A 72,089-nucleotide genomic window follows, 5' to 3' on the forward strand; every position below is an offset into this window, starting at 1 on the left:
ACCACAGCATTAGCTCCTTCGTTAACAGAAGCAATTTCCCAAATTGCACTCTCTCTCTCTTTCTCTAGAATTACTTAACTATTATTAATGCTTCGCCGACTCCATTGGTTAATATTTTTCATCTTGGAGAGTACTAAGCAAGTCGGATTGGTCTCGAAATATTTTAAAGAACTAACTTTTTTCCCCTTACTTCCGAGTTCGTATTTTTGATTGTGAAACAAACTAACACACAGAATTTATATCCATATCTGAGGCAAATCTTTAAAGCCGCGCGCTACAGCCAATGAATGGAGATTTAAAAATCTTCAAGAGAGCAATTCACCTAATGAGAATGGAGTAATTTCGGTAATTAAAATGCAAATTAGTTTAAATATTAACCAGAATCTCGATGCTAAATGAAATTAAAAATGGCCCAGAAAGTGGACGGTTAAGATTAATATCCGCAGAAATTTACTTGCAAAACAGAGCATGAAAAGGAAACATTGTGCAGCTCGCATGAGGAGAAAATGATAATTGCATAGAAAGGAACATTTCCAAGCCCAGCGAATAATTGACAAGACTTGTCGCATATAAATTCTTTAAAATATTTTACGTTGGACTATGTACTCAGTCTAAGATTTACCAGAGCTTATATTTAAATATCTACCACTATCGTTTCTAAGTGCATTACATTTTATAGATAAGATAAACACCATAGATATCCTGTAGGAAAACTAGTAATACGCAAATACGTAAAGAATTTTATTAAATATAGTTACTGGGTCTTAATACAGTGGTGGTCAAAATTGCGGAAACTTTTGGAAATTTTTATGTTTTTGAACTTTGTATGCTTATAGAATTTGTTACGTTTCGCAAAATGCAAACTTGTATATATCATTTTAAAGAGAATTTATTACGGAATTCAATACAAAACACAAAACTCAATTATTTGCAATACAAAAAAGTTATATGTAATTTAATATAAATAAAAAACACAGTTATGAAGTGGTTTGTAATGTCTAGCTTTCCTGGTCAATCCCTGTTCTCGTTCTGAGAACCAATCATATGTTAGTAACAGCCAGTAAGCTGACATCATGTTTACACTTGAAACAATTCATTATTTTGCTTTGTTCTGTAGAAGGACCTGCTTCTTATACACTGCGATTACAAGTAGGATTTTTTGTAAAAATTTTTAATATTTAGTCAGGAAGCAATGACATCAAATAAAAGAGTAGATTGGACACCTAGAAAGAGATGTAATATTATTGTGTTGCGAGAAAGCAGTCTTTCCTATCCTGAAATTGCAAGACAGGTGGGTGGTTCAGTGACTACATCTGTTGTCCTAAAGTTTTGTTTACGATATCAGGAGACAAATTCAGTAAAAAACAAAGAAGGAAAAGGCCTTAAAAGGTGCACCACATCTATTGATGACAGAAGAAGAAAAAGACTATGCCTCGAAGATAGAAAAATGTCATCAGCGGCCTTCAGAAGTGATCTGAATGATGCTGGTCTTTCTGTCAGTTCAAGAACAATCAGAAGAAGATTAAAAAATGTTGGACTGAGAGGGAGAACTCCACGAAAAAAGCCTTATCTTAATCTTTAGCAACGAAAAAAAAAGGCTACATTGGGCAAAGGAACACATTAATTGGACAGATGATCAGTGGTCACACGTTATATGGAGTGATGAAACTAAGATATCGTTATTCGGTAGTAATGGGCGAAAATATGTAAGACGTAGAATAGAAGAGCTACATCCTAACTGTATTCAAGCAACTGTGTGTTAGTGTTATTTGGTCATGCATGTCAGCAGATGGTATTGGTAGCCTTCATGTCATCGATGGGACACTGAATGCCATAAAATACATTGAGTCCTGACCTCAATCCTATCGAAAATTTGAGGCACCGTTTGAAACTCTTATCCGAATGAGGCGCCCATCAAATAAAGGGGAACCAATTGAGACTATAATTGTTTCCTGGCAGCATGCAATAACGAAAGAAGAGCCTAAAACTCTTGTCAGCTCAATAAAACGTCGATGCGGTTTCGTACAAAGTCATGGCCAGGAAACAGTCCTGACCTCAATCCTACCGAAAATTTGTGGCACCGTTTGAAAACTCTTGTCGGAATGAGGCAAATAATTGAATTTTGTGTTTTGTATTGAATTCAGTAATAAATTCTTTTTAAAATGATATATACAAGTTTGTATTTTGTGAAACGTAACGTTTTCTATAAGCATAGAAAGTTCAACAACATAAAAATTTCCAAATGTGTCCAGAATTTTGGCCACCACTGTATGCCTTAAATTTAATTATGAAAAAATTATACACATTTTAAGATAATAGTTAACTAGAAAATGATATTCTAGAAATTTTATAACGATTAGCTACACGCAAATTTAATGAAACATATTGTTTCGAATTTTGTGCTTCGGATAGGTAATTTTAGAAAATTTACAAGTAAAATTTTTGTACTGTTTTGTGTAATGAAGTGAGAGATGAATTTTTAAAGGAAGTTTTGCGGAAAAATAAGAATACATGAGCGAGTGCATTTAACATTGAATAAACGGGTATCTCCGTAACTTGGCGAGACATCGCCAAGCTAACATTGGTTTTCGCGACTCATTTTGTCGCCAAATTTGCAATAATCGCTTAACTTTTATCATTTACCTTGAGCAGGGCACTACTTTAGTTCTGTAAAATAACAAGGCATTCTCCTTTCGGCCTTGTTCCCGCCCTCGTTTTCATCCAGTATTTTCAAGCCAAATTGCAATGTAGTATTTTTCTGATAGTGGTTTATAATCACTATATAATGTTCTTTGCTACTTTGTCTATGATAAAATGTCTAAGAACCTAGTGAAAATCTAGAGAGAAAATATGCATGAAAAATAAGAATACAGAGGCATGTGCATTTAACATTGAGTAAATGGGAATCTCGGCAATTTGGCGAGATATTGTCAAGTTGACAAAGTTTTTTGCTACCTATTTTATCGCCAAATTTGGCGATATCTTGGTTCGGTCCCTGTATCTCCATAATATGTACTGCAGCTGAATAAATGTCATTGAACACTATGTTAGCTGTAACCTTAATTCCACCCTCGTATTGCTTTCCAGTAATTTCGAGAAGCAGAAAAAACTAGAAATATCTCGTGGCAGGTTGAAAACTATTTAAGGCAAAAGAGAGAGCATTTGCTCTCTGTTTCTTAGTTACTCTTGGTGCAAGTTGTTTAGTTCCTCGTGAACTAAGATATCCGACTTGGCTTTCTCTTTAGATGCTCTTTGCATTGCGTTGTGTTTAACGTTCTCAGTAGTTCTAAGTGTAATTACTGATTATACTGTGGGGGACTGCGAACATTTGTAGAATTACTTCCGTGGAAAATTCCAGAGTTCTAAAATATTTCTTTTGATAAAAATAAATTTTATTATTCTTTTATCGAACTGTGCATTCATTGTATTACGAACTCCTACGCGTGCAACACTATTTATAATAAGTAATCATGATTGAAAACTTATATAAAATTGAAAAAAAAATTGGCTAATATAATTGCAAAAATAAAATTTCAAACAGAAGAAGACTGTTATATTAGCTAACAAATTTTATAAAATAAGTATATAAATTCATTTATAGTATGAGAGCAAATGAGGGTGTAAGATATATAATGACGGACAGACATATGTGTTCACGGAAACTATGTTATCCGTTTTCAGTTTTCCAATTGAATTTCACTTCTACACTCATCTTTAGCGCACTACATCTGTTCATTCTGAATGTCGTTTAGAGTGAATACGTAACATAGACTTTAAAATGATTAATTTCAGCATGTGCTATACGGCATTATTCGAATTCTAGAAAGTAAAGGATGTTAGAGCATCTCTGCTTGCCCCCCTGAAAGGGTCACATTATCATTAAATTCATTTTAGGAGACAAGAGTATTCTAAAATAATAAATCTAGACAGTTTTCATCTCCATTCTTATTTCTCATTAACGGTGACATTTTTATACTCTTTCTATGGAAGGTTACGTTAGGTTAGGTTATTTAATTACGGCAAAGCTCCAGGACTATCTGCCTAAGGGAAGGGATTCCTTCGTGGAGGACATTCTAAGGTAAACTGGCTCCTATAAACGTTACACATGGGGAAAACCACGAAAACACCCATGCAGCCAGCCCGTTCGTGGGATCAGAACCTCGGACCAAACTACCAGTGTTCAGCGACTTGACCGATCGGCCGCCCGTATGGAAGGAAACACTTACTTATAATAAGACAAAGGCTACTGAAGCATAAGTTGTCTTCAGGTATTTATTTTCGTTGGTCCAGGAGAGATATTAATTTTGTTTTGGCATTTTGCGGCGTTTTACCATAAAAGACCTTTCACTTTCAAATTCTTGCAAACCAATATTATCGCCCTGTAATATATTTAAAAAAAATAAAAAAATGAATAATCTGCATGAATGCATGTATATTTCTCGCATTGTGATAAGACAACCCACCTAGAGCCATCCCATTCTGTATAACGTACGTCTCCAACCGAATACGGGAATCTGGAAACCCATATTTGGAATTTGTTTTATGATATATTTCATACACTCATGTCCATAAATTAAGGATAATTCGGAGTCACGCGGAAATCAAACTCTAAAATAAATATATCACCTGTAAAATAACTACACACATCTTCAAGAATCATATGCAAATTTCAGGAAGTAACCAGATGACACCGATGGTACGTCACAATGACGAGATTGTAAGAGAGTAATATATAAGGAATACAGGCAAAGAAGTAAAATTGTTCGCAGACGCTTTATAAGCATTTCAGTGCAATAACCGAATAGTTATGACACAAAGGACGCATTTGGATGATTTTTTACGTGGTAGAATTATCGGCCGTCTGGAATGTGGGCGTACCCAACTGGAAGTATCAGACGAACTTGGAATTGCCCAGAGTGACATCTCCAGGCTTTGGCAACGATTCCAAGATGATGGTAATGTGAGTAGACGTTACAGCACAGGTCGCCCCAGAGTTACAACGCCGAATGAGGACCGGTATTTGGCTGTTACTGCCAAAAGAAACAGGCGAAGCACAGCCTCAGACCTGTCTCGTCAGGTCTCTTCAGCCACTGGTACGACAATTTCAAGGCAGACCGTGTACAGATGCTTAGGGCTAATTGGTCTATATGCTCGTAGACCTGACAGATGCGTTCCACTTAATACAAGTCACTGTCGCCTCCGGTTACCCTAGAGTAGAGAGCATGCATTGTGGACACCGCAACAGTAGGCTTGTGTGATGTTTTCCGACGAGTCCAGGTTTAGCCCGCAATCTGATTCTCGCCGGACTTTCATATGGAGAGCTCCAGGTACCCATTACCACCAAGAAAACATCATTGAACGACACCGTTACGGTTTTCCAGGAGTGCTCGTTTGGTGTGGAATTATTCTGGGTTCCAGAACTGACCTGCATGTTCAAATTGGAACCATGACAAGCTAAATCTATGGGGACATCATTCTCGAACAACATGTACGTTTGTTTCGGGGCGCCATGGGCGCACAATTTGTGTTTATGGATGAGAACGCCCGTCCTCAAAGTGCAAACATCGTAAGCGAATGCCTTCAATCGGAGAATATCACCCGTATGGACTGGCCAGCATTCTCACCGGACTTGACTCCAGTAGAGCACGTAGGGGACATGCTTAGCCGACGAGTTGCATCCCGTCAACCTCCTCCTACATGTCTACCGGAAGTTCGGAGAGCATTGCTTTTTGAGTGGTGTAATGTCCCCCAAGATCAGATCGATAATTTGAACCTCAGCATGCCTAGGCGTTGTACGGACTGTATTGCATCGTCTACATTTTGTTTAATAAATAAGCTTAACAAAAATGTCAAATTTGTTTTGCTTCTAACTCTTTCTCAGCCTGATTTTGCATTATCCTTAATTTATGGACATGTGTGTATTTTACCAGGCGTTTTCGGTTTTCTCCAGGTACTCGTTATCACCAAGAAAACATCATTCAACGACACCGTTACGGTGGTGCAGGAATGCTCGTTTGGGGACCTGCATGTTCAAATTGGAACCTTGGCAAGCCAAATCTATCGGGACGTCATTCTGGAACAACATGTACGTTTGTTTCGTTGCGCCATGGGCGCACAATTTGTGTTTATGGATTTAGTGATTGAACTATGCTCTTCTTATGTTCCGGTTAAGAATCTTATGCCTTTGGTTAATTTGCATGCAACGGTTATAGAATTATCAACAATGATGAGAACGTTTATGGATGACAACGTACGTCCTCACCGTGCAAACATCGTAAGCGAATGCCTTCAATCGGAGGATAGCACCCGTATGGACCGGCCAGTATTCTCACCGAACTTGAATTCAGTAGAGCACGTGTGGGACATGTTTGGCCGACGCGTTGCAGCCCGTCAACCTCCTCCTACATGTCTACCGGAACTTCGGAGAGCATTGCTTTTTGAGTGGTGTAATATCCCCCAAGATCAGATCGATAATTTAAACCTCAGCATGCCTAGGCGTTGTACGGACTGTATTGCATCGTCTACATTTTGTTTAATAAATAAGCTTAACAAAAAAGTCAAATTTGTTTTGCTTCTAACTCTTTCTCAGCCTGATTTTGCATTATCCTTAATTTATGGACATGTGTGTATTTTACCAGGCGTTTTCGGTTTTCTCCATGTGTAACGTGTATAAGAGCCAGTTTCCCTTAGAACGTCCTCCACGAAGGCATCTCTCCCCTTAGGCAGATAGTCCTCAAGGCTTTGCCGTAATTAAATAACCTAACCTAACCTAATAATCACCTTTACCATCATCGCATCCACTCCCTCAGTAACAACGGCGAAAGGAACGGACGCTGATTTACACCGTTCGTTTGCCGCCAGCTTTCATGTATGCATTATGAGTAGCTTACGTCCCCTTGTGTCTGTTTCACTTGTTTTTTCTTCCCATAGTTTAATAGTTTCGTTTAAAGAGCCGTTGTGTCAATCACTTCTGTACGATCCAAGTAGTTTATGAAGAAACATAAACACAAGAAATTTGACTCCTGTAGGATAAAAATTGACCGAGATATTTAATTTCAAATCTTCCAGTTTTTGATGTCATTTTCAACTTGCGTTCGAGGGTGGGTTGATTAAGTTAGAATAATCGAAGGAAAGAAGTTTAAATAAAGTGCAGCCAAAAATGTCTTTAATTTAACAGCCGTACAAGGACGTCATTGTAGAGTCCACGTATAATTTTTTTTACTAAATTGAAACAGTGTTAAACTAGAAACAGAAAGAAATTTTATTCTTTCATTCCTAGCGAAAATGTTCTCATAGTTTTAGTTCTTTATTTCTTTATGAAGACTTACAAGGCAAAGAGAAAGTACGATTATTATATAATTCACTCGAGCTTTTTATAGCTGCGAGAGTAATGAGTCTGGACCTGATCGCGAACTCATCATTCATTTATGAGAGGTGCCGGGTTGGTACGGTTAGAGGTAATATGCAAGTCGGAAAAAGAAAAGAAAAATGAATTTACCGCTCTGAGCACAAGGTCTCTTATTTAGCAATTGAAATATTTTTTTTTTTTTATTTTTCTTCTTCTTCTCCTTCATAGCTGCGGAATGACAGATTAAGTCTCCTAATGTGAAAATCAATAAACTTATGTCAGGAGTGATTTTTGATGACGTCACCAGTCAGGATTCAAACGGAGAAAATGTCATTGAGACAAATATTTCTTTGCCTGGATTTGAAACAAATATTTTCTTTTAGAAACGATTTTTGGCAAGGGAAAACATTTGTAGAACTTGCAGTGTAAGAATATATAGTTATTTTAACTGAAATATATTTTGTAGCAAGCACTCACATGCCCTTTTCGCTGCAAGAAATCTTTTGCGTTCTCGTACAAAGTGAAAGAAATATGGTAATTTCGAAGAATTTCCGGGTATCCTATTTCAGCGAAAATATCTATTTTGACCGATCCCGAATCCGTTGGACAATTTGTTTTGCATCACATATGCACACTGCGGGGAAAAAAACACAAAAAAAAAATCTGAAAGGTTTCAGATTTTAAATTACGTCCAAAGGGGCGTTTCTTTAACATTTTGTGTGTTACCTTTATTTATTAAATATCACGTTCTTCGCACTTAAACCATACAATTCAGTTCAACAGCAATATCGCAAAATAATTTGAAATGGAGCATATCTTAGCATTTACGATACAGTGTCTCGCGCTCTGGAGATAAATTTCTTTTTTTCTGTACAGCGTTGCCATGGCTCGCTTTGAAATCCTTCAGTTTGTTAATAAATAAATCGTTAAAGTTATTTAACTTTATTATTAGGTATTATTAGGTATTTCTCCTGCCCGCAGAGTACATTCTAAATAACATTTTAATTATGATTTGTTTAGTAACGCTTTTACTTTGTTTTGAGTAGTTTATTTGAGTTTTGAATAAATAAAAATACTACTTTGATTTACATACCTTTCCTTATAAATATATATGATTAGTTGAAAGCCGAAATATATGCAATATGTATGTGTGTCTATAACATGAACCTTATAAGAAATAGACTAAGCGAAATGGGTTTTCTCCCTCGTCTGAGGCGTTCCCGGTTGTCACCTTGATCACATCCGGAGGAGTAGGGACGACTTGCTGAAATTTAACAGTGGTTCCCTATTGCAGCGTGTATAATTGTCAAGAAAAAGCTGGTTGAAATTGAATTGAATTTTTTGAAATTGAATTTTTGAAATTGAGATTGATTTTTAAAAATTTAGCATATTTATGAAGCATAATTAACATTCCAAATAATTATAAAGCTATTGCATGCTTTCAGGACTGGATATATTTTTAGCTTTTCCTATGCTGTAGGGAAATTTGTAACTACTACTTTTAGAAAATAATATTTTAAATCTGAACTAATAGAAAATTTCAAACAAGCAATTTTCATGCTTTGTATTGGTGTAAATAAGTAAAAAATAATAAAATATTTTAAAACGAAATTTTGAAAGTTTTGTTTAAAATTCTAAATTGTGCTGCTTTTTTAAAATTATAGATGAGTATTATAGCACTATTTCTATCAAGGAATTTTATTTCAATTATATTTAATAATGCATCATACTGATAAACACATTTGACTCCTTAAAAATTTTTATACATTTAATTCTAATATTAAAATTGTATTTAACCGTAATAATTAATTTTGCATGTATTTTATAGTGATTATTTTTTAAAATTTATTTTTAGTTCTGAATAAGATTTTTTTATTTACTGTTAATTTAGTTTATTATTTCAAAGCGGCAGTAGCCTAGAAAGGCTGTTAGTTTCGAAGCGGCATTTTGCGCTGTTTTACGATAAGTGTCCGTGTCTCCTTGCAAATTGTTGTTACCAAATATTATCGCCCTGTATTATATGTGAAGATATTAAATAATGTAGAATCTGCATGAATACATGTATGTTTCTCGCACTGTGACAAAAAACGACGGTATCTAGAGCCATCAAATTTTGAATAATGTAATCCTCCACCCGAACGTGGGCATCTGGACGGTCGAATTTCGAATTTGTTTTAATCTATTTCATATTTAGTAAAACTTTAACGAATTTTTGATTAAAAAACTCAACGAGTTCAGAGCGAGCACTGTACAGAAAATAACAGTTTTATCTCCAGTGCGGAAATTCTAAAGATATGCTGTTTTCAAATGTATATGGTTTACAGGCGACGAACATGATATCAATAAATGTAGGTAACACACAAAACGTTAAAAAAAAAGTTCCTTTTGGGCGTAATATAAAGTCTGAGTGCTTCTTGATTTTATTTTACGTTTCCTTCCCCTTTATTACACTGATGATCATTAAAGTTTTAAGAAAATTATCAGATCTTGTTTAATTTTACCTTATTTATTTCAAAGCATCACGTACTATCAGTCTTATTTAATAATACGTTATTTGTACGCAAAATTAAGTTCATAAATTTTGTGCTTAGAGTTTTACCGTTTTATCTAAAGATATTTATACAAGAACTACGCTTGAAAAAATTGCGCAAAATGCAGTAAAATGTGCTTTAATGAGATATATTAAATCCTATTTGGAAGAAACTGTGGCTTTCATAATCTCATCACTATACGATGTATAACATTTAATAATTAAAAAGAGTTATGTGATACAAACGCCATAGGTTTCAGTGTTAAAATAAACCAGATCGTCCCTACTCTTGCCGACATGTCGGTGACGCGCGCCCCGCCCACTGGGTTAGTATATCTCGTAAAAGGTCCATGGTCTATAATAGTATGTTGTTTTGACGTGATGAATCATTTTCAATCATGAATTGTGCATGAACGGAATGACATGCACTGGAACAAGCATTAGAAGCCTTTGAGAATAGAATTATGACATTTCAGTGTATAAGAGTTTCTACTCCTAATCCAAATGAACTGTTTCTGGAGTTTGAGAAACCAGAATTACCTTATAACGAGATTTTACTCGTAATATTTCTCTCCCTTTATCTCACTGTCTCACGATGGGAAATTTTACGAATTTGTTAAGGGGGCTCATACACCTCAAACCCCTTATGAGCTTCGAGTTATGTCACTGTTGCAAGAATTAAGATATTTTATTTATTTTAAAAGCAATTACTTCCAAAGTTTTACAGCTGACTTCATGATATAGCTGCTTTGGAAACTAGTAACCAGAAAGTTTGTGTTGCCACAAATATTTTTGTAATTTAATCAGCTTTGTGACAAAAATTTTCGTCATTTTTCCACCTTGCGCGCATGATATTTTAAAAATGGCTAATGATAATACTTGAAATTGGATGGAATTCTTTATATGGGCACTATTTGCTAGCTGATTCAAAAATCTGATGAGTATTTTAATAATAAAAACTTTTATGCACGGAAACATTACAGATGGTTTTAATAAAATACATTTTATAAAATCAACTCCAAATAAAATAAAAATTTAACATGAAATTCTCCGTTTTTTTGGTTTACAGTAGTTTCAAAATGTTATAAAAGCTATATACGTATAAACTATGGAATTAAATAATGCGACTAAGATAAATTAAATAATGCGACTAAGATAAATTAAGTAATGCGACTAGATAATTTTAAACTGTGCGCGCAAAGTGGAAACAATACGAAAATTTTTGTCATAAAGCGGATTAAATTATAAAACTATTTGTGGCAACACAAACATTCCGATTACGATTTCAGAAAGCAGCTATATCATGTAGTCAGCCATAAAAAGTTGAAATAATTGCTTCTAAAATAAATAAGTTATTCCAAAACTTATTTATTTTAAAAGCAATTATTTCTTGAAATAGTCACATATTCGAAGATCATAAGGGGTTTAAAGGTGTATGAGCCCCCTTAAGAAAATTTAGTAAGATTTCATTCTACGATACAAGAAATTAAAGGAAACACTATTCAGGTACTTGTGAAATTTAACGCTAAACACGCATATCGCGATTCACGCATCACAGCTGCTGATTTAGAGCGGCGGACGCTGATTAAACTCGTCTTATCTATCACGCTTAATCATTCTAGTGTCGGTTTATGCTGGAATCAACTCTTGTGATGCAGAGCATGCAGATATAAACGGGTGGGTATATGGTTATAATTCAACGTAGCTGTTGTGGTAACGAGGTAGTATTGCTCTAATATCATGCCATTGACCCTTTCAGAATTTAGAACCTGTTTCGATAATTTTCTTTAAAAGAGAAATTCAATTTTTTTTTCTTATTTCGCTTTTAAGATCATAAATTTAAGTCACAACCATAATTTACTTATTTTTTAACAAAATTTTAAGGGGTGTTGGAACCCCAAAATCTTCAAAAAAATAGTGATTTCGTTTTTTTTTTTTTTTTTTTTTTTTTTAAATTTTCTACACTTTTATCTTTCTAAAAATACCATTCTTTAATCTCGATTAAAATTAGAACTGTAAAAAAAATATAGTTTTAATTTGCCATCGACTACTTTGATCAGTGAGGAATTTTACACAAAAACGCGTTTTTTTTTCAAACGTGATTTTTTTTTAATACTTGATGTACCTTTTCTCAGGAACTACTTCTCACAGGTATCTAAACTTTTTATGGCTTATTTATTAGGTTTCCTAATATTTACTGAAATGAGCGTTTTGTGATAAACTTAAAATAAAAATTTTTTGTGTGAGAAAAGTGCTAAATTTTACTATGCCTCACACAATATTCTGTAAATTACTCTAAAATTCAAAATTTTTCAAAAGCTCATTTTAGTATAATCAGAGAAGTATACTTTAACGTAACAAAACATTTCAAGCGTGTATCTACAGCGAATTTTGAGAAAAGGTACATCAAAAATGGCCAATTTAACATTGTCGGTATAGGGTTTGCTGATACCCCGTAAAGCATCAAATTTCTGTCTTCGAAGTCTCTTCATAGTACTAATAGTATGTCTTTATCAAAATACACAGTGAAATTAATTTGAAATGTTGCTCTAAATTAGAATTTAACTTCGCACCCCCTAAATCGACTCATACATTTATACACAAAACTACATGCAGATTAATGCATTATTTCTAGAAGTTCACTTTAAAAAAATGTATTTTTATCTATCAGACTCCTCGTTGATAATTCTACAACTACTGCATGCTGGTTAATCAAAGGCATAAAAACCTTACCTGAAACATACGAACAACTTAATCCAATCACTTTTAAAGCAAATGATGGACAGTTTATCAACATATGAAATTAAATTCACAGAAATCATTGAGCCGGGTAAGAGAACGAATATATGTGTACTGTCGGTGCGGCAGATTGCACCAAAAAAAAAAAAAAAAAAGAGGTGCACAACTATATGTTATAGTAGTCCCATATACAAAATTTTAGCGTTTTATATGACTAATCGGTTTTGAGTTATGTGAAATAAATGTGTACGTACGGACTTCACAGAGAAATTCCATTCTCAACCCATTTTAAATACATTTATACAGAAAAATGCATGCACAGTAACGCATTATTCTGAAAAGTTAACTTTAAAAAATATTGTTATCCATCAGATTCCTCCTAGGTAGTTCTACAACTATTGCATGCAGATTAACTAAAAACATAAAATCCTTAACCAGAACATAAGAACAATTTAATTCAATAATTTTTAAAGCAAAAAATGTACAATTTTTGAACATATGAGTATAAATCACAGAGACGGGTAAGAGGGTGAATATATATATAAGCACGTTCAGTGTTCCGGATTGCAACAGAAAAGGGAAGTGCACAACTGTATGTTATAGAAGTCATAGATACAAAATTTCAGCGTATTCTATGGCTGATCGGTTTTGAGTTATGCGATACACATGGGTACGGACATACGACACGAAGCATATCTCTTTTGAACCCATTTTAAATTGATTTTACTGTCCGTTCTTGTTATTTTGTCCGCACATTTCGTTATTTTGTACATTTCTTTATTTTGTCCGTACATAAAGATGTCTCCCAAAAAAGTTGTCTAAACCTATTCGAGAGCGATCAAAATGCATATTTTCTTTGAAATTCTATACCCGAAATTTTCCACGATTACAATACTTCTTTTACTTTGCATAAGAAGAGGAAAATGAAAACTAAGCAGGATGGTCATATCTCATTTTTGCTCTAAAATACTAAATAACTAATTATATTATTATTTACTCATATTGCATGAGAATTCATATTCAGTACATTAAAAATGTGCATAATTCGAAATATAATGACTTTCTCGGGATTGCCTTTAATATGAGCACTGCTGCAGCACGAATTGTTTTTACATTTTGCTCTACCAAATATTTATTATCTTCGAAAGTAAATGCTAACAAATGTAAACAAACATGGCTGCCATGGTAATCAGAAATTAGGCTTAGCCGCACTTAAGAAACTTTTAAATTGTTAATAATTCCACAAAGCTGCCAATTTAGAGAAACTAAACTTCGCAACAACAAAGTAACGTCTTCTTTTATTATTGCGAATTAAATTACGCTTCATTCATTCTGGAATCAACATTTAAGTTGTTAAATATCCGTGCACTTTTACCAAAAAGAGCTTTTGTCTCTGAGTTAACTCATGCCGAAGATTTAATCACCTCTTTTGCTTACGCCACAAACCCTGTCTGACCATTATAAATCAGTAGATTTAAAGTCGCTTTCATGTGCGATGAAGTTCCGTAATGGCCATTAAAGTTTAAACGCCACACTAAGCAGTAAGACAAGATGCATTATGATCAGCAATTTGTAATTAACCACTACGACTCAACTGCTGACATTAACTCCTGTAACTCTCGAAATAAATTGCATTTTAATTGCAATATTGACCTCCTCCTGGCCGAGGCACTCCACCTTATATTCAAGACATGTATTGTCTGGAAAATGTCCACTCCTTGAAGCAGCGATCGATCTGTTGCAACATAATTATAATACCGATGCTCTTGTTCTTGGAATGAGGAAGCCTCACTTCAGCTTTCCCATTAACTCTAAACTGAATTTAATAGCATAAAATGAGCTTATAAGGTAAAGGGAAGTTTTATCGGGTGGATGGGTATTGTCGAAAGTGCACCACCTGTGGGAGCTATTGCGTAGGACCATTAATCTAACTGCAAATATTGCCAGCGTATTTCGAAACGCTTGCTGGTTTATGTATCGAATGAATTTATCGATAATAATCATCGTTTGTAACAACTATGTTAAAGTAACTAATTTGATATTTTTCAAGTATAGCTGAGAATGTTTTGGAACATTTGTGTATATATAATATTTAAAAACAACCAAATTATTTAATTTTTTTTCTTCCCTATACAAAGTAAAAAGAAAGTATTGTAATCGCGCAAAATTTCGGGTATCGTATTCCATCGAAAATATCCATTTTGACCGATATCGAATGCAATTTAGCGAAGTTTTTACGTGACGTTGTTTAAGGTATTTTTCCCGTCTTCTTCTCGTGCCTTCGTGGTTAGGTGGTGTGCACGCTGGGCGCGTATTCCAGAGGTCCGTGGTTCAATTCCCGGAGAAGACGTTGCTCATTTTTTAGATTTCCTGCTTCCAAAAAATAGCTAAAGTCTCTGCAATCTGTAAATAAGGAGAGAATAAAGGACTATTTTTTCCCAAACGAATTTTAAAACAAATTTAAAATGGATTCAGACGAGATTTTTTCGTGGCTTCTGTACCTACGTATGTATGTATAACTCAAAAACGAGTAGCCTCAGAATGAATATATGGCCGCTATAACACGTTGATGTGCACCTCCCATTTTGTTTGCAGTCGATCACAACAAATCCACTCTGTTACTCGCCTCCGTGAGCTCAGTTTCTTTATTCTTATATGTTTGTAAACTGCAGATTTTTTGTTTTAAAAATGATTGATTTATGTTGTTCTAGTTAATAGTTTTATGCTTTTAGTTAATCTGCATGCAATAATTGTGTACTTATTAACAATTTAAAGGTTTTTTAAGTGCGGCTAAGCCTAATTTCTGATTACCATGGCAGCCATTTACATTTGAAACATAGCAGAATAGTGGATTTGTTGCCAGTCTAGTGAAACTAAACTTCGCAACAACAAAATAACCTCTTCTTTTATTATTGTGAATTAAATTATGCTTCATTCTGGAATTAGCATTTAAGTTATTAGCTTATTTTGGTCTAGTAACTGGAATTTTAATTGTAAAAATTGTTTTTTTAAATTGGTTTAAATGTATCTGGTGTTTTATGTTTTTCTATAACTTTCAAATGTTAATAAAAATATTTTGAATTTTTATGTATTTTTGCTTTGCCGCGAAGTAAGAACTGCATTAATTAGTAGTGCATGAGGATTAGTTAAGCGGCGTTGAATCGTCTGCTGAAAACTGTTTCTTTTCTATTTGCTTAATTTCTTTTATACACCGTTTTAGATTTATGCAATTTAGCGTATATATATATATTATAGTATTTGAATAGAAATTATAATAATTCTTCAGATTATATAAATTTTCTGCACCATGAGTTATAAAATGAATGTTAATGCTTTTAAGTGAACGTAGCGCTGAAGGTATGGTAAATAAATATAGCTAACTTTAAAGAGTGCATTTATTCTATTGTGGTTTATGCGCTATCGACGAAGTAGATTTGATTCAAATTTTGTTAACTGTTAATTCAACACGTTTAAATGAAATGCAAGAAAATTGAGTATAATTTAATATTCCGTACAAGAATGTTATGTGGTGTACACATCAGATATTTTTCTTTAAAAGAAATTGAATTATGTTGCTCCTTATCTTTCGGTTACAGATTTTACCCCTTTATTTAACCTGCATGTTGTAGTTGTAGAATTATCAGCAATTTAAAAGATGTTTAAGTGCGGCTAAGCTTAATTTTTGACCACAGCAACCCTATTTGTTTACATTTGATAATTAGCAAAATAGTGGATTTGTTGCCAATCTAGAGAAACTAAGCTTCGCAACAACACTTTTTCTTTTATTATTGCGATTTAAATTATACTTAATCCATTCTGTAATTATCGTTTAAGTTATTAAGTTATCGCATGTATTTACTCAGCATAGCATCCGCAACAAATTAAGTCAGTTTGTTCGCCTTAAGTGTCTTTTTGCGGAGTGAGACCAAAAGTAAAATTTCAGTTTTGTGCACCGAAAACTATGCCTTCTTGCCCGCTGAACAAATTGCTTGTTTTTGCGTAGAAACTGTACTTTAATTTGTAAAAAATTTTTTAAATTGTTTTAACTGTATTTGATGTTTTATGTTTATCTGTATTCTTCAATTTTTTAAGATACGCATTTTGAGTCTATATGTATTTTTGCCTCGTCGCGAAGTGAGAACCGAATTAATTGAATGAGAAATATATCTCTAATGAAATTCGAGGGAATAAGTTTAAACCGAAAAGCGGAAAAATATGCGTATAATTTAATATTCCGTACAAGGAAGTCATGTGATTTACGCTTCAGATTTTTTAAACGCAAGTATGTCAAAGTATCCGTGTAATTATGTTTTATTTCCGAATTCTTGTCATGCTGTGTGATTACCTTACAATCGTTTTCGTATTATATCCGCTTTATAAAATATATTTCTCGAAGCTTTAGAAAAGCCTGTGGTTCTTGATAATTATTTTTAATATTTTAAGTTTTTTTCTTGAAGTGTGTTTTCGGTTTTTAGCCAATCTCCGTCTTTTGCTAGAAGCAGTTATACAAATGCATTTGTCCTGAAGTCTTCATTTCTGTTAATCCTGAAACCTGCCGTAGTTCAATGAAGTCATAACTTTTAAGTCATTCCTCTCCTCTTAACTGGTAGTACAATCCTCGGTGGCCACCGGATACGAGTACGTCCGGACAAAAACATGGCGGTCGAAACCGTCGCTGAGAAAAGAACGCAAGGCGAATTCATCGGGGTACAAAACATTGTGGGGAAAATAAAATAATAGTAACAATATCTGTCTTTACCTTTCTGCCCCAGAAATCCAAGTAAATACTTGGTAATAAAGTAATAATTAAAATACATTAATAGAAAAAACTAAAAGAGAAATTAAATACAAAATTTGAAAATTTTCAGATTTTATAATACGCCCAAATGAGCTTTTTTAACGTTGTGTTGCCTTTATTTATTAAGTATCAGGTTCTACGCATTTAAACCATCAAATTCAATTCAACAGAAATGTGGCAATATATTTACAGACAGCATGTCTTTAGAATTTCCGATACACAGTCTCGCGCGCTGGGGAAAAAATTGCTTTTTCCCCCGTACAGTATTTCCATTGTTCGCTTTGAAATCGTTGAGTTTCTTAATCAAAAGCTCCAAAATGTTTTACAAAATATGAAATAAATAATTTTAAAAAATCGGGCTTCCAGGGCCCGTATTGCGGTGGAGGATTACGTTATTTAAAATTTAATGGATCTAGGTACCGATGTTTTCTCACAATCCGAGACAAATACATAAATTTACGCAGGTTCTCCATTTAATTTCTTTGAACATAATACAAAGCGCTAATGTTTGGTGGCAGCAATTTGAGAAGTGAAACGCTGTTTATAGTAAGAACGCCGCAAAACGCAAAAACGAAATTCATAGCCCTTTCTGGGGTGATAATATGTTTTTACCATTCTGTTCCAGAAATCTAAGTAAATAATTTAATAATTAAATGAATAGCTGAGTAATAATTAAAATACATTAAGAAATAAAACTAAAAGAAAAAGAAAATAAAATATCTGAAAATTTTCAGATTTCACAATTCGCCCAAAAGAGGAATTTTTTTTAACGTTTTTGTGTTACTTTTATTTGTTAAGTATCATATTCTTTCCACTTAAACTACATATAATTCAATTCAACAGCAAAATCACACAGTATATACAAACAGGATATCTTTAGAATTTTCGGTGCACAGTTTCGCGTACTGGAGATAAAAATGTTTTTTTTTTTTTTTTGGTATAGTGTTGCCATTGCTCGCTTTGAAATCGTTGGCCTTGTAAGGTATTTCTCCCGCCCTCTTAGCATGCCTTCGGGGTGTAATGGCCAGCAAACTTGGCGCGTATTCGAGAGGTTCGTGGTTCGAGTCCCGGCGAAGGCATCACCCATTTTTCATCTCTCCTGCTTCCAAAATAAATCCTAATGTCTCTACAAGCTTGTTAATCAAAAACTCATAAATGCTTAAAAATATGAAATAGACAATTAAACAAATTCCAAATTAGGGATTCCAGATGCTCATATTCGGAAGGAGGTTGACGTTATCAAAATTTGATGGCTCTAGGTACCATTGTTTTATCACAATGGGAGAAACATGCTCACATTTATGCAGATTCTTCATTATTTATTTTTTTTTAAATATAGTGCAAGACTCAGACATTTGGTGGCAACAGTTTGAAAAGTGATACGCCGTGTATAGTGAATCGACGCAAAATACCGAAACGAAATTCATAGCCGCGCTCTTGGCTACAGCCTTTGGTGCTAAAAAAAAAAAAAAAAAGGAGAAACCCTAGCAGTTCTAAAACCCGTAGTTGAAGATATCGTCATGGAAAATGAAGGAGACCAAAATCTTAAAATATTATGATGACTAGATATGATATGATTGAATCGAATATATTCTAGTCTGGTCATAACATCGCAGATTATGCGTTTTCCAGGCTTTAAAGGTTGTAAATGCATATTCATATAATGATTTGATATGATATAATGATTTGATATGATATTATGATATGATATGATTGAATCGAATATATTCTAGTCTGGTCATAACATCGCAGATTATGCGTTTTCCAGGATTTAAAGGTTGTAAATGCATATTCATATAATGATTTGATATGATATAATGATTTGATATGATATAATGATTTGATATGATATTATGATATGATATGATATTATGATATGATATGATTGAATCGAATATATTCTAGTCTGGTCATAACATCGCAGATTATGCGTTTTCCAGGCTTTAAAGGTTGTAAATGCATATTCATATAATGATTTGATATGATATAATGATTTGATATGATATTATGATATGATATGATTGAATCGAATATATTCTAGTCTGGTCATAACATCGCAGATATGCGTTTTCCAGGCTTTAAAGGTTGTAAATGCATATTCATATAATGATTTGATATGATATAATGATTTGATATGATATTATGATATGATATGATTGAATCGAATATATTCTAGTCTGGTCATAACATCGCAGATATGCATTTTCCAGGCTTTAAAGGTTGTAAATGCATATTCATATAATGATTTGATATGATATAATGATTTGATATGATATTATGATATGATATGATTGAATCGAATATATTCTAGTCTGGTCATAACATCGCAGATATGCGTTTTCCAGGCTTTAAAGGTTGTAAATGCATATTCATATAATGATTTGTGACCGCAAGTAGGAAATAAAGTTCTATTTATTTATTTTATATTTTTAAATTATAGATTTTTACTTAAAATGTAATAAGAAATCTTAAGCACTTAAAAACTGAAAGTGAGTAGAAAATTAATGCAACTTTTAGCACTTAACAGAATTTTAAACTTACAGAGTTAACTAATAAAGACCATTAATAAATTATTCTTTCACAAATTCTTACATGTTTTTCTTGAAGAACATAGTTTAAAAAAGATTAGAAAAGGAGAAATAAGTAACTGCATGAAGATACATAAGTACCGAATTATTTTCTTTCACGTTTCACAGTCTTGTAATCCTTTAATGAAATTTACGTTTTTTTTTATTTAATTTTTGATGAAATTTCCTTTAATGGAATTCACTTTTGACTTCACATTTCTGTAAAGTTTAATTTTAAAAATACATACAGACATAATAATTTAAATATTTCTCATTTTTGAATACGATTTTTGACGGTAAGAACATCAAATTGAAATACAAAAATGTCTTAAAAGTGCATTAGCTCAATGATTACTGTAACATTTTATTCTATAGATTTTTATATCAAATTCCTTTGTATTGCAATTAACGTTCCACTCTAGAACCTCCATCCGTGTTACATGTTTTATTTTTACTAGCTTGTGGAAATTATTAAAAATTTAAAATTTTTAACATAAATAAAATTATTATGTTAACTCCTAAATGCCAGGGGAATTTTAATTAAGTTCTAGCCCTTTTTGTAGGCTAAAGGGCCTTTGTCCTTGATGGAATACAGTTTTCGTTTTGTGATTTTGCGTCGAATCACTCTGAATGTCCGTTTCACTTTCCCGAGTGTTGCCATCCAATATTATGGGCTTGTTTTATGTTTCAAGAAAATAAGTAATGACGAATCTGTATAAATGTATGTGTGTTTCTCGCATTGTGGTAAAACAACGGTACCTAGAGCCATCCAATTTTGAATGACGTAATCCTACTGCGAATATGGGCATCTGGAAGCCCACATTTTAAATTTGCAATTTATTTTATTATCGATTTCATACTTTGCAAAACTTTAGCTAATTTTTTATTAACAAACTCAAGGATTTCAAAGCGAGCAATGGCAACGTTGTACAGACGAAACTTTTTTATCTCCAAGTCGCCACTTCTCTCATTAATATTAATTAGTGTCATAGGACATTTTATGCTGCTAAAATTTTATTAATTTCATCAGGCTATGTTTTAATATTTTAGCTGTTGTAATCGATTTTTAATAAATATCGAAATGTTAATTTTTTTAATAACTTCCGTTGTGGATATTAAGGATACCAACAACTGCAATATTAGAAACATCAGTAATAGTAAAATATTTTAATATCAAATGATACTTTAAAAGAATTTATATTTAATTCTAAATTTTCATGGGGAATTGTTGACTTTTTTAGTTTAAATATTAAACTAGCGTATATATTTAGTCCTCGAAATTCAATTAAAATTATTTTGCGATATTGCTCTTAAACTGAATTTTACGGTTTAAAACCCTTTGCGACACGCATATTAAAAATATATTTTAATCTTTAAAAAATGCCTTAGAACAAGTCAGAGGGACTTACTTAAGTGCCTTTCAAGCTTAAAAAATTCTGCATTTTTATTTTTTACGGGGGAAGGTGGGATACCGTTTGTCCCACCATGCAACTAGCACATGTCTTATAGCATATTGGTACATAGCAGGGAAAAAAATGATATGTAGAATGAATAAACAAAATAAAGCATGCATTCTAAAATATTGATAATAAACACATTAAAATGCATTTTGTACAATATATTTAATATTTTAAAATTTTAGGAACAAAAGAAAATATTTTCTTGGATATTATTTTAAGATTAAAATTTGATACTCATACATTTGATATTAAATAAAATATTAAAATTGGCACTTGATTAAAAAACATTTATATATGATTAAAATTGGAAAAAGTTATTTTTCAGGAAACTTTGAAAAACATATTGTTTCATTCTTTTGTAAGCATAGAGGCACTTCACATGTTTCACACAACCAAAATGTTCGTCGTTCTTCTTTCGATGTGCTGCAATATACACATCTTCTCCTGCTCATTCTCTGTGTTGCGTGACTTATATTTTTTAGTCTCTTTTCTAGTTGTACGAACGGTTTTTTAGTTTCTATTTGAACAGGTGATTTCAGTTTTCTTTTCAGCTATTTCTTGCCTCAAAGTGCCATTAGACCTTCTATAACTGAGGGACGAAAATCTTTCATTGTTTTTACATCATGATCGGGTTCGCGAACAAACTTAAATAGAATAAATGCGTTTACTATACTCGCATCTAAAAAGTAAAAAAAAAAAAAAGATACTCTGCCACCATTTCTTGCTTTTGCGGTCTATTTCATATAGTAATTTCAGTTGATCAAATAAGTCGACATATCCCATATTCTTATTATATTAAATAATGCCGTTTGGGCACAGTGTTTTTTTTTTTTTTTTTTGTTTTTCCACCTTGTTCTTTTCTATTAATTTCTTTCATTTCAGTTGCCTTTTCCAAGGAAGACAGGATAGAAACAGATCTTTTATCCTTCCGTTTTATGCAATAAATTGAATCATCGCTAACTCAAAAGTCTATATCTCCTCTCGACATAAATTTGTCTTCTTTTAAATTATTGGGTAGATACTTCCGATTCATATTTACAGTGCCACATGCATAGATGTTCTGTGTCTTTAAAAAGCGAAACAAATTATAACTACTTCCCTTTCTTTTTCAGCAATAGCTTCAACCTCAGTTATTCTCTCCTGGATTTCAATTTCATCTGAATCAGTACTGACATCTGAAGCATTTTAGTCGCAATCGGATGGCAATTCAGGAAAAAGATCCAAAGCTTCCCGAGTTGTTAATTTTTTTCTAGACATATTAGCACATCAGAGCATACAACGTATGTAAAAACGTGCGCAATCACGAAAAAAAATAAATGCAAAAAAAAAAAAAAAAAAAAAAAAAAAAGAAAGAAAGAAAAGAAAACCGTGAGTGCTGCCATCTATTGAGCGGAAATTCAAGTGTGTGTTGGGACAAATTTTAACCCACTTATTTCAACTGCAAAATTAATGTTATAAAATGTTGAATCCAATTAAGATTTTTGAAAATAAAATACCTTTGACTATTAAAAAGAATCATACATATCCTAAATTGTATACCAAAATTTTTTAAATATTGAAAAATGCGAGATACCTGGATATCACTCTTGTAATCCTATTTTGAATATTTTTTGCTTATAAACTTAAGCCCTGGCATAGAATTGACATCTACTGAGAAAAATAATAATTAAAATAGATTACTTTTAAAAGATTAGAAAATTTCCAATGGCAATTGCTAACTGAGAAAATAAATATTAATTAGGTGGGACACATATTGACCCACCATGCCGCAAAGGGTTAAGTGCATGGTAGTTAATAAATAAAGATACCACCTAAAATGTTAAAAAAATACTCCCCCGTTGGACGTCATTTAAAATCTGAAACCTTTCAAATTTTTTCTTCAAATCTTTTTTTTTTTTTTTTTTTTTTTTGATTAGAAAAGCCGAAGTTACATTGAGAATTTTCATAACATCTTTGATTCCAGACAAAATCAAAAGGCCTCCAGCAGTAAATGCAAACTAACTTCTGCAATGGTAAGGAATTTTATACTAGCCCACGCATTTTTAGAAATCTCGTTTTACCTTTGAAAAGCTCCCATTTTGTTTCTGGTTATTCACCCTTAGCTTTCGCCCTCATACACCCATGTAAAGCTACACACATTAAAAATAGAATTTGGAGAATTTTCCCTCGAGATATGTTGGAAAGAAAGTTTGCATTAAAAATGGATTTTAGAAAAGTACTGGAAATAATCTCCGTAAGAGCATTTATCATTTAATAAGAGTCATTTCATCTTTTACTAAAAATAGAAACATCTGCGGTAAGTAAAAATCTCAATGGAATCTGATTTAGATTAAGTAAAGTATTTTACAAGCTTATCGTACTGCAGGTCAAAGAATGTAACTTTTAAATTTAGTATGGGATTTTTATATTTCTTTTTTTAAAAAAAATTCAGCAGTTCTTTAATTAAAATAAAATGAATTTGCTTTTGTCACTTAATTTAAAAAGCATTAATATATTTGAAAGTTAATAACAAAACGCTTTAAACGAGAAGCTGGTGCAAATGATATAGTTAACATTAAAAATTTACAGAGTGTGTGCCACGGGGAGGCCTGCTATACTAAACCCCCCTAAAAAGATTTTCTTGCTTATACGATAATTACATGCGTAAAAATGGAAAAACGTAACTTGGGTATATGATATTTACATTATTTACATTTCATATTTACAATTTTGTATATTTTTACTTCCTTGTACGAAGTAAAATGTTTGGTATAAAACACTGAATTTAGAACTGATGGTTGTCAAGGTAATGATCGATTCAAATGGCGCGAGCAAGTTTCCCAAAGCTAGAGACTACCAATAACAAAATCAGAAGCTATATACAATATCGCACACAAGGGGGATTCAGGGTTCCATACCCCCCTCAATCGCCCTTAATTTTTACTTCCTTGTACGAAGTAAAAAGGAAGTCATGTAATCGCGAAAGATTTCAGGCAGCATATTTCAACGAAAATATCCATTTTGACCGCTATCGAACGCAATTTAATGATGTTTATCGGTGACATCTGTACGCAAAGACAGAATAAAAGACTCTTTTCCTACAAAAAAAAAATTATAAAACTGCTTTAAAATTAATTCTAAAGAGAATTTTTCGTGGCGTCTGTACGAGCCCACCAGCGGCCGAGCGGTAAAGTCGCTGAACCCTGGTAGTTCGGTCCGAGGTTCGAATCCCGCGAACGGGCTGGCTGCATAGGCGTTTTCGTGGTTTTCCCCCATGTGTAACGTGTATACGAGCCAGTTTCACTTAGAAAGTCCTCCACGAAGGCATCCCTCCTCTTAGGAAGATAGCCCTAGTGTGCTTTGCCATAATTAAATAAACCAAAACCAAACCAAACCAAACGTGGCGTCTGTACTAACATATGTACGTACGTATCTCGCATAACTCAAAAACGAGTAGCCTCAGGATGTTGAAATTTTGTATATAGGATTGCTATAACATGTAGATGTGCCCCTTGTATTGGGGTTGCAATCGGCCGCACTAAACGTATATAAATATATTTATATATATATATCCACTCTGTTACCCGACTCAGTGATCTCAGTTTCTTTACTCTTATATGTTTCTAGATTGCGAATGTTTTGCTCTAAAAATGATTGAATTATGTTTTTCTTATCTTCCGGTCTTTAGTAAATCTGCAAGCAAAATTTGCACAATTATCAACAATTTAAAAGCTGTTTAAGTGCGGTTAAGACTTAAGTTTTAAATAACATGGCGGATATATTTGTTTACATTTGAAACAGCAGAATAGTAGATTTGTTGCCAATCTAGAGAGACTAAACTTTGCAACCACAAAGATAACGCTTTCATTTATTATTACAAATTAAATCATGCTTAATCCTTTCTGGAATTTTTTCGAGGAAATGAATGTTTAAGATTTACTTCGTAATTTTTAATACAGATATTTTGAGTTTTTATGTATTTTTGCCATGTCGCGAAGTGAGAACTGAATTGAATGAGAAATACTGAATCGTGTGTGAAAAACTATTTCTTTTTTGTTTTGTTTTCGTAATTTCTTTTATACGTCGTTCTAGATATAGTAGAGTATTTGAATAGAACATGTGGCAACGATTAGATAGTTTTTGAGATGATATAAATTTTGGGCATTCTGAATTAAAAAATGAATGAAATGTAGCGCTGTTATATGAACCTAGGGCCAGAGTTTCGCTATGGTAAACAAATATAATGAATTTTAAAGAGTGCACTTATTCTATTGTGGTTTGTGTGCTTCCACAAAGTAGATTTAATTCAATCCAATAAGTTTAAATGAAATGCAAGAAAAAACACGTATAATTTAATATCCCGTACAACGAAGTCATGTGGTGTACACATGAGATTTTTTTTGCTTTGATGATGGTACTTTTCGAAGAAAGTGACACCACCTTTGAAAAAGCCCAACCTAACATTGCATGTTTTGCATATGTACCGGGATAAGTATCGGATTGACTATCTCAAGGCAATTCGTATAGATCTTTCAGTGCTTCAGAAATGGCCAGCCCTCCGATACATTTGCAAAAATAAATAAATAAATAAATAAAAATCAGAAAAAAATAAGTTAATATGTATGATTATAAAATATAAACTATAAAATGAAATTAAATAAACGTCTACAACTCAGAACTATCAAAATGTAACGGTAGCAAAACTTCTTTGAACGAAGGCGAAAGACAAAAAGAGAGCTGCTCCAGTGAAAACCCAAGCACCTAACTGATAAAATTACCCTGACCTTCAGAAAATCACCCCAACACTTTTTTTATTTGATAAGCAAACCTCCTTTCCCCCCCAAAAAAAAACAGGAAATGAAACACAGATGTTGACTCACCATTCTATCGTGAATGAGCTGACTTAAGAGCTGCTTTGAAACAAAGACACAGTTGTTGGTCTGGTCTTAGTGTTTCAGTGATCTCGCTCCGGGGACACCTGACGTTCGCCCTTCGATTATAAGTAAGATTTCAACTCAGAACTATCAAAATGTAATGCTAGCAAAACTTCTTTGAAGGAAGGCGAAAGAGAAAGAGAGCTGCTCCAATGAAAACCCAAGCACCTAACTAATAAAATTACCTTGACCTTCAGAAAATCACACCAACACTTTCTTATTTGATAAGCAAACCTTTTCCCTGAAAAAAAAAAAAGCAGGAAATGAAACACAGATGTTGACCCACGTTTCTATTGTGAATAAGCTGACTTGAGAGCTGCAGTGAAACAAAGATACAGTTGTTGGTTTGGTCTTAGTGTTTCAGTGATCCCGCTCCGGGAACACCTGACGTTCGCCCTTCCATTTTAGGTAAGATTTCAAGGTAAAAATTTAAAACTAATATAAATCAAGTAGATTAGCGTACAGCCACGAAAATAATATAGAATTGTTTTTTCAAACGATACCTTTTACATCCTAAAAAACATCTGGAAGATTTCTTTGAAAAATGAGGGTCTTTAAAAACTAAACATGGCTGAAATATATGGAGTGGTTTGTGTTGTGCTGGCATCTAGTATAAAGTTCAGAGTAATCTATACTAACCTATAAATCTTTTCTCGTTCAATTTTTTTGTGTGTACAGAGGAACACTTTTACGTGTGCCCAGACCGGGTTAAAAACATGATAGAAAATTTCGTAACAAAGCAAATGAAAGTGAACCTTTTGTATGCAGACAAGCGTAGGAAATAAGCTGTCCATACTTGTTTATTATTTCGCATGTTTCATGGTTAGTTATATTCATTACGTCGTTTTTAAACAGTGCCCTCTTTGAATAACAAGATAATTTTCAGACAATAACAGCTTATGCTACTACTGCATTTTCTCATTGTTGCAGAACGTACTGAAGCTTAAAACTTAAAGGAATAAAATTCTAGAAAGTTTGCAGCCTGAAAACATTGGTATTTTAATATACGCATAGAATCTTAAAATAGACTTCAATGTTCATTTAAAATAGCAAACAACGAAATTTATTCCAGATAATTCTGTTAAATATTTCAAACTTTAAATATGCGCAACTTTGGAAACACTCTCTCAAAATATATACGAACAATTTTCGATCATTAAAATAAGCTTTTCTGAAAGTATAAACACTTATACTTCTCCAGGTACCTGAGTAACAAAATGAAATATATACGCATCGCGGTTTTAAAAATGGTAAAGCTTTTTGAATAGCACGGGCTGCTCTATCAATTCTTGTTTAGTATATAAAATAACAGCCGAAAAGAAAGAAAAGCACTTTCGCTCGAAGGTTTCTTAAGAATCCGTGAAATGAAGAAGAAAAGGCAGCAGGATGGGGAAGAGCGCAGGGGGGAAGAGTCGAACATGCTAATGAGATTGGTCCACCCGCCTAACCAATCTGCACGCGGTTCCGCATGAGGTCACGTAAAAGCGTCTCTGCCGTGCTCAACGCGTTTAATGAAATACTGAAGTTAAAAGTTAAGAATTTTAAATAGAAAGCGGTTATTTATTCAAAATCTAACAAAATGCAATACTGTTGCCTAGTTAAAAATAGCAGAGTTGAGACAGTTAAAAAGAAAACACGCCAAACACCCGGCTGGGTAATTTTTGAATCTTGAAAACGAATTTTTTTAGAAACTAAAGCGTGTCTCAAACGCATAAGATTATGGCTAAGGTTCTTTTCAATTAGGAAAAACAGCGTAAAAAACTACTCCGTATAAATCATACATAAAGGATTATTTTAAGCGTTGGTCCACGCAAATGTGGTTCCTTCACCATTTCTAAAGTTGTAAAAAGCTCCAACTTTTCTTTAAAACTATGCTGAAATAGAAACTAAATAACGTGAATTCCTCAAATTATCAAGTCACGCAACGATTTTATTTCTTGAAACTAACTAATGATTGCGGACGCAGATTTCCGTATAACATAAGGATCTGAATAACAATATAAAAGATTTTGATTTATTTGTCACAGCAAGGTATCTGGTATCGAACTGCTCTTTTACAGGACTGCTTCCTACGGGAGAAATCGGAGAACCACGAAAAATCGAGCTAAAATACAGAGGCTGTTCGAACATTTTTTAGAAGACTTTGGTAAGCGGTAATAAAAAATTGTTTGCTGCAAAAGAAGTAACTGCAATTTTACCATGTTTTTAAAAGTCAATATTATTGTCTGTGACTTAAAAGTTTTGTTTTTATTCAAAATGGCGAATTTAACAAAGCAGTGGTTCGAAGGCTACATTGACGTTCTTTCCGAAGAGAAATATGCATACTCCGTTATCCAAAAACGATGTGAGAGTCATGGTTTTGTGATATCTAAAGCGTCGATAGGTCATATCATCAACAAAAAAGGGAAAAAAAAACGTCAAATTGGAGCCTCAAGCGGGACGAAAATTCCAAACAAGTATCCAAGCAAAAAGCGGACATCTTCGACTATTGCAAGGGTACGTTGTTTAATGTTAAAAGAAAATCCCCCTAATTATAAAGGACAGTTGCAAAATCATTACAATGCTCGGTGTTCACTCTAAACAAAATGATAAAAGTTGATTTAAATCTTAAGAAAGCGAAAAAATGCAATGAGCATCGTCTTCTTCCAAAGCATATCGCTCGACGCAGGACACGCTGCAGAGTTCTACATGAGAAACACTTATCCAAAGAAAAATGGAAAACAATTGTCAAAATGGATGAAGCATGGGTGTAATTAAATGGTTGTAACAAAAAAAAGAGCCATTTATTATCATAAAAGAGGAGAAAAAAATTTAAGTGCATGGTTCAAAGAATCGAAAGAAAGTTTTTGTAAGGATGAATGATAGTTGCTGGTTTTTCTTATAATAGCAAGTTAAAAATAAAGAGAGTGCAAAAAATGTCAAGATTAACTCCAAATATTATCAGGAAAATATTTTATTGCCAATTTTTCTGAATGAAATGCCATCTCTTTACCCGCAGTGCCATCCATCTGTGAGACTCTAGCAGGACAAAGTTAGCAGTTACACATCAAAATCCACTGTAAATTTCCTAAAAGAAATGGAACAAAAAACTGGTATCAGGGCCATACCATACCCCTTAACTGATCTCCCTACTAAATCTCCCGATGTGTGACTATGGATTTTTTGCTTTCGGACTTTTAAAAACTGCATTATCCAAACGTTGTCCCCAAACCCTAACAGGACTCTATAAAGCTGTTCGGGAGGAATGGGATAGAATACCTCTTCTGGCACTTCGAAAGGCATTATTATCCTGAAAATTGCGATGTCCAAAGATAGTTCAGAATAAGGGATGTCAAATAGAACATTTTAAACGCAAGAATTTTGTGTAGTTTAGTTTTGTGAATACAATATGCATCGTCTAAAACATGTATGAACAGCCTCTGTATATACTAAGAAATAAATAATTAAAGATAAATTTTGCACTTTATTCGAAAATACTATTACTAATTTTGTATTTAGATGGATAATTTAATAAATTATAATTAAAATTGTGGCATTTTTTCCATGCAATAAAGCGCGAGACAAATTTTAAGCTATGCTGGAAAGTATAAGAACACTGGGCACTTGCATTTAATATTGAGTAAATGTGTATCTCGGTAATATGTATCGAAATTGAAAAAATGTAATTGACCGCTGTGTTAGCTGTAACTTAATTCAGCCCTCTTATTGCTTTTCAATAATTTCGAGAAGCAGAAAGTACTAGAAATATCTCAGCGCCGGTTGAAAACTATTTTAGGCCCCTAGTTGTTTAGTTGCTTTTGCACTGAGATATCCGAGCTAGCTTTCTCTTTAGATGCGCTTTGCACTGCGTTGTGTGTAACGTTCTTAGTAGTTTTAAGTATAATCACTGGTTATACTGCGTGATACTATGAACACTTGTACGAATATCTCTGAGGAAATGTCCAGAATTCTGATATATTTCTGTTGATAAGAATAAATTTTATCAACCTATTATCGGAACTGTGCCTTCAGAACGAACGCGTATGTACGCAACAATACAATATCTGAAATCAGCTAATAATACATCTATGAATTTTCCCCCAATCGATATATATGTTCCCAGAGGAGTTCAATCCCCGCCAATAAAAATAACGAAGAATCATCTAAGATCTACAAATGAATTGCATTAATGAAATTTTATCGTATTATGAAGAAACAAAGTAATAGAACATTTTGATAATATTATCGATGATTTTGTTAACATCAAATCAAAAAGAAATAAATACATGAACAATAGTTAAAAATACTGGATTTAATGATAGTCCTTTAATTTACCTTTTTATTAATGGTTTTGACGTTTTGCATACATCAACATTTAAATAAATTTCATTTTTAAATTTCACATGGAAAACAGGTAGCAATAGAAACTAGAAATTAATCCCATTATGCTTGAAAGCTTCATGGGAATAGACAAACAGCGAATTCAAAAATCGAAGCGCCAATCTCTACAAGCAACAAAGTTATCCACAAAAATGCTAAAATAAAGTCAAAATTAGTTAAGAATGAAGTAAAAGAGGGCCTAACGTACAAATAGGGCGAGTGTTAAGGATCTAAAGTGGCTACAAAATTTTTTGTGCTGTATTAAAATCTTTAAATGCATTTTCTGATAAATTGTGTTTTTCGTTAATTGTGATTGCGATTACGTTAAGGGGACTCACACACCTTAAAACCCATAAGATGTTCGAATAGGTGACTGTTGCAAGAATTGGGATAACTTATTTATTTCAAAAGCAATTACTGCTATTTTTTACAGCTTACTACATAATATAGCTGCTTTCTGAAACAGTCATCAGAAAGTTTGTGTTGCCACAAATATTTTTATAATTTAATCCGCTTTGTGACAACATATTTCGTCATGTTTTCAACTTGCGCGCACAGTTTAAAACATTCTGTTTCACAATTTAATTCCATATTTAATATATAGCTTTTATAACATCTGGAAACTACTGTGAACCTAAAATTATAAAAATTTCAGGTTAAATTTTTATTTTATTTGGAGTTGAGTTTATAAAATGTATTTTATTAAAAAAATTTGTAATGTTTTTGTCCATAAAATTTTTCAATATTAAAATATTCATCAGATTGTTGGTTCAGTTAGAAAATAGTTCCCATATAAAGAATTCCATCAAATTTTAAGTATGTACCATTAGCCATTTTTAAAATATCATGCGCGCAAGGTGGAAACAGGGCGAAATATTTTGTCACAAAGAGGATTAAGTTACAAAAATATTTGTGGCAACACAAACTTTCTGGTTACTAATTTCTAAAGCAGCTATATCATGTAGTCAGCTGTAAAAAGTTGGAAGTAATTGCTTTTAAAATAAATAAAATATCCCACTTCTAGCAATAGTCACATATTCGAAGATCATGAGGGGTTTAAGGTGTATGAGTCCCCTTAATTTCTCAAAATGTATTTAGAATATTCAAATGAAATTTTGCTGAAATGTTTTATTTATCTTTAGCTGTGTTTTGTAGCAAAGTGGGACCTCTTTGTATTATTTTATTGATTTTATTGTCAGTATTTGAAGAAAAGAGGATATTTTTTTTTTTTGTTTTAATTTTGAGTTTTTGTACCAAGTTTTGAATATTTAAAAAAATTTTATAAGTACAGCAAATCTTTTGCTACAGAACACAGGTAAGTATGTTATTTATGTACAGTGTAAAGATTATTGAATTATATTCATTAGAATCTGTCATAAGAGATCTGGCGTAAATGAAAATTTTCACTAAAATTTTACTGAATATTGCCCTATATTCAAAAAATTAATGAAACGTTCTACAAAATCCCATTTAAATTCACAGTTTTTTATCCCATTTTACTCAAAAACATGTGTGTTTAATTAAAATTTTATGTATTTTAAAAAAAGTGCTTCGTATGTGGGCACATACCTTAAATCCAGAATAATAATATGGGATCATAATACAAACCAAGTGCCTTCGTTTTATTTTTTGGTTTTACAATGTATATATTTCTAACAATTTATGTACCATTGGGAGTCATTAGGTTATTTGTTTGAAGCAAGATACTTGAAAAATGTGCAAAGGCCTCGCTGGAACTAAAACCCTGGACCTCTCGAATTCGGGTCGATTATGCTTCCAATTACGCCACGAAGATATACCTTGTATTTTTAATAAATACAAAATATAATGCCTTTGAACTCTTTATTTCATATATCTACGAAAGGGAGGGGGCAGGCGAATAACGTTTTCAAGCATAAAAGTTCGCATTATTTCAAATACGTATTAGACGTATTGATTGCCCTTATTACTTTCACAAGATTTGAATTTGAATCAGGCGTGATGTATTTCAGCTGAGAATTACGTATGGCGTATTTTAGTTTAGTTGCAGGTAAATTTTAAAACGCTTGAAACTAAAAAGTGTAAAACTGCATTAGTTTTGTATAATTTTTCTTGTAGTGTCCATATTGCATTATGGATATGTTAGGTACTATTTATATGTTATGAACATCTCATTAACCCAATGACTCATTATATATTTTCTATAAGAGCTGTGTGCTCGCATAACTCTTCAGGATTCGTTGTATTATTTTAACAACTTCAACAAATCGCGGCCGAACGGTAAAGTCTCTGAACACTGGCAGTTCGGTCCGAGGTTCGAATCCCGCGAACGGGCTGGCTGCATGATCGTTTTCGTGGTTTTCCCCATGTGTAACGTGTTTACGAGCCAGTTTCCCTTAGAAAGTTCTCCACGAAGACATCCGTCCGTTTAGTCAGATAGCCCTAGTGTGCTTCGCCATGATTAAATAAACCAAAACAAATCAAACCAATTAACTAAAATATTTATTGAATTTATCTACAACGAAAGGTACTACAATTGATGACAATAGCAGTGGTTGTAATTAACTACAAAAAAATGTATACTTCTGTTAAAAGTATACTACAATAACAATTGTTCTAAAGGCTGCACATAATATCTGCAAAAGCAGAATGATACTTTGATAAAAAATGTAACTGTTAACTGCTATTCTTTTGTAACTTCAAACAGATTAAAAATTACAGTTGAACAACTGTAATTTTTAATTATTAACAACACAGTATTGTTAACAATTAACACAGTGGCGCCCGAACTAGAAAAGGTGGAAAGAATATATATATGAAAGAATATATATATGGTATATATATATATATGGTATATATATATATATGGTATATAATATATATATATAGATATATATATGGTCATTTCTCTCTGCTTTCTGCACACTTTCGTGGTGTAAAGGTTACGACATTCGGTGAGTATTCGAGATCCCAGGCAGGGAATTGCTCATTTTTCACGTTTTCTGCTTCAAAATAGCCTTATGATTCTACAATGTTTAAAGAATAAGTTTTAAGTTTAATCCGTCAATAAGGATTTTTAAACCAAAATTCATTCTTTAAACTCGGATTTCTTTTTCTAGTAATTCATGAAATTTTTCAATATTTTAAAGATAATCTTTAGAAGTAAATCTTTTTTACGGTATATTTTACAAAATAAACCAAACTGTAAACCATCAACAGTGCTCAGACATATATAATCACATTTGGTTTCGAAATGAGGATACAGCAATTCAGCTCTATTTACTTTTATAGTGCATCTGCTAAAGTGAACTTCGCAGACTTAATGATCGGTTTTTATCTTTTATATCGTCTGCATACAAAGCTGTGCTGCTATTTGGTTGGTAAACGTCTAGACGAATACTTTTATGAAGTCTTTTGAGTTTAGAAGGCGGAAAATTTCAAGTAAACGGATGGGCGATGTATATGAACCAGCGCTTAAAATGATTACTTTTTCCATATTTGATAAATATTGCAAAATACGGAGCCGATGTCGATTATTTAAAATTTATAAAGTAAAGTATAAGCAAGCAGTCATTCAAAAGAATGTTAAACGTTAATTTAGGTTATCAATAAAACAATATCAAGAAACAGAACACATAACTGTAAATATTGTTGCGTGAGTAGATACATTGAATAAATTAATTCTAATAAAATTAATTTTTACAAAAGAGATGTTTCAAAACTCTGCAAATTTTCACAGAAATGTTCATACAAGTATTCACAGTATCTTACAGCATAACCAATAGTTACACTTCAAACTACAAAGAACGTTAAACACAGCGCAATCAAAGCGCATTTAAAGAGAAAGCTAACTCGGGTATCTCAGTTGAAGCGAAACTAAACAACTCGTAGCAACAATAACTAAGCAACTGATCCCAGATGCTTTCTTTCCGGTCTTTTATAGTTTTCAACCGGTCGAGAGATATTTCTAGTACTTTCTGCTTCTCGAAATTGCTGGAAAGCAAAACGAGTGTGGAACTACGGTTACAGCTAACACTGTGGCCAATTACATTTATTCAACTTCAATACAAATTACCGAGATACCTATTTACTCAATTTTAAATGCACGTGCCCCTTTATTCTTATTTTTCAGGCATAGCTTTGTCTTAAAAATTTGTCTCGCGCTACATTACATAGAAAAATACAACTTTAATTACAATTCTACTAAAATTACCTACCTAAATACAAAATTCATAACAATATTTCAAGTTCCTCAGTTGAGAGATTTTATCAACGCATTTAACTTTTCCAGATCATAATGAGTGTGTATATGTGTGTGATTATGGCAAAGGCTCGAGGGCTATCTGCCTAAGAGGAGGGATGCCTTCGTGGAGGACTTTCCAAGTGAAACTGGCTCGTATACACGTTACACATGGGGAAAAACCATGGATGATAATGAGAAAAATTCAATTGCGTTAACAATTGAATACCCATATAGCTCAAAAACATTCTTAGGCTATCCAGAGGATGTTGCTCGCGGGATATGCGCACATCCTAAGGACATCTCGGAATATCTCCCGAACCTCCTATACACCTCCTCCCGAGTGTTTAATGTCACATCCCAGTTTGCCCTCAGGACATCCTAACTAAGTCCCATCGACAGTGTACAGGATGTTATTAGGATCTGAACTCCTACATCCTCAAGACTTCTCGGCATATCCCCTTAGCCTCCTATACACATCTCATTATATCCTCAGAACATCCCATCTAGGTCCCATAGACAGTGTATGGGATGTTATTAGGATTTAAAATCCTACTTGCTACATCCTCAGGACATCCCGTAATATCCCAGTTTCTTTCTAAACTCATCCTCCCGAGAGCTTGAAGTCACATCCCAGTATATCCTTAGGACATCCTTAGCTCTGTTAAAATTCACAGAATTGTACATTAATATTTATCACAAAAGTAAAAATGTATTTTCTTTCAAATTTTATCGCTTCAAAAGGTTTAAATATCACAAACAGACCTTTAAACCCATCTGCCGCAAAATACTCCTTATGTTTTTATGAAGTATTTCAGGGAAAAAATATTTTTATGCGTGGCTACATTGTAAATGGCTTTTATTAAGTTTTTATTGTTCTACAAGAATAAAAATAACTTATATCTTGTATTCTAAAGATATTATGCAACAGGTTTCAAGAAATCTTAGAACGGAACATACTTAAAATTCTCGGTGCCCTAAAACCTTTCGTTCGTGCATATAATTCGAAAAACGAGAATTATGTTTGTTTCTTCCAATTACATTTCTTAGAAATTTTTATACTCTTATGCATTAAGATGGATGTGTTTCATATTACAATGCATAATTAGGTAATAAAAAGCAAGCAAAACCTTTAAAGCAGCATTTATTATCGCTATTAAATAACAATAAAAATTGATACTCATACAAAATGAAACTTGGAATAAAGTAAATTTGAATTTCGTTTATTTTCTTAACATGACAGATTTGATAAACATTAACGGAGTGGTTATGTCGAATAGAAATTTTCGTTGAAAAATATTTAAAACCGTTAATAAATGTTTTAACGAATGTATATTATTACTGTATGTAATGTAATAACTCTATGTAATGTTATGTAATAACTTATGTTTAATAACATAGTATCTTTAAATCGAATTCAAATACAAACAAACAAATGTAAAATTTAAAATTAGGCAAAAAGCAGTATTGCTTTGGCGAAGATGTTGAATAAATATCTTTCAGTTATGATGGCGATCAGGTACAAGTCCTTCGAGTTGATAAAGGTTTATTCAAACTTTCCAACAAACTAATTTTACTCTTTTACCTGATTTCATACAATTGTAGTTCAGAAAGTCGATTTCACTTTTGTTTCCACCTTTTCCTTGCCAATGCTTAAAACGAAATCAGTGTATTTTAAAAGATTTAAAATAAATAAATTAATTAAATTAAATTAAAAAAGACGAAAAAAATCTGAAAGGATTCAGATTTTACATTACGTCCAAATGGGCGTTTATTTAACGTTTTGTGTGTCACTTTTATTTATTAAATATCATGGTCTTCGCACTTAAACCATAAATTTCAGTTCAAGAGCAATATCGCAAATTAATTTTAAATTGAATTTGTCTTTATAACTTCCGATACACAGTGTCGCAAGCTGGAGATAAAAATGTTTTTTCTGTACAACGTTGCCATTGCTCGCTTTTAAATCCTTGAGTTTACTCATAAAAATTCGTTAAAGTTTTACAAAATATGAAATCGATGATAAAACAATTTCCAGATATGGGGTTTCAGAGGCTCACATCAACATTTCAAAACTGGATGGCTCTAGGTACCGTTGTTTTATCACAAGGCGAGAAACATACATACACTTATGCAGATTTTTCATTATTTAATTTTGAAAATATAATACAGGGCGATATTATTTGGTGGCAACAATTTGGAAAGTGAAACAACGCTTATCATGAATCGACGCAAAATGCCAAAGTAAAATTAATATTCCTTCTGGACAATTTGCCCCCTTCGGACTAATAAAAAAATCGTTAAAATTTTACAAAATATAAAATAGATAATAAAACAAATCCCAAATTTGGATTTCCAGACTCCCATATTCGATTGGAGTACTAAGTTATTCAAAATTTGAGGTCTCCGGGTACCGTTGATTTTTCACAGTGCGAGAAACATACATACATTCATGCAGATTCTTTACCATTTAATTTTAGTAAATATAATGCAGGGTTCTAATATTTAGTGGCAACAATTTGAAAAGTGAAACGCTGTTTATGGCGAACCAACGCAAAATGTCAAAACGAAATTAATAACACTTCTGGGTAAATTGCCCCTTTGAGCTGAAAAATAATTTTTTCGAATGCGCACCTCGAACTGTTTTAATTATTACATTAGATGTAATAAAATTTTAATATTAAAATTTATTACAATTAAATTGGTTTTCGTTTATTTTTAATTATCTTGAACTGAAGCGGAAAGTTTAAATTATTTATCAAATATGAAATTTTCTTACGATAATTTGACTGTATTGAATTGAAACATTACTACAAAAATTACCGACTCGAAAATCATTTATATTATGAATTAATTTTAGAACAGTTAATTGTTATTTTCTTGGCACTTGAAAGGGTTTAATATGTAAAATTTTATTATATTTTAAATTTTAATGGCCTGTGAATATCTATCTCAGTTTTAACCTTAGTTTATTATTTATCAATATCTCGCTATTTCATTTCGTTATGTGTTTGTTTAGTCCAAAGGAGAATTTGCCCAAAAGAGCTATTAATATCGTTTCGGCGTTTTGCGTTGGTTCGGCGTTTTACTTTTCAAATTGTTGCCACCAAATATTAGAACCCTGCATTATATTTGAAGAAATTAAATAATAAAGAATCTGCATGAATATATGCATATATCTCCCAATGTGAAGAAACGACAGTACCTACAGCCACCCAATTCTGAATAACGTTGTCCTCTACGCGAATATGATCATCTGAAAGCCCGACTTTGAAACTTCGTTTTTTATTTATTTATTTATTTTTTTTGTTGGCTATTTCATATTTTGTGAAATGTTTGCGAATTTTCCATTAACGATTTCAAAGCGAGCAACGGCAACATTGTGAAGTTTTCCCCTCAACATTCATTCAAAACATTTTCATTTCCGAGACTGTGTATCGAAAACTCTAAAGATATGCTCTCTGTAAATTATTTTGTGATATAGCTGTTGAATGGAATTTTATAGTTTAAGTGCGAAGAACATGACTTTTAATAAACAAAGATAACACGCAAATAATTAAATAACCCCCCCTTGGACGTACACATCGACCTATTTTCACTTAAAAAGTCAAAGAAAATTGACAAAAATCCAATTCTTCTTACTCTTGTAAAAAGCGCCAAACAAATCAGTGGGCGATTCTGCACTTTAGCAGCGAAATTGTTTCTAAGTGCTTATTAGCTAAAATCAATATGGGAATTTTCCGGAAAATGTCACATGACATGTCTCATCTGTCATTTCTCTGAGACAAAATAATCTGTGATTCGAACTGTGTACTTCTCAGATTATTGCTAAAGTCCTAGCTAGTAACCTTTATCGCCTTACCCAAATGTCGCCAAACTACCTGTTACCATATTCCAAAGATTAGCCCTGATCATTATTTAATTTTTCAAGTAGCTGTCATGCCAGAAAATTATCAGTATATAATAATAATAATGAACATAAATATTCTAACTAATAGATGCTTTCACTATTGCAATATATCTATCGTTTATAAGCTTAAATTATATTAATTAATATTTATGTAAGCCGAAATTTACTTGATAATGATTATAATATTTCAGAGAAAGCAAAAAAAAAAAAAACTTTAATTAACTTGTTGAGGTGTTGATTTAGATTCTAGTATCATTGTAACAGTTTTCAAGTTGCTTTTATTTTAACTCTGAGTTGCTAGATTGATGGTAACTAGTGCTGAGTTGATTAACTATCTCTAAGTAAAGTAATGAAGGCTTTGAATCCTGCTTTTGTTGGGGAATGACTACGATTATTACAATAATTAATTAAGAAATAATAACAAATACTTCGTACTTGTAAATTTCTTCCAACTGATGCAAGAGTTACACTAATTAAATTATAAGCTCTTGTGAAAATATGTGATATTAACTTCCACGTCTTTTCTATATTATAACTACGCACATTTACCTAATTCTAATGGTTTTGAAAAACACACGTAATCAAAATTTCCATTTTTGATAAACTGAAATCGTAAATATCATTAAATGAAAAAATTAAGAAATCTGAAAGTTATCGGATTGTATATTACGTCCAAGGGGGGGGGGTTATTTAATTATTTGCGTGTTATCTTTGTTAAGTCAAGAGTGTGCGCAATGCCATTTTTGCGCAATTCTGAGATGTTTTTTTCAAGTGAAAATAGGTCGACGTGTACTTGTATACTGTGTATATGCAATTCTTAAAAACGCGTTAAGCAGTCGGCGATACTACACTTTCTCTCAATTTCGCACCTAATCTTCGTCATGATTAAGCACTTTTGTTCCATAAAAGTTCTAGTATAAGCGTAATTCGGCTAGCAAATTGTTGGAAAAAGTGTTGAGTAAAATGTTGAGTAAAAAAAAACATGCTTTTACATCGTGAAAACAAAATGGCGTCCAAAAAAAATAGCCGCTTGCTGTAGCAGGGCTGGTCGCCAAAGTTTCGCCAGAAAATCGCCAAGTTACCATAATCGGAAGATGCACCCTGATCAGAAATATATGGCATGAAAGATTATATTAAACGTTTGAAGTGAAAGCTATGAACTGAAAGCTATGAAGGGGAACGTTAACCTCTTCGTCGTCCGTAACGAGTGTAGGGCGTTCAAATGAAACTTCCGCAGGGCGGCCTTAACGCACTTCAAGCGTTCTTCTACATTTTAAAACTTTTAAAAGTTTAAAACGCTTTCTAAATGTTTACTTGGTTGAGTTTTTATTTTTGTTTGCTCTAATACCTCGTTAATCATGTGCTCTGCGACACTTGGTTGCATATATGTGTGTACTGCATCGTACAGTGTGAACTATTAGCACCATTACGTCAAGTATTCTTATCACTATGCTGTAACACGTATCTTTGTATCTTTGTATGCTCACATGTGTGTACTATTACCTGTTATGTGAATTACTAACTTTATTGCATCATGTACTATTACCATTATATTGCATCCTGTATATCACTGTATCATGTACCTTAGTCCTTACTTTGCATCTTGTATATCTACGCGTTTTCTTGTGCGTACTATTATTATCATGGCTTCATGAACTACTGTCATCACATTGCTTCACGTATATATGCGTGCCTTATTGAGTGTCCTCTCAGTATCACACGCGCTGTTTAAATAATTACGTGCTATTATGCGTCTCATAACATCATCAAATGTTTCGTTTTTATGTGTCCACATTATATAATTATCTGCATCGTGTTTATCTATGTGTGTTCGGTGTTTATTTAGTTACGTGTATTTTAGTGTATCTTAGTGTACCTTTTTGTGTTTTTAGTGCTTTATGTGTTTCTTCATGTTTTTCTTTATATGTTTCCATTTATGTTTTATGTTTATGTCTTATTTTGTTCTACCTCTGTAACCATAACCTTCAGTTGTCTCACGTTCTTACAATATACTACATGTAGTCTAGCCCTTGTATGGCCATGTTAACTTTTAAGATCCTAATAAACTCCCGGGGCGGCCTCATGGGGCTCCAGGGAGTTGTTGCCTCTACACAGTGGAGGACGCGGGGTATATGCCTGTTTACCTATGTTAGACACCAGGCGCCCCCGTCCTCCGTCACCTGTCACCTGCTCTAATACCGTCTAGAGGGCAGCACTCATCAGGCATTGTATTTCTAATTGAATTTGCCCCGGGTTTTATGAATGTTCGCGCCATTTTACATAAGATGCAAGGCAGTGAGAGATGGCTTCAACGTCTACTCGGCAGAAGAAGAGAAAAAATGAGGTTGTGAATTGGAAAGACAAGAAGGATATACGCTTGATGAGTACAGTCCATAATAACTCGATGACTAATGTTGGAACACGGAAAAGGACTGTAAAAAAAACAATAATTATAAAAGATTAGAACAGCAAAATGGGAGGAGTGGACCGCCTGGATCAGATGTTATCAAATTATCCTGCTGTTAGACATAAGCAAAAGATATTATTATTTTTTTATTATGCTTTATTTCCTTATAATTTTACTTAATATTTATTGACATTCATATACTACGAAAGTTATGTATGGAAAGTTATGACGTACAGAGAAAACAACATTACACGCTACGAAAAACAGACGGCCGCTGGGGGGGGGGGAGGAAATTTTCGCGAACAGGAGAAGACGGCGAAAGGGTTAATGTGAAATATTACTAACTTCACAATTCTTATTACTAACTTCTAAAGTGCTTTTTTATTATAAGATACTTTCTCCCTCTTTTGCACATACCTTCGTGGCGCAATTACCTGTAAAGGAGAGGTCCAGAGCTCAAATGTCCTGCGAAGGCATTGGACATTTTCAACATCTCCTGCTTTAAGGGAAAAAAACTAATAACTCTAGTGGCGCCCGAACTATTATTGACGAATTAACTATGACGATAATTAATTCGTCGCAACCAGGATCTGCTGCTGGATAAGCTAATTGCCAGTCGCCCTTTAAAAGGAGGAATACATAGTGTATTTTCTCTCTCCTTTCCAGCCCACCAGCGGCCGAGCGGTAAAGTCGCTGAACACTGGTAGTTCGGTCCGAGGTTCGAATCCCGCGAACGGGCTGGCTGCTTGGGTGTTTTCGCGGTTTTCCCCATGTGTAACGTGGATACGAGCTAGTTCCCGTAGAGAGTCCTCCTCGAAGGCATCCCTCTCCTTAGGTAGATAGCCCTAGTGTGCTTTGCCATAATTAAATAAACCAAACCTAAACTCTCTCCTTTCCGCATGATGTCGTTGTGTAATTGGAAGCATGCTCAACGCGTATTCGAGAAGTCCAGGGTTGGAATCCCGACGAGGACATTGCACAGTTTTCACCTCTCTTGCTTCCAAAATCCCTAGTGGATCTGTGTTATAACACAGTTTGACTTATGGGTTTATATGCGTACGGGGAAACTAAAGTTTAACTTGCAAATGATCTTTTAATTTTTGCTTTTAAAATAAATGGATTAGAAAACAGCTTATAGTATTAATGTTCCAGGAAAATATGACTCCATTTTTACCATGTTATTATAATATTTTGTGTTATTGATAAACATAAGCCTAAAGGCATTCTTTGTTTAACATGTCAGCCGCCATACATAAGACGCAGGGAATAATGAAATTGATTGACCTAATAAGTAAAAATTAGGCTTAAAAGTGTATTTTGCCATTATCCAACATGTGCAGACGTTTCGTAGACATTAAGTGAATTATCACTATTAAATAACGTACAATTTTAGAACGGTGTAAAAGGACCTTTTATTTAAAACTAACAAGAAAAGAAGGCATGCCTCTTTTCTTGTTAGTTTACAAATCAACCAACCACTTGTGGCGATGTAACGCAGAGAAATAATGTGTAAAATGTAAAGCAACCACTTGTTCAATAAGCTAGTAGCCGAATCCTATATAATTCAATTTAACACGAAGATTGGCTCAACTTAACCGATGTGGAAATTCAATATCGGTCATTAAAATGCATAGCCGAATACTACATATCTTATATAGCAGCCTAGTAACGTTGGGTCGAGAGACAGAACACGCTTTGCGAGCCCTACATCTGAAAACCTTACTTTAAATATACGCGAAAAAAATTTGCTTTCTGACGGAAAAACGGAAGTAAAATAAATGGATTAGAAAACAGCTTATAGTATTAATGTTCCAGGAAAATATGACTCCATTTTTACCATGTTATTATAATATTTTGTGTTATTGATAAACATAAGCCTAAAGGCATTCTTTGTTTAACATGTCAGCCGCCATACATAAGACGCAGGGAATAATGAAATTGATTGACCTAATAAGTAAAAATTAGGCTTAAAAGTGTATTTTGCCATTATCCAACATGTGCAGACGTTTCGTAGACATTAAGTGAATTATCACTATTAAATAACGTACAATTTTAGAACGGTGTAAAAGGACCTTTTATTTAAAACTAACAAGAAAAGAAGGCATGCCTCTTTTCTTGTTAGTTTACAAATCAACCAACCACTTGTGGCGATGTAACGCAGAGAAATAATGTGTAAAATGTAAAGCAACCACTTGTTCAATAAGCTAGTAGCCGAATCCTATATAATTCAATTTAACACGAAGATTGGCTCAACTTAACCGATGTGGAAATTCAATATCGGTCATTAAAATGCATAGCCGAATACTACATATCTTATATAGCAGCCTAGTAACGTTGGGTCGAGAGACAGAACACGCTTTGCGAGCCCTACATCTGAAAACCTTACTTTAAATATACGCGAAAAAAATTTGCTTTCTGACGGAAAAACGGAAGGAAGAAGTGACAGTTGTGAGATCTAGTCCTTTTAGCTACCATGCATGGAAATGATCTTAATAAGTCGCGCGACTTATCACACAGGCTTGAAGAAATAGCACACAGGAAAATGGTTTAAACTGCCCTTTTATTTGATTAAACTCTTTGCCGAAAAACGCATGTATTTCGTGCTTATAACAACACCGACTACTTTCGGTTAAAATTAAATTAACAGTAAATTAATAACAAATAGTTCTGGACTACTTAAAACTGATAGGCTGAGTCAGCAACCTACACCGTCGATAAACCTTACGTAAACGGCAAGAAAGCGTACCAGCAACTCAGAGTAACAGCAGGAAGGATAAAACAACAAAGTGCGCTATGCTAGCGAAATCACGTTCTGACTAATTTTCTCTTTTCGCCCGTTTAAATATTCTCCTTCTCATTAATTTAATTTGCATCCCAGCGAGAGAATGTGAGGAGAAATTGGGGAGTTGAGAAAAGATACCGAAAATTAAATTAATTATTTTAATTGGTTATTTTATTAATTTAATTTTAATTATTGATGATTTATTTTATTAATTTATCATTTTATTTGTTTTATTAATTTATTAGTTTATTGATTTATTATTTTATTTATTTTATTAATTTGTTAATTTATTGATTTATTATTTTATTTATTTTATTAATTTGTTAATTTATTGATTTATCATTTTATTTATTTTATGAATTTATCATTTTATTTATTTTATGAATTTATTATCTTAGTGATTTATCATTTTATTTATTTTATTAATTTATTATTTTATTGATTTATTATTTTATTGATTTTTATTTTTATTGATTTTTAATTTTATTTATTTTATTAATTTATTATTTTATTGATTTATTATTTTATTGATTTTTATTTTTATTGATTTTTAATTTTATTTATTTTATTAATTTATTATTTTATTGATTTATTATATCATTGATTTTTAATTTTATTTATTTTATTAATTTATTATTTTATTGATTTATTGATTTTTATTTTTATTGATTTTTAATTTTATTTATTTTATTAATTTATTATTTTATTGATTTATTATATCATTGATTTTTAATTTTATTGGTTTATTATTTTATTGATTTTTAATTTTATTTATTTTATTTATTTTATTTTATTCTATTAATTTAATTGGTTATTCAAACTAAGGGATACCCTACACAGTAAAGATCCCAAACTGGTTAATTAACGTGAAGGTGCCTTATGTGTTTAATTATTTCATGTAAGAAAATATAGTTCTGAAAAAATTTAAGCATACTTATTTATGAGGCATTCATATTTAACTCTTGCTTTGCACATGTGAGTTTCTCGTCAAAAAATAAGAAAAGTTAAATTGAAATGAAACTTCACTGACTGCATATGAATCGAAGGCATATCCATTTACATAAATCTATGTCGCCTTTGTTTTATACCTCTATTTCAGAGAGCTTTAGAAATCAGGTGAACCTTTTAAGTTAAAATGCAATATGATAATAGTTATGCAAGGAATACTTCAATAGTTATAGACTCACAAACGTTTATTTAAATATTAAGCTAGTAAACATAATTGATGGTAGTTTGCTTGTAACTAAAGAGTAAACTGAATAGCATATAGTATCGGCGATAAGAAATATTTCCAAGTCCAACGGAACGAAAATATTTTTTAACTATGTCTCTTTTATTAAAGATATTTAGCTATTCCTATAAAATTCAATCAAAGAAGTAGACTTGTTTCATTTGTATCTTTGTTTCAGTTTAAAAATTTTGACTAAAATATTTTATATATTAAATTTCTGCATAAGTTTCGATTTCCTTATTTTTGCTTCCGTTCACAAAGCAAGGGAAATATTGTAATCGCGAAAAAATTCGGGTATTATATTTCAACGAAAATATCCATTCTGACGATTTTTTGCACGACATCTGTACTTACGGAAAAAAAATAAAAGAAAAGAATATTTTTTTTTTTTCCAAACGGATTGTCAAATAGATTTGTCAAAGGGATTCAGAAGGCATTTTTTCGTGACGTCTGTCTCCCATAACTCAAAAACGATTAGCAATTTTTAAATTTTCTGTATGGAATTGCTATAAAATATAGTTGTGCACCTCCCTTTTTTTGCTGCAGTCAGTCTCACCAAACATGTAAATATGTATACATGCACACTTACAGGCCTCATGGAATTTATTTTTGGTACTCTTATATGTTGGTAAATCGTGCATTCTTCTCTTAAAAGAGATTGAATTACGTTGTTCTTATGTTTAAGTTAATGTTTAATTAATCTGCTTTAGTTAATCTGCTTACAATAACTGTAGAATTATCAACAATTTAAAAGTGACGCTAGGCCTGATGGTGCCGCCATTTTTTGCATTTGAAATACCTAGTAGAATAGCGAATTTACTAAGCTGATGCACAAACTTCAATGTCTTTTTTGCCCAGATGGAGGAAATTTAATATTCAATTTTGTGCACCATAAATTTAGTATTTCTGTCCGTTGGCCGAATAGCTTGTTTTGCGTAGTAACTCTAAGTATAATTGTGAAAATTATTGTTTTTTTAACTCCCTTTATCTGTATTTCATGTTTTAACTTTTTGTAATTTGGAATTCTTAATGATGTGCTTTAAATTTTTATATATTTTTGCCTTGCCGGGAAGTAAGAATTGAAATGATTGAATGAAAAATATATCTTTCATGAAATTCAGAAATTCGAGGAAATAAATTTAAATAAAAAGCAGCAAAAAATGCACAGAATTTATAAAGTCGTACAGGGAAGTCATGTTGTGTGGACGACAGATTTTTCACTTTCGTATTGCATACGTCATTGCACTAAATAAATGACGTATGACTAAATAACATTTGAAATGAAACAAAATAATATAATTTGTTTGCTTACGTAATATTACAGTTTGTAATGAATCATCAAATTTATTGGAAATTTCAATATGTTTGGATCTTATATACGAGATTTTTGATTTAATTATATGCATGTTCTTTCTTAACTTCAAGCCTTACTTTCCATAATGATAATACCAGTATTTTAATAAGACTATTTTGAATGCATATTATTGCCCAGATCTTGACATTATTTCTTTTTCCTTTCAGGTAAATATTTCCTGAAAATTATAATGTAGCTGTAGAAAAATGTAAGGTAAATATTGCTTTAAAAAAAAAAAAATACGCAGTAGATATACAGTGGATGGACAAAAATATGGAAACACCTTGTGAAATGCATGTTTGAAAAGAACGATTGATTTTAATGAAATATGTAGGTGGCGCTGGCGTTTTTGACTACTGACGCCCCTTATACAACTTCGTAAATGTGCTAAACAGTTCGGAGTTGTCGGAGTACTGTTATGTGAGGTTGTCATTGCATTATGTCAGAGTTAACAGACTTCGAACGTGGGCAAATTGTTGGAGCACGTATGGTAGGTGCTTCCGTAAGCAAAGTAGCCGAGGTGTTTAGTGTCTCAAGAGGTACTGTATCGAAGATTTATTTCGCATATTTGAAAAGCGGAAAAACATCATCTGCTAAATCACAGCGCGGACGAAAGGGTGTCCTGAGTGATCGTGACAGACCGTCATTAAGGGCAATTGTGACGAAAAATAAGAAGACCACAGCTGCAAAAGTTACTGCTGGAATGAATGTTGTGTTACCGAACCCTGTGAGTACGAAAACAATTAGAAGGGAGCTTCATAAACAGAGAATTGCTGGCCATGCTGCAATTGAGAAGCCACTCATCAGTGATGCTAATGCCCGTAACAGGAAAAAGTGGTGTTTAAGTCATAAAGCCTGGACTATAGAGCAGTGGAAGCGAGTAATATGGTCCGACGAGTCTTCTTTCACATTGTTTCCCACTTCTGGCCGAGTTTACGTCTGGAGAACGCCATCTCAAGCCTATAATACAGACTGCTTGTTGACAAGAGTGAAACATGGCGGGTGTTGTGTTATGGTTTGGGCAGCCATATCGTGGTTCTCTGCTAGTCCCATGATAACTGTGTCAGGGCACATGACTGCCAAGACTTATGTGAACATTTTGGCCGATCAAGTTCATCCCATGGTACAAACTTTGTTCCCCGATGGTGATGGTGTCTTCCAAGACACCAATGCCCCTGTTCACACAGCTGACATTATCCAGGACTGGTTTCTGAGCACGAGGATAAGTTGTCCCATCTCCCCTGGCCACCACAGTCACCAGACCTGAATATTATCGAACATTTGTGGTCTACATTGGAACGGAAAGTGCGTTCTCGTTATCCACCGCCAACATCGTTATCTGAACTTGCCACCGTTTTTCAGGAAGAACGGTATAATATTCCCTTCGCAAACATACAGGAACTGTATTTATCCATTCCGAGAAGACTTCAAGCTGTTTTGGATGCCAACGGGTTTCCTACACCATATTAAGCACAGAAACATGTTTTTTTAAAGGTGTTTCCATATTTTTGTCCAACCCCTGTACATATTTGTTTACAAATACTATGTATATTTACAATTTTTAAAAGATCGGTTATGTCCAGTTAAATTATCTAAAGTTATTATTAAAAAATCGGAAAATAGTATATAAATTGTTACTTTTAGCGAGGGTGGGAATTTGAAGAAAAATAAAAAGCAGCAGTTTCTCTTTGTTAAAAAAAAGTGTTTCTGTATAAAAACCAACGAAAGGAAATGCTTGAACATATCTTAGTAGCGCCAGAAAACCAAAATATCCCGGCTGGTATCCTTTGTGAAAAAAAAAAATAAATAAATAAACGACAGTTCGCTATCTTCTGTTCTATTGGGTCGATTGACGAAATTTACCTTCATTTGTCATTTCTCAAAAGTTCGTCTTTAGATACGTACTAGATTTATATTAGCATCCGTAAGTAGGACTTTTTCTGAAATGACATATCTATTTTGTTCCATATTTCGATTTTATGACTTAGCTTATGCTAAAGTTCTGTAAAAAATCACACGAGAAATTTTAAAAAAATTGTTTCTAAAATTTTAGCTCCTCAATGTGAATTGGATTTGGTACATACAGTGTCTCAAAAAAGTGATGGGACACTTGTGCTTTACAAAAGGAAACTGTAATAAAATTAATTAAGAAAACATGTAAAAATTTTTTGTGGGTGTGTTTCATACTTAAATTTAGTAACAATTATTACATAACATACATTTTCTCAAAATATTAAAATATTAATTTAATAAAAATACAATTGTTTAGAACGGAGCAAAAATGGCTCACATAAGTGATAGGACACTTACTTTTCCAACAAATATTTATTCAAAAAGTTTACGTTTTAAAAGGTTTTAATATTTTGTTGGATTTCCTTTTACTTTTAAAACATGATTTAATCTTCTTGGGATGGATTCGATTATTATTTTTTTTTTTTTTTTTTGTGATTTCTGGAGTGATTTTACCCCATTCTTCTTGAAGCACCGATTTTAATTGTTGTTTTGAAGAAATGGTGTGTTTGCGAATTCTTGATTCCAATTCTTGCCAAATATTCTCTATGGGATTTAAGTCTGGAGATTGTGGTGGTGTTTTTGTTACTTCAGAACAGTTATACAGCAGCGAGAGTCTAATGTTCAAAGCAGTATGCGTGGGGTCATTGTCCTGGTAGAATTTAAAATCGTTATGAAGGTTCAATTTTCGCGCTGAAGATTTCAAATTTTGATTTAAAATGTCAATATACTTGTACTGATTCATTATATTGTCAATAAAAACAAGAGTACCAACTCCAGCGGACGACAAACACCCCCATACAATAACACCATGTTTTACTGTTGGCACCAAGTTCGGTTTTCGAAATTCTTCCCTGGGTTTTCTCCACACCAAGATTCTACCGTCAGAACCAAATATATTAAATATAACTTCATTCCAGTAATCAGAATTCTTATTTATGGTGATTTTGCGAAAGCCAGTCTGAGTTTTCTATTCTTTTCACTTACGAAGAATTTTTTCCCGGCTGCTCTACCGTGATTTCCAGCAGATCGAATTAGTCTTATAATAGTCTCCGGTTTTACAATTACTCCATATAATGCTTGTAAATCAGCAGCAACTTTAGGAGCACTCATTCTTGAAATTTTTTTAATATTTCGAACGATAATTCCCTTTATTCCATTGGATAGCTGTGATGGTCGGCCAGGTCTTCTTTTATCCTGAATCATATGATTCGTTTTATATCGTTTAATGATATTCTAAACTGTTGAATGACTCAAGTTAACTGTTTCAGGAGTTTCTCTAATAGATTTTTCGCATTCAATATGCAAATTAATAACTAATTTTCGAATTTCAGGCAAAGTTTCTTTTCGTTTAGCATTCATGGCTGCACAGAGCTAAAAAACGCAAAAATTCCAAAACAAACTGGAGAGAAATACTGCAGACGATTTTATAAATTATTGCCAATTGCTTTTGAGTAAAAATAAAAATTCCCAAAAATATTTTTATTTTAGTACGTAGTAGTATCTAATGGTGTTCCATTACTTATGTGAGCCATTTTTTGCTCCGTTTTAAACAATTATATTTTTATTAAATTAATATTTTAATATTTTGAGAAAATGTATTTTATGTAATAATTGTTACTAAATTTAAGTATGAAACACACCCACAAAAAATTTTTACATGTTTTCTTAATTAATTTTATTACAGTTTCCTTTTGTAAAGCACAAGTGTCCCATCACTTTTTTGAGACACTGTATTTATTAATATATCTCTTTTTATTAAATTCAATTGATTCCCTCTTTAACAATTCGAAATTTAGGTTCAATAAATAAAATTTGCGGATATTTTCTGATGTATTTTTGAAGATTTTATAATATTTTAGTAATTGTTATAAATGTTTCGCAAAACAATTTTGAATTATAGGCTATAAAATGTTTACCATCACCTTAAAGTAGATGTATGTGTAGGCATTCCTGCAAAAATATTAAAGTTTTTTTTTATTCAAAATTTCCAAGATATATTGGTGCTTTCTGAAATTTAGCATATTTGTAACGCATTAAATTATTTGAAAGGATAAAGGATGCCCTTTTTTAATTCTCGTGCACAATGAATAAACAGAAAGAAATACAGGTTATCTTAAATTATGAATATTTACACGAACTTGGCACGAACTGAAAAACGTGCGCCAAAATAATTTTGAAATTTCTCGGAAAGTTTCTGACCAAACTTGACAACATTTAATATTTAGTCTTAAGGTGAGTCGTAGAATCGAATTATGGAAAAACAAACCGGTATGTCATTGCAGAAAAGTCCGATTTTTAGTCACAATACTTGTAATAATGCAGTATATATTGGTAATACATATCCTAAGTCGCGATTTTGAGACACAAAAAAGAATGCATATAAAATTTCATCAATTGGCCTAGTAAAACGAGAGATACAGAACTATCTTTTTTTTTCGTGTCCGCCCAGAGGGTACAATTATCTACTCCGACTTCATTTTATGTCAACAGAAAACTTCGTTTTAGAATTTATTTCAAAGATTATGGAATTTTGCTTTTAGAACGCTTAGACTGGATGACTGAATACTACGAGACTTTTAACAATTTGATATTTAATTTTCTAAAATGCTAAAAAAAAGAGAATATTGTTAAAATTCTCGTCTATAGTTTTACCCACATTTGATTTCTTGTATTCGGGTTATACTGAGCCTGAATACAAGGAATGATAGGTTTATCTGCTCAGGTTCTTATGATCTATTATGATAGGAAACTTGGGAATAATAATTTAGTAAGGGATGATAAACATTTATTTAGAAGTAAAAAGTTAAGAAGAGGTGGATGGGGATAATCACATGTAAATCAGCTATAAACGACTTAAGAATTTGAGACCTCACGCGTTGCTATTTACAAGAATAAAAAGAGAAAAGAGAACAAACAACAAATATGTAAGCAACATTATTTAAAAATAGGGAGGACTTCACGTATGAATATGGGGAATTCAAAGCAGAAAAATCAAGAGTTCTAATTCTTTGTGAAAAAAAATCTTCAACTTTTCTCGAAACGGATTTTTCAGCCATTTGCGCACAAGAAACTGAGTTCTTCGAAACGCTTTGAAACTTGTTTTTAACTGCTATACTTTCACATCCAATCGTATTAAATACAGCTGAACTGAACATTGTGTTTAAATGCAGTTATATATAATCAAAATATTTTTTTTTTAATTTGCGTAACTTTTGCTTGAAATGTCTTTATTTTCAGAATTTTACACCATGTGCTTGAAAATTTACTTAATTGGTATTCTGTACTTGAATCTCTCTCTATATATATATATAAATATTGGGTTGAAACATAAATAATGGCCGTTTATGTTGTGTTTAAAATTATATTATTAGTTGTGTTTAAAATTATATTATTAGTCTATATTATTAGAAAAAGTTCTTTATATATTGTCTTCAAGGAACAGAAATTCAAATAAACCGTGTGTTATTATAATAATTTTTTTTAGTCAGTACTTTAATTAGTATTATCTAGGCCTCTATCGCAGTGAAAAATATTCAAACTCTCTAAAGCAAAATCCTGAATCGGAGAAATATAAAAAAACAGGCGTAAACATTTTAAGTACTGAAAAAGTAGTTATTATCATTGATTAGAGATAAATTGATATGTCGAAGGGGAAAAAAATCAATCAACTATCAATTAACAACTAAATTAAGTGAGGGTGTTTCGTCTTTTTTCAAGTAAGAAAGAAAATTCATAAACAAAATAAAATTACTAATCTTTTAAATTTAAGTTACTTGTAAGAATGTAACTAAACGAGATCCTTACTTTAGAAAATATATTCCCCGACACTCATTTTAAACACAAATTCAAAAGTAGAAACAAAAGTTACACATTCTTTAATATTAAAACGTTAAATTCAAAATAAAAAAAATAAGATAATCATTTAAATTAAAGTTTAAAAATCGGCAGTTATTTAGATAATTTTAGATCAATGTCAAGAAGGAAGTTAAAATTAACTTATTTATCTGCAAAATTTAAAACGAAATGGTTGGAAATGTAACTGTACTGTTGGAATTGTAATGGAACTGTAGGCAACGCACGGTGATGGAATGTAAGAGGGCTGTCGTAAAAATAGTTGTTTTCATTTTTAATAGTAATTCATAATCTTAAATTGGCAAGAAAAATCTTAATTTAAAAGTTTCCTGGAGATAATATATTTATATTAGGCTGGTACTAAAATAACGCTTAAATCTATTACTACACTCATGTCCATAAATTAAAGATAATGCAAAATTAGGCAAAGGAAGAGTTAGAAGCAAAACAAATTTGACTTATTTGTAAAGCGTATTTATTAAACAAAAGGTAAAGAGCAAAAAAGATGCAATATGTTTGATATTATTAAAAAAAATTAGCGATTTTTTCTCCCTGGAGCAAGTTCCAAAAAACACCTATTTACCAAAAACCAATATTACATGGTTGGTATGATTGTTAATAAATTGTATGTCTACCAGACGATGCAATATACAGTCCGTACAACGCCTAGGCATGCTGAGTATCAAATTATCGATCTGATCTTGGAGGATATTACACCACTCAAAACGCAATGCTCTCCGAAGTTCCGGTAGACATGCAGGAGGAGGTTGACGGGCTGCAACTCGACGGCCAAGCATGTCCCACACGTGCTGTACTGGATTCAAGTCTGGTGAAAATGTTGGCCAGTCCATACGGGTAATATCCTCCGATCGAAGGCATTCGCTTACGATGTTTGCACGGTGAGGACTGGCGTTGTCATCCATAAAAACAAATTGCGCGCCCATGGCGCCCCGAAACAAACGTACATGTTGTTCCAGAATGACGTCCCGATAGATTTGCCTTGTCGTGGTTCCAATTTGAACATGCAGGTCAGTTCTGGAACCCAGAATAATTCCACTCCAAACGAGCACTCCTGCACCACCGTAACGGTGTCCTTCAATGATGTTTTCTTGGTGGTAACGGGTACCTGGAGCTCTCCGTATGAATGTCCGGCAAGAATCAGACTGCAAGCTAAACCTGGACTCGTCGAAAAACATCACACAAGCCCACTGTTGCGGTGTCCACAATGCATGCTCTCTACTCCAGGCTAAGCGCAGGCGACAGTGAGTTGCAGTAAGTGGAACGCATCTGGCAGGACTACGAGCATATAGGCCAATCTGCCCTAAGCGTCTGTACACGGTCTGCCTTGAAATTGTCGTAAAACTGGTTGAAAAGAGCTGACGAGACAGGTCTAAGGCTGTGCTTCGCCTGTTTCTTTTGGCAGTAATTGCCAAATAACGGTCCTCATTCGGCGTTGTAAGTCTGGGGCGACCTGTGCTGTAACGTCTACTCACATTACTATCATCTTGGAATCGTTGCCAAAGCCTGGATATGACACTCTGGGCAATTCCAAGTTCGTCTGATACTTCCAGTTGGGTACGCCCACATTCCAGACGGCCGATAATTCTACCACGTAAAAAATCATCCAAATGCGTCCTTTGTGTCATAACTATTCGGTTATTGCACTGAAAGGATTATGAAGCTCCTGCGAACAATTTTACTTCTTTGCCTGTATTCCTTATATATCACTCTCTTACACTCTCGTCATTGTGACGTACCATCGGTGTCATCTGGTTACTTCCTGAAATTTGCATATGATTCTTGAAGATGTGTGTACTGATTTTACAGGTGTTATATTTATTTTAGTGTTCGATTTACGCGTGAATCCGAATTATCCTTAATTTATGGACATGAGTGTAAATTAAAATGAAAATTTTAAATATAAGTAATTATAAGTAAATTAATAAGCCTAACTCTTGCGCTAAAGCTATATATGTAAATATCCCTCATCTCATAATTGGGCAGATGCTTTAAAAGGTTGCATACTTTTAGCCTAAAATCTACGATAAAATTTACATAATTCAAGTGCAAGTCCTAAATTTTCTCCAGCGCGACTCCTAAAAGAAACTTTATCTTAAGGCAAATCATGAAGGGAATTTGTCGAGGTCTTCATATAAATGAGACAATACATTTTCATAAGGAAAAAAAATATTAAAAAGAAGTTTAATAAAAGCAAATTTCGAAGTCAGTGTTTCAGAAAATATGTAAAAATACGCATTGTTCAAAGTGCATCATTGTTTATTAAAGAGATATATGAAATTTTATAAATAGTACACATTAAAAGTCTTGGAACTTGAGATTCACTTAAATAATATAATTTGAAATATATATATATATATATATATATACAGGATGGTCATAAAAAATACCTACATTTATGAACCTTTAGTGATATCCGTTCAACCAATCGAAATGTAATTCCAGATATTGTTATTTGAAGATGCTCAAGAGTGGGATAATTTAAAATTATTATAATAAAAAAGTAGAATTTTATTATGCGCTCAAGAGTGGGATAATTTAAAACTGCATAGTAGCTCTTACGACTACGGTTATAGTGAAATAATTTCAGAATTTTCGAATAGCAACACGCATCTTTTTCTGCCCAAATTTATCAGCGGATTAAAAATGATAAATGGGGTTGGAACGATAGACGTATGACGAAAATTGTTGGCGTAAAATATCTGCAAAGAAGAGCATTGTAAAAGACCAAAGATAACACAAGAGACGAAAGAGAAAGATCTTCTATTGAAATTACAAGTTTTCAATATGTGCAGCACTTCAAAATAGTCAACTCGCGCGACATTGCACTTTCTTGGCCACCGTGGTCTCCCGACATTGCACTTTCTTGGCCACCGTGGTCTCCCGACATCTCTCTGATAAATTTCTGGTTTCGGAGTTGTTTATAATCTCAGGTGTACAGATCGAATCCGCGATACTTTTAAGACATGAAAGATATCATAAAACGGAAAGTTATGCAGGTTTCTCATGCGATGTTATGTTACTTGTTTTCAACAAGTTCCCGCCTACAGTGCGTCAGCGTTTGCGACGGTTTGCACGTTGGAAACTTGTAATTCTATTAAAAGTTTTTTTTCTCCTCTCATCTCTTGTATATATATATGATGTACCAGCTTTTGTCGTAGGCAAAATTATCAGACGATAAATTTAAAACACAGGATCCATTTATTATTATTCCGGAGAAATAGCAGTTACAAAATTAGATATCCGGAGTAAATAAAAAGAATTACTAATAACTTTTTGTATGAAGTTTACTGCATCGTGACATTTACGAAAAAGCCCCCGATATTCCTTTGCGAGTCCTTTTATAGCCTCTGCAAAGGCGGAGCTTCAAAGAAATGACGTCAGCCATTCCAGTTCGATTTAAATATTTCCAGAACATTCTATAACTGTACGTGTAGAAAAGGTGGAAAAACCAACTTGACTACGGGGCTGTGGATTTAATTCCACGTTCTTTCAAATAAGAGAACGTCGCCATGAAAAATGAAAAGAACATAGTTAGAATTTTAAGTGTATTCTTGACTATGGAATTTTATTATTACATATATATATCTTGTATGTGTATATGAATATATATCGTGTGTGTGTATAAATATATATCTTGTGTGAGTATATGAATTTATATCTTGTGTGTGTATATTTATACATATATATACATCAGTAATGTTTCAAATATTTTACAGTTTTCCAGATTCTTTTTAAATTAAAGTAAATATAAAGGAAGATACGATTATTTTAGACACTAGTTTTAATGTGTTTTAATTAGGGAAACATTTAAATATTATTCAGGGAAATCTAAACTGTCTCCAGAAAGTTAAGAATTAGAAACTTATTTATTTTAGTACATATTAATTTTCATGAAACCACATCTGTAGTATGGTTTTTGCGGTTATTTCTTAAATGATAGCTTTGAAACTACCTTAAAGTTGATAAGATATATTAAACTGTATTCTATATGATAGCTTAGCTCTAAATGATAGCTTTAAAGCTATGATTAGATAGCTTTTAAACTGGGTCTGTTACGTTCTGTTTATATTAAATGCTTCTGCTGCATTTCAATGCAACTAATCTTGCAAAAGCTTGAGAAAAAACTGACAAATTTTAAGCTGAGTTTCGAAAGATTCCTCAGGCCAAAATTAGACGAAGTTTCGTATTTATGAATCATGAATTGCTTTTAAGATTCGTTAGTTTTTTTTTTTTTTTTTTTTTTTTTTTTTTTTTTTTTTTATCAATCAATGAATTTAATTTTCCCTTCTTTACTTCCCTCTTTCCGCTGTACACCGATGATTAAAATAAATATTAGTTGTTATATTACGAATATTTTTAATGGCTCTGTCAAAAGTGTGAAACATGTATGTTGTAAAAATTACAATCGTAATGGGCAAGTAGAAATTTTTGTCCCATAAAGTGAATCAACAATTTATAAATCTAAAATAAATTTAAATTTCTGCTGGAAGGTATTCATAATCATATTTTTATGAGTTCGTCGTGAATCAGTTACAATGTTTTCTTCTTTTTCCGATAAGTATCAAGAAAATATGAACATAAAATTGTATTCGTTACTTAAAGCCATTTACCTTTCTACTGGTCGTAATAAATAAATTTACGAGATACACTTAATTTAATATATAATTATGCATTAATTATAGTTTACTAACATATGGTAAGTTAGTTTAAATGTATAGTAATTGGTTCAGATCATGCATGGGCGTTTTCTCGGTTTTACTGATGTGTAATATACATACGAGGCAGTTTCTCTCAGAACGTCGTCCACGAAGACATCCCTTGACTTAGGCAGATAACCCTCGAGTGGTTTGCCATAATTAAATAAACGAAACCAATCCAATGTGTTAAGAGCTTTGTCGCGCTTTGCAGAATAACGAAAAATTTGAAGGTCGTTCAATGTCTTAAAAAATTATTTTTAATTCTTTAATGAAGTTATCAGATTGGAATAGCGTTATGTTAAGTACTTAAGCTTTGCAATAAATAAAAATGGCATTTGAGAATTTCCTTTTTACAAATGACTGCAAACTATTCATGTAATACCGAAAAATATCACTGCTTAATCTCATATTTGATCTACACGTGTTTCCCGACAGAGCAAGCTCACTTAAACCATTTGCAGAATGATCACTGCTGACATCCGTAAAGCCAATAAATCTTTCATGAGCATCATCATATTTTAACGTCGTCCAGACGTTTAGTGGTCAGGGGAGGTAAACCGCTGAGTTGGCTTCCGACCCAGGTATAGATATATCCATGCAGAATTGGTTACCAACTCGAGCCTCCTACGGTACCGATGGGCCCGAGTTGAAATCCCGGAGAAGACATGGACGTTTGTAAATGTATAATGTCAGTGTGGGATGGCGGTACTCTAAATATGCGGCGGGCCGAAAGTCCTCTCGAATGGATTGATGGAAAGGGAGAGGAGTGGAAGATCCCGTGATCCCGCGGGATGCTGACCCTCAAAATCGGCGTGGTTCAGGCAACCATTTTTCTATGTAATATGGGTAATTCCATGTACAGAGGCTGTTCACACATTTTTTAGACGATGTATATTGCATTCACAAAACTAAATTACTTAAAATTCTTGTGCTTTAAATGTTCTATTTGACATCCCTTATTCTGAACTATCTTTCGACAGCGCAATTTCCAGGATAATAATGCCTTTTGAAGTGGAAGAAGAGGCATTCTGTTCCATTCCTCCCGAACAGCTTTCCAGAGTCCTGTTAGGGTTTTGGGACGACAACGTTTGGATAATGCAGTTTTTAAAAGTCCGAAAGAACAAAAATCCATAGGTAACACATCGGGAGATTTAGTTGGGGTATCAGTGAAGGGTATGGCCTTGATACCAGTTTTTTGTTCCAATTCTTTAACAAATTTACAGTGGATTTTGTTGTGTGACTGCTAGCTTTGTCCTGATGGAGTCTCACAGATGGATGACACTGTGGGTAAAGCGATGGTATTTCATTCAGAAAAATTGGCGACAAAATATGTTCCTGATGGTATTTGGAGTTAATCTTGACATTGTTTTGTACTCTCTTTATTTTTTTAGTTATCGACGCTTTAGATATCATAAAACCATGACTCTCACATCGTTTTTGGATAACGGAGTATGCATATTTCTCTTCGGAAAGAGCGTAAATGTGGCCTTCGAACCACTGCTTTGTTAAATTCGTCATTTTGAATAAAAACAAAACTTTCAAGCCACAGACGATCATTTTGACTTTTAGAAACATAGTACAATTGCAATTACTTCTTTTGCTGCAAATGGTGTTTTATTACTGCTTACCAAAATCGTCTAAAAATGTGCGAACAGCCTCTGTAATATGGACAATTCCATGTAAATGGACAAGATAACAAGAAAAATTATATTTTAGCAGAAGAAAAAAATAATAAAAATGCTGAGACTAGATTGCGATCTAAGCAGTTTCATTTATTGTTACTTTTATCATTTCATACAGCATTACATCTCTAATTCCACAGATAATATCACTTTGATTTTTGTTTGACGTTCATTTAAATGATTCTCCTTTCCTTTGATTGGAATGTTTTAAATGAATTTCTAACTTATTATCATATTTTGAATGTATCATATTTTGAATCTAACTGTAAGAATTGAATAGAGCTATCCCGATTAAAAGAATCTTCGAGCTCATCATAGTCCCTAAATGAAAGTTCTTCTTACGCCAGCAAACAAATGTATCGATTAATCGCTAAGTAATTTCTCTATCGGAATCAACTTCAGCATTATGCTGCGAAACATCCATGTTCTGAACTTTTAGAAGTCAATTCTCTTTCTATCAAATGTTTTCAATTCAGTTATTGTATATAAGTAGGAAAGAGTTTTTTTAATGGTGAATCTTGGCTTAAAATAACCGATACCACAGAAACCAGAGCTATTCCATATTTTTTTTTCTGTATCTCATAAAGAAGACAAGGCGAACATAATAGATTTTTTTTTATGTTTACATGCAGTTAATTAGCTTGAATTTTATACCGTTCTACTTAGAAATTATTCTTGTAATGCTATTTTTTAATCGCAGAAAGAGTTGTTAGTAGGCGTGTCTTTGAATATAACTCCTTGCTTGAATGCTGTCAAGCAGCAATGCTTACAAATGCAGCCTAAGCAATTCGATCTCGTTCAAAAAGTATGAACAGACGATTACATTCAAATACAGCGCATAACGAGAAAAAATGCATTTTCATTTTAATATTTCTAAATATTAGATACAATTTTGCTGGTAGGTAATAATCTTAAAAATGGCTGTGATTTGCCTATTTTATGTAGTGTACTGACAAAAGCTACTGAATGAATCAACATTTATACACTAGCTCTTTTCCTTTTGAAAATGTATAATCTAACTGTACGTTAAATAGAAAAGAATGCGTAATCTATACTATTAAAATCTTTGATTGTCTGCCAGTTTGTTTGTGCCATTATCTCCACCGGAAAAGAGGACAGTTGAATTTCGAGAGAGTATTCAACAAACTCATCGGAAGCCATTTCTACAATTCTCATCTTTGTAGGACTTTAATTAGTGTAGATATTACTTAAAAACTCCGAAAATGCTAATTTTCGTTCATATTTTTACGAGTGGCAACAGTCCTGCAGGCTGGCGATAAAAATCTGCTTTATTTCGAGAAGTGTTGCCACTGCTGTCTTTCAAACTTTCAAATGGTAGACTTTGTTAATAAAAAATTTGAACGTTTTACAAAATATGAAATAAAAATATCGTTGCTAATATTTTACTACCAGCGGAATTACCCGATGCCAGTTAAGGTGGATTGAGAATAATGTAGCTAACAAAAGAGAGAACAAACGATACGGCGGTACTTCGTCTCTAATAACGATATAAAAATATAATTCATAGTCATACATTTTTCAGTCTTATGCGATATGGAGAATTCACATAAAAATTTTCGACAAAAAAATAAACTAATTCTCTCTCATTACATCGGCAACATTGGCACGCAGTTTTTAATGATTTTTGTCCTTGACAAAATAGTCGTAAAATGTCAAGTTCCATCCAATATTTCACCTATAATCAATTTTAGTCAATTAAATGTGGCAAAACATTGATCATATTTTGATCCGAAATCGATAAAGCGAACAAACAAACAAACACAGGCATTCTTCTTTAGCTTTTGTAAAAGTTAAAATTTTTTAATAGCAAACTCTGCGATTTAAAAGCAAGCAGTGGCAACACTTTTAGAAATGAAGCATTTTTTATCTCCAACGAGCGAGACTGTTGCCACTCGGAAAAATGAGTGCGAAAAGTAATGTTTTTAGACTTTTTAATTAATATCTCGGCTGATTAAAGTCGTACGAAGATAAAAATAGTCGAATTGGCTTCCCACGACTTTTAGGAATCTGGAATAATGTATTTAATGTTTGGAAATGCTATTTTTATTCCGTTGTAAAGCTTAGAAATTTTTTATTAACAAACGCTAAAATATTAAAGCGAACAGTGGCAACATTTCTCGAAATAAAGCAGATTTTTATCATCTCCAGCGCGCGAGACTGTTGCCACTCGGAAAAATGTCAGCGAAAATTAGCGTTTTCCGAGTTTTTAATTAATAGATCTGATTTTAGCTATTTTTGTTTCTTTTTGGAAAAAGTTGTCGTCAAGAGCAGAATAAAGAATTGTAGAAAGTATGGAGATGTTAGCTATAGCAGTGATTGAGTTAATCGCGAACGAACAAACACACAGACATTCTTCTTTATACAGATATATTATTATATAAAGCCATTTTCTACGTTGAAGATTTATTTCTCTAATGCAGAAACTGAAATTTTCTAAACCTAGAAATGTGTTTCATAATTTGTGTTTTCCTTTGACTTGAAACCAATGCTAACATTGTGGAGTACATAAAAAAAATTATTCTCCATATTTATGTTAAAACATTTACGGTATTTAGTGTCTTACGAAGCAAAAATAAGTCACCGGACAAAGGAAAGAAATCGGGTTTCATCTAAGGTCTTATACGGAAAGACGATTGCAGTAATATTCTGTGTGTTAGCATGTTTTCAGAGTAATTCTTTTATCTTTTTGCCTGCGCCTATTTCGTTTCTTTTGGCATTATTGCTACATATATCGCGTTGCGTAATACGGTTTTATCATCCCTGCAATATCCATCAAAATGTGTCATATCATTCTGTTTGGTTTTCTTATATCTTCCTTATTATTCTCAATCTCAATCTTACTCGATCCTGTGAATGTTATTCTATGCATTGCAAACCCTTTTTATGAAGATTTCGAGTATGCAATTTTGAGACGACAACATTGGAAGTTTTTAGGATGATAGTGTTGGAACTGTTGTATGATATTTGAATGAATAATTTTTGCTTTTCAAGCTGCTTTATCCTTGGATATCATGTAGGTATATTTAAACGTAACAAATTCGGATAATAGAAATGTGATTAAGGGGGCTCATACACCTTAAACCCCTAATGCTCTTCCAATATGTGACTGTTGCAAGAATTGGAATATTTTATTTATTTTAAAAGCAATTACTCCCAACTTTTTACAGATGACTACATAATATAGCTGCTTTGCGAAGTAGTAACCAGAAAGTTTGTGTTGCCACAAATATTTTTTTAATTTAATCTCCTTTGTGACAAAATATTTCGTCATGTTTCCACTTTGTGCGCATGATATTTTAAAAATGGCTAATGGTACATACTTGAAATTCGATAGAATTCTTTGAATGGGCACTATTTTCTAACTGAACCAAAAATCTAATGAATATTTTAATATTAAAAAATTTTAGACACGAAAACATTACAGATTTTTTTAATAAAATACGTTTTATAAACTCAACTCCAAATAAAATTAAAAAATAACACGAAATCCTTAGAATTTTTGGTTCAGAGTAGTTATCAAAAGTTATTAAAGCTATATATTAAATGTGGAATTAAATTATGCAACAGAATGTTTTAAACTGTGCGCGCAAGGTGGAAACATGACGAAAGTTTTCGTCACAAAATGCATTAAATTATAAAAATATTTGTGGCAACACAAACTTTCTGATTACTATTTCAGAAAGTAGCCATATTATGTAGTCAGCTGTAAAATGTTGGAAGTAATTGCCTTTAAAATAAATAAGTTATCCTAATTCTTGCAACAGTCACATATTCGAAGATCTTATGGGTTTTAAGGTGTACGAGTCCCCTTAACTTTTATGTTTATCCTGAAGCAGTTGACAGTAAATACCTTTAAGCAAAACATAATGTTTTTGTAAAAGGTTTTTCACTCTTCACAAGTTATAAAGCATATTCATAAGGCATTTTCGTCCTCCTTTCTGCATGCCTTCGTGCTTTAACAGTAGCACACTCGACCCGTTTTCGAAAGATCCAGGTTCGAATCCCAGCGACGACATTGCTCATTTTTCATGCCTCCTGCTTCAAAATAACTTTACGCTCTACAGTGGCGTCCAAACTGAAAGGTGGTGGTTGATGATTCTTCAACACCAGGATTGGCGACTGGGTTTCCTAATCCCCAGTCGCCCCCTTTAAAAGGGGAGTATATAAGGCATTTTCTCCCATTGTGCATGCCATCGTGGCGTAACAGTAGCACATTCGGTGTCTTCGAGAGGTCCAGGTTCAAAGTCTTCGTGAGGGCATTGTTGATTTTCCATGTCTCCTGCATCATAATAATCTACTGTTAAACTTATTTATGTTTCTTTTATATACGCGTAGTCTAAATAATGTCCTAGTATATTATAATATGTTTCAAGAACTGAGAAAGCTTCAAAGAATTTATGAATTAACGACAAATTAGAAATGCTTTCTTTTTTCAGAATATGTTTGATAATCGAATATTCAACCAATACAACTTTTTCTATTGATTTATTGTCAAACATTAAGTAGGTATACCTTAATTAATATCATGTTACCATTAAAAGCATATGGAATGAAAGAACCATGTAATATTAAAGAACAGCATTTTAACTCGAAATACGTTTCTTAGTATTGGAAAATAATTCGAAACTGGAAACATACCGTATATTAATTTAACCGGGACGTAAATGTTTTTTTTTTTTAATCAAAAAAGAGATACGTTTATTGAAACCGAAGTATTTTTATGCCGAATATAATTTGCGTTAAAATATTCTCATTTTCTGTATATAACCCGAAATCATATCGTATGGAGTCAAATGTGTCACATAAATTGCATTAATTATTTAGTGGTGTTTGCTGTGATATTTCTTTAAGCTTCTGAAGGCCAAAACGCCCGAGACGGCCTTTAATTCAAAAGACCACAATGTTTTATAGGTTATAATCTAAAACGGTTTTCGAAAAATTCATAAAAATCATTTAAACGTACCAAATTTTTAAAATAAGTGATAAAAATTGGCGAATTGTATTTGGAATGAACCTAAATTTCGGGATATAAAAGGAGGAATTAAATAAGTTTAATAAAAAAGATATATTAATAAATATATACCAAACTGAATTAACATGAATTAGCTAAATTTTTAAAACCTACTCGTGCGATTTTTACGAAAGTTGGTACTTTAGCATAATTATAGAATCAAAATATGAAAAAAAGTGGTATGTTATTTCAGAAAAAGGTCGGATGTTGTGTCAAAATACCTATGTTAGAACAATTGCTATATATAAATCTAATATAGATCCTAAGTCGCGCTTTCCAGACATGGAAATTGCAAGTTAAATTTCAAAATAAATCAAACAATTCAGTAAAGCGGGAAATATAGAATTGTCCCTTTTTTTACATCCTTGTACGAAGTATTGTAATCGCGAAAAGTTTCAGGCAGCATATTTCAACGAAAATATACATTTTGACCGCTATCGAATGCAATTTAACGATGTTTTTTCGTGATATCTGTAGGTAAGGACAGAATAAAATATTCTTTTCCTTCAAAAAAATAATAAAACTGCTTTAAAATTAATTCTGAAGAGAATTTTTCGTGGCGTCTGTACGAACGTATGTACGTACGTATCTCGCATATCTCAAAAACGCGTAGCCTCAGAACGTCGAAATTGTGTATATAGGACTGCTATAACATGCAGATGTGCACCTCGTATTTGGGTTGAGATCGGCAGCACCAAACGTATATAAATATATTTATATATATATCCACTCTGTTACCCGGCTCAGTGATCTCAGTTTCTTTACTCTTATATGTTTGAAATTGTACATTTTTTGCTTTAAAAATGATTGTATTATGTTGTTTTTATCTTCCGGTTAAGGTTTTTATGCCTTTAGTAAATCTGTATGCAATATTTTGAGAATTATCAACAATTTTAAAGTTGTCTAAGTGCCGCTACACTGTAAAAAAAATCTGTAAGGTTACTAAGAAAACTCATGGAAACTGGGATGCCATGGGTTATTTGAGTAACAGCAACAGGTGTTTTCTTTGTAACTTTACAAGAGTTTTGCCTGTAATGGTTACAGATCTTTTTCTTGTAATATCACAGCATATAGTTATGTAAGTAGAACATATTTTTCTCATGTAAAATCCCAAACAATATATCTGTAATGGTTACAGATTATTTGCGTGTAATATTACAGCAAATAATTATGTAAAAAGAACATGTTTTTCTCATGTAAGATCTCAACAGATATATCTGTAACCGTTACAGGTTATTTGCTTGTATTATTACAGCACGTTATTATGTGAGTAGAAGATACTTTTCTTACGTAAAATTCCAATGGTTGTATCTGTAAAGGTTTCAGATTATTTCCTTCTAATATCTCATCCATCATGTGTGTAGAATATATTTTTCATAGATGAAATACTAAAGGATATGTCTATAAAAGTAATAGATTTTTGGTCTAAAATAATGCTTATTATAATAAAATACATTGAAATGCATATAAAGCAACGATATCTGTAGGTATATATATCATTTTGATTAATAATCGATTTGAGCTTAATTTGATAATTAAGTTCAAATTGATATGCTACTCCTTACATTAAATTACATGTATATCCTTTACATAAAATAATGGAAAGTCATCTGTAATTTATATTTGGCCTGTAAAATAGCTGAAAAAAAAAGTATGCTTTATTTGCATGTTTTAGTGTCAATTATTAAGATATGTTCTAGAACTTTCTTTTTAGTAATTTTAGCTAAAATAGACACATGTTCCTTTAGATTTAACTTATATGAGTAAACGTGTTGCATGTTGATATGATCATATTATTACAATAAAAGACATTTTGTGAAATATTTCTATGAAGAACTCAGAATAGCTGTTCTTCATGTTTCAAAAATATTATATTCTCTCCTTCTAAAAAATGACATTTTCAGTAAATTAAAGAATTCAACATAGCAATGAACTTTATTTTGTTACTACAAGGAATTCAAAATTTTGTTCATAAGCTTGAATTACAACGTCCAACTAACCTTTTTATTCTTATTTGCACTCAGTGTTTGACAACAGTTTGCTATTGTTTGAAGTAATAGATGGCAACTGCATAACGTTTTTACCCTACCTTCAAATAATTTCCTTTGAATTAACAGATAGAAGTCTTTCATTAAAAACCTAATATCATGCTTTTTGAATAAGCATAAAACTTCACCAACTGACCTTAATTTTTAAAGCCTTGCTTCCATTAAAATTCTTGATGCTTAATACAATTATACCTTTAACAAATTTGTTTCAAAAATTAATACTTTAGTTTAGCTTAAAATTTAATGCATTTTAATTTTACCTATAATTTTTTACAAACGTGATATGTAATAAAACTTTAAGCTTAATAATTACCATTTAGAAAATGATACTAAAAAGTATTCTTAGTTATTATAAATTTCGAGATTTGCATACAAAATTGTGAAATATACATGTGACAACAGAAAACAAACTTTATGCTCTCTCTCTATATATATATTACAGCATGTTAATTATGAAGTTTATTGAATTTATAATTTTACTGTGAAACATTATGTAGCAAATAATATGCTAATTAAAATACAGAAGTAAAAATAATTTATTACTTAATCCATAAACTTTACATAAAACCTTAAAAAAAGAATTAATTAAAAAATAACACAGTATAACATTTCATAAAAATTCGTTTCGACTGCTTGGAAAAAATGAATGGTTTTTTCCCTTCTTTGTAAACCATGTCTCCTAAATAAAGAAAAAACATTTCTTTTAAAATCATAATCATGCTCTTAAAAAGCTTATAAAAATTATTTTAATAGATGTTTTAAACATGTACTTATATAACACTTTTAATCATATTTCTTTATAATATCTTAAGTAATCAGGAACAGCTTAAATACTTTAAAAAATTGCATTACAGTGAACCGTCTCATTACGACAAGCTACCTCAGTTAATCACTTTTTAAATTTAACCAGCATTCCTCATAAAATAACTAATTAGTAAACATAACTTCTCTAAGATGCCCAATATCATTAAAGATCAAAATCTTCAGGAATCACGTATAGCTAGCTTAGAGAAGGTTCATTGTACAAAAACAGCCAATATGCAAATCTTTTCATAAACGAAGCCACCATAGTTATTAAATATAATATACAGTATACTTATATTCAGAATTCAGAACTTGAATAAATTTCTCGAACTGTTTTAGCATTCGAAAAATATTATATTTATTACCTTAAATTTCTAAAACAATATTACATATTGGTCCAAATGAATCACTGGGACTTGGACAACATTTTCCCCCAAGCTTTCTTTTAGCAACAGGATTCTGAAACTGTTTTAATGATTTAGGTAATGTTTGTCTTTCTTAAGGCGCTCACAAAACAAGTTACCCTAAATTTTTCGTTTGCATAGTGGTCGTTTTCATCTTACTAACTGATTTGCTAGTGGATTTTGGGTGCATGGCCTATTATTTATGAAACAATAATAGTGAACAGCTTCAAAAAAATGGGAATATCTAATGCTCTTGATGCTATATTCCCACTTATTTTTACTAATTTTATCTTCCGAAAATTGAGAGAGAAAAATTAAACGAATAATTTAATTTCCAAAGGACACAGTCACAGTAGGAATATAACAAATGAAAAGTAATCATGTATAAACTACTACTATCACAATATTATTTCTTTAAAAGAAACCTCTATTTCAATAAGAATACACATAATTGCAACATCTAATAAGTTATCTCATTTCTTTATAATTTGAATTTCTCTCATTCTCATTGTTGTTCTTGCAATTCCTTAAGCTTCAGATCATACATAAATAATTAGAGAAGATGAATATGCAGCTGATATGGCAAAATTGCACAGTGAATGGCAGTTGGTATTTCCTTTCACTATCATAGATCATTTTTTGTATTAGGCTGACATAATATTCAACAGTTAGAAGAGAAAGATTCAACGGGGCCTTTAGTGTACAAAAGTTTGCCTTTGTTAGTATGACGAAAACAATCAGTATGTCGATAAATCCATTTTAAAATCTTGGGATATTCATTTTCTAAATGCATTAAAAGGGGGAAAATTATGCAAATATTTTTTTTTTTTTAATTTTCAAAATCTGGTTCTAAAGCTGGGTGGAATGGAATATGCAACGCAATACGGTAATTCTGAAGATCATTGCTCGTGGTAGTACAAATTGAGTGGTGATTACATGCTGTAGAAGACGGCACAAATTGCAGTTCCAGATGCATTAAATGCTTTGAGGTCTAGGGAATAGCATTGGGCAATAATAAGAATGCAATTCAAGGTATAGGGAAGTAGGAATGAAGATTATTATTATCAGATACTGAAATGTTAATGTTACTAAACATTCTTATTGGAATGTAGGTTTCTTTTAAATAATAATACTGTGATAGTTACTAGTAGTTCATTCATGAATATTTTTTATTGGTTATGGTCTTACTGTAATCACATACTTCAAAATTAAATTATTGCTTAATTTCTCCCTTGATTTTCATACTATAATATTAGTAAAAAGGAGGAAAAAAGTCTGCAAGTAAACATAACTCCTCTCTATATATCATTATGTCGATCTTGGGATATTCATTTCCTAAATGCATTAAAAGGGGGATAATTATGCAAATATTTTTTTAAAAATTTTCGTGGGCAACTAAGCAAAACAAATGTGACTTTTTCTTCTTTAAAAAATTTGTGTTAATAAATAGGATGAGAATTAAGTTCATTTTAAAGACTTATGACACATGAAATATACATGATCAAAATAAATTTGAAAATTAAGTTCAAATAAATTTTAAGCTAAATTACATGTTTAAGTTGCAATACTTCAGTTTGATCTATAATCCGGACCTCAAAGCTACAAACTTTCTGCGCATGCGTCGCGTTGAGGCATGCGCGTAAGACCTTTACGGCTGCGAATATGCGTGTGCGCATGCGCATAATACGTTTACACACGTGCGTTTAATGTATAACGGACGGTATAAGCTAAGCTAAAATTATCTAATTCAGTTAATGTTACAGATTGCGTTGTTCCTTAATCTTCGAATTGGATCCGGCTTATTATTTTTTGAAGACTGTTAGAGCAATTTTATAAAAGTAAGCTTGAACTTTCAATTATGTCAAATAGAATTTCCGATATATATTTACTAATATGTAAAGATCTACAAAGCGAAAGTATGTTTCGAAGTCCATTAAACAAAAAGTGGAATTGCTGCAAAAAAATGTATAAAGGCATAATCCTTTGTTTATCTAACCATTCAGAAATCTGCTGTTTATCAATTTCACGCTACTCTGCGGCGGGGGGGGGGGAACGCCGCGGCGCGCAATGTATTGGATGTTTATCTGTCAGCAATCCTTATCTTCAGGGCAGATGTTTTTATTTTATTTGGCTTATAATTCCTTACTAAATGTAGTATTTCATCTCGATGTACTCCGTCTTGTTTATGATTTAAATCAAATTCCTCGTCAACATAATTCGCTTCTGATAGTGAAGAAAGTGATACAGAGGTTATTGAAAACGAAAAAATTTCGATTGACAAATTAGTCGGTATTCTCGACACAGCAATTATAGGACTTCAACAGCGGAACTTTGTAACTGAAGAAGAAATTATGGCTGTTTATAGAATTAAAGAGAAAGTATTATCACATAAAACGAAGCATTTTAAACAACTTACATTGAAAGAAATGTTTAATAAAGTAAACAAATAAATATTAAGCTTTTTCTTTTTCTTTTTTTTTTTTTGTAAATTTTGATACCCTTTAGATCATAATTGTTCTTTATTTCACAAATTACGGTTTCATATTTTTCATTTTATAATTTCTGCATGCCATCTTACCAGATTTAAACTGATGATCTATAATCTGGAAAAATTTATAATCCGGAATCGCCGAAGTCCCGACGAGCCCGGATTAACGACTTTTGACTGTACTAACAAAACCAAACATCATATTCCCATTCTGCACAGTATAAAAATTCTTCTGCAAAACTGCAAAAATTACCAACACTTTGGCTTATTTGATAACTTTCAAATTCACTCCTTTGTTTGCATTTGGAATTTATAACTTTAATTTTCCACAGAAATTTGTTTTTGATCTAAAAAAATTTCACTGGCATAATTTCATTCACTTCAGCATATATTAATAGATGCAGAAGGCTTTTGTACCTTACATAATTTTAAATCTTATGTAACCTAACGTAATTAATAACAAAATCAAAACGTAGATCAGAAACTGGATAAAATTTAATAAATAATTTTTACTAGTGTCACACGAAATGCTATGAAATTAATCAATAAAATGAGATAAAATATATAGAATTAATATTCCACATGTGTTAAGCTGGAAGTTTTACGTTAAATACTTTTTTTAATTAAGTATTTTTAAAAATGACCCCTTAGAGCATGGGACCTTTCGTAATTAGAACTTGCAAATCCACTTCGCTAGTCTTTCATAACATTGCTTTTCTTTTATTAACAAGAAATATTGCATTCAGTTATTTAAGATTTCCCAAAATAATGCTACTGAAAGGCATGAATACTTACTTAAATTTGAAATTAATTTAGTTGACTTAAAATAATATTTAAAAAAATAAATCTTCATATATACGTCTAACAATCAGACCTTATTAATTTTCTTTTATTTGAACAATATCTGAATTCTGCATTAGTTTGGACTAGTAAATCATTGGACAATTAAATACCAAGCTATAAGAGAATTAATGTAGTTTACAAATGCACTGAATTTTATTTCCGGCATTAACTTTCAAAGAAAGTAAAATTTTCTGCATATTTGCATCATTTGGATTGATAGAATATGGCAAAGCATGCAAAGGCTATCAAGGGAAGTATATATTCATGGACGGCTTTGTAAGGAAAAGTAACTTGCATTTCCATTTATTCATGTGTGAATATATATATATATATTTACAATTGTTAATGCTAAAATCAATGCTTCATTAAAAATTTATTATTATTTTATTTTTAATACTAACATACAGATACAGAATTGTTTTAAATTCCAATACACAATCATAATTTATTTTTAAGAAAACTTATTTTATGATTTATATATTATATTACATGAATAAGAGAAACATTTGTCAAGAAATATATTAAACTTGTATTAGCAGATTCATACTATCCTAGTAACAAGACTATCATACTTCGAAACTGTATTAAAATTGGGCAAAATAAAATCAACATAAATTCTACATTAAATGTTTAAAAACTTATAAGTATGCAATGGTAGTTATATATACAATATAATAAATTTTGTAACTTATAAAATATTAATGGAATATTTTTGGAAATAATGTACAAAATTTTAGTTTTCTTTTATAACTAGTTTAACGAATTCAGAAGTCAAACAACAAAAATCAGCGTTATATTTACAAAATTTTTGTAAATGTATTTGCGGTTTTGCAGCTGAAGATGGTGGTTCGGTAAAACCATCGAAACTAGTCCTGTGAAAATTTTGTAAATATAACGCTGATTTTTGTTGTTTGACTTCTGAATTAGTATTTATTCGGCGTGTTATTGTGTCTTAATTAGTTTAACGAATTTTTAGAAAAATATTTTAGGTCATTTCCATCTTTTCCCTGTTGATATTGGTATATTAAAATATATGGAATAATTAAGTTGCATCTAGTTAGTAAACCAAAACATTACGAAAAGTATGATGCGACATATTTTTAATCAATATAATTACTTCATTTTGGAATTATAACATATTCGTAAGAAATTAATACCATTGAAAAAATAATATTATTACACTAAAGAATAAACGAGATTCTCGACCGCATTGTTCAAGTTTTTGTAATTTTACTTCATAACACACTCGTATATAAACATATTAGACTGAATTATAAACCAAGTATAATTAATTAGGTAATCCTAGAAAAAGAATAAATTAAACCTAGTAAGCAAAAAAAAATATATATATATATATATATATATACACATTACATTCAGAATTCTAAATGTTTACATAAACTTTTCTCGCAAGGCCTGCCGGGAAAAAGATGTCAAACGTTCTTTGGTCAGACGATTGGAAAAGAACGCTAAAATGATTAGTTTTGTTTTCAACAACCACATTACCATTTCAATTATATACCACAAACAGTGATTGAATTTTGGAATAATTAGTTTTAAATAATAATAAGGGCAGTTGAAGGCGTAA

This window comes from Stegodyphus dumicola, chromosome 12 (assembly GCF_044657685.1).
Source record: "Stegodyphus dumicola isolate Sdum_Otavi_A_Nest chromosome 12, ASM4465768v1".
NCBI classification, from domain to species: Eukaryota; Metazoa; Arthropoda; class Arachnida; order Araneae; family Eresidae; genus Stegodyphus; species Stegodyphus dumicola.